The sequence below is a fragment of the Delphinus delphis genome, chromosome 1 (assembly GCF_949987515.2).
Source record: "Delphinus delphis chromosome 1, mDelDel1.2, whole genome shotgun sequence".
Taxonomy (NCBI): Eukaryota; Metazoa; Chordata; class Mammalia; order Artiodactyla; family Delphinidae; genus Delphinus; species Delphinus delphis.
Window position 1 is genome coordinate 78,584,983 of NC_082683.1, and position 64,073 is coordinate 78,649,055.

At 38.4% G+C, this 64,073-nt stretch overlaps 3 protein-coding genes across 4 annotated transcripts; 2 read left to right on the plus strand and 1 right to left on the minus strand.

The window, feature by feature from the left end:
* Positions 1-22,841: 22,841 nt before the first annotated feature.
* Positions 22,842-25,079, minus strand: LOC132421660 (THO complex subunit 5 homolog). The gene is given in 3 exon segments (XM_060006487.2): positions 22,842-24,528; positions 24,753-24,900; positions 24,903-25,079. Coding segments are annotated over 3 exon segments (1,977 nt in total). The 5' UTR covers positions 25,045-25,079.
* A 3,567-nt stretch (positions 25,080-28,646) lies between these two features.
* ZNF326 (zinc finger protein 326) lies at positions 28,647-38,381 on the plus strand. The gene is made up of 4 exons (XM_060025375.1): positions 28,647-28,782; positions 30,710-30,754; positions 38,135-38,170; positions 38,266-38,381. Exons 1-4 carry the CDS (start codon positions 28,767-28,769, stop codon positions 38,379-38,381), a joined length of 213 nt encoding a protein of 70 aa, XP_059881358.1. The 5' UTR covers positions 28,647-28,766.
* LOC132433936 (DBIRD complex subunit ZNF326) lies at positions 38,134-60,018 on the plus strand. 2 transcript variants are annotated; one of them, XM_060025351.1, is made up of 7 exons: positions 38,134-38,224; positions 43,276-43,474; positions 50,635-50,746; positions 52,942-53,089; positions 54,221-54,320; positions 58,208-58,338; positions 59,896-60,018. In XM_060025351.1, exons 2-7 carry the CDS (start codon positions 43,279-43,281, stop codon positions 60,001-60,003), a joined length of 795 nt encoding a protein of 264 aa, XP_059881334.1. In that variant the 5' UTR covers positions 38,134-38,224; positions 43,276-43,278; the 3' UTR covers positions 60,004-60,018. The 2 variants fall into 2 exon arrangements, with proteins under 2 accessions (XP_059881334.1, XP_059881343.1); XM_060025360.1 differs by lacking the exon at positions 38,134-38,224 and adding an exon at positions 38,272-38,377.
* The last annotated feature ends 4,055 nt before the right edge of the window (positions 60,019-64,073 follow it).

Genomic DNA, 64,073 nt, shown 5'->3' on the forward strand with positions numbered 1-64,073 from the left:
ACAATACCCCGCAAGGTAGATATTATCTCCACTGTACATGTAAGTCATCAGTTCTATTAGCACTTGGTGTCCCCTCACCTCTGTAATGGCGCCCTAGAGAAGTGGGTCTCAATTAGGGCTATTTGGAAATCTGTCCCTGTGGGCAGGGACCAGGGAGGAGAGACATGCTTCAATAAGCGAGACGGCTCACACAACAAAGAATTGTCCCTCATCATGGGTGATTCTCAAATATCCCATGTAGGTGAAAAACTGTTTACAACCTCCAAACCTAATACCTAATTCTGTTTACATACACATAGGAAGCTGAGAAATAATAGAAAATATATTGATCTCAGCTCCCAGTTCCTGGGACAGAGCTCCTATAACCCTTGTAATTTCCTAAGTGATAAAAGCACTAGGAGCATCCTTGGTTCTAATATTTGGTCTTTGACCCTGATTCCTGACAGAGAGCTCTCAAATCCCTTGGGATTTCCCAGGTGATAGGAGTGTCTTTTGTTCTAATGAGGTGACTTCTGGTGGGCTTCTGGATTGCTTCAGGATGGCGGCTGGTCACCAGAAAGAAGCCATGATTAGAGGCTTAGAACTTTCACCACATCCCCCATCCTTTGGGAAGGGGAAAGGAGTGGGGATTGAGTTAATGACCGATGAGACACATGTGATGAAACTTCCGTAAAAATCCCCAAAGTACAGGGTTTGGAGAACTTTCAGGTTGGTAAACATGTAGAGGGGCCATGTAGAATGGCATACCCCGAGAGTGCATGGAAACTCCCCACCCCTTCCCAATATCTTTTATCATATCCTTTATTATAAAGTAAACCAGTAAACGTAAGTAAGTATTTCCCTAAGTTCTGTGAACTGTTCTAGCAGATGATCTAATTCAAAGAGCGGGTCCTTAGAACCTCTGATTTGTAGCCAAGTCACACAGAAGTATGGGTAACCTTGGGACCTACTGCTTTCAACTGGCATCTCAAGTCGTGGGCAGGGCAGTGTTGTGTGGCTGGGCCCTTAACCTGTGGGGTCTGTGCTAACTTCCGTTAGTGTCAGAATTGAACTGAATTGCAGGGTACCCAGGTGGTGTCAGAGAATTGGTTGGTGTGGGAGAAGCAATCAGGAATGCAATCACCAACTAAATGGAGGGAATATCATATTCTGTTTTATTTGGAACTTTATCAAGAAATGTTCGCTGTTTCAGAAAATCACAGTACCTACTGCAGTGCTTGCTGCTCATGGTATTTGAGTCACCGGAATGACACAACTGTATCAGTCTGCCTTTGTAACTGTCATGTGCAAATATATAACAGGAGATTTGACATTGTTTTCAATAGATGTAAGATCCAGCATTTCTAATCCAGCAGAGATATATAAAATGCATTCTCTTGTTTCTTAACTCATTCATTGTAAGTAAAAGCAACTGACTACTTCAATGCATCTTCTAATGTAACATGGTCTAAGCAAAGTCTTCTAATGCATGTTAATTTATTTTCAATTCCTCACCTTTTATTTTTCCTATATATGATAACCAAAGCTTAGTGCTGAAAATCTAGTGTCCCAGAAAACCACAGTCCCAGATAAACCAGGCCCTTGGTCACCCTAGATAGTGTTATTTTTTTTTCCTGAAATTATGTGTAGGTGGGTTTTAGTATGTAAGAATTTAATTGCATGTTCACAAAGGACATGTTACAAAATATTTGTTGTAGAAAAGGAGTATTGGGTCTGATGGGGTGGAGAACCATCGCCCTAGAGAAGGCCTGACTCATGGAGTAGTCTGAGAATAGGATCTGTTTCCACAGGCTGTCTAAAATGGGGAACGCCCAGGGCCGAGTCCAGCCTTTCCTGCATAGATAAACGTTGCACCTGTGAACCTGGGCTAGTGTGTCAGGTGGGGAGGGAAGTCACAGGGCATTTGAAATCTATATTCCTAGCCTTGGCGGCCTCCAATACAAAGTCCAAATTGATGCACACAATTATAATTTTTATTTCTGGAAAATTGTAGGGCAGGAGAACTTTGTTTTTGCTGTCCTCCCACCACCTCTTCTTGACACTCTTATTCTCATGTTCCCTATGTTCTCATATTGAAAACTGTCCCCAAACAGTCTAAATGTAGAAGTGTTGGTTTTGACCTCAGTCAGACTTTGATTCAGATCCCTGTTCTGACCTAACCATTCTATGTCTAAACTTCCTTCACTGTGAAGTGATGATGATAATAATCTATCTGCTTCATAGAGTTAAGGTCAGGAATAAATAGAAGAAATGGACTAATGTCACTAATTGTTAGCATGACACATGGTAGATGTCTAATAAGTTTTATTTATCACTATTCCTAGGGCTACCCAGCTCTGCCTTTTCCACCCAGGTCTGCCCTTCCCAGTAGAGACTTGTGAGCCAAAATTACTTATTTCTCATTTCTGGCACCTCCTCTATCACCTGTGTCACTGATTTCATATGGTTAGTAGGAAACCATTCCACTTAATGAAGCAATTCATATTAAGGTGTGAATGATCAACAGACCATCCTTTTAGCAGGCTGCCTGCATCTTAAAGCTTATTAACTTCTACCAGAGGATTGTACACAAGGTATTTTTTGAATTGAGAGGAGAGTGGTAGCAGGTTTTCCAATGTCCCCTTTTATGGGCTAATTGTGTCCTCCCAAAATACATGTGTTGAAGCCCAAACCCCCAGTACCTCAGAATGTGAATGTATTTGTAGATAGGGTCTTCAAAGTGGTAATTAGGGTTAAATGAGGTCATTGGGGTGGGCCCTAATCCAATACAATTGGTGTCCTTATAAGAAGAGGAAGTTAGGTCACAGACATGCACAGAGAGAAGACCATGTGAAGACACAGAGAGAAGAGAGCCATCGACAAGCCAAGGAGAGAAGCCTCAGAAGAAACCAATGCTGCTGACACCTTGATCTTGGAATTCTAACCTCTAGAACCGTGAGAAAATTAATTTCTGCCTTTAAGCCATCCAGTCTGTGGTAGGCAGCCCTAGCAAACTAATACACCTCCTTATTTCTGTCACTGACCTTTTGCAGATTAAAGTTCCTGTGTCCAAATCCCAGATAAGTTCCTTGAATTCCCTGTCCTCCTTTTCATCCTTACAGCAAATCCCAGAGATTCAGTCTATGGGTTCAAAATGGGGAGGAAAGGAATGATTACTTTTGAGTTCTACATATGCTAGGCATTTAATCATCGTGGTAATTTATGGGGGTTATCATTACAGATTAGGAAACTGAGGGTCAGAAAGGTTACTTAACTAATCTTAACTAAGGTAATCATTCATTCAACAAGTGTTTACTGAACATCCAAACCCATACCTATGTATCAGGCAGAATAAAAGATGCTGGAGATATGTCAGTGAACCAAACTGACTCACGCCCTGCTCTCATAGGGCTAATAGTTTCGTGGGGAAAACAAATTTTAAACAGATAACCACACAAATAACTATATAAATTATAAATATGATAACTTATGAAGGAGCATAACATATTTATAGGAGAGCCAGATCAGTTTAATTCCATTCACTAAAATTTTACAGAGCACTTGTTATATGCCAGACATTGTGCTAAGTGCTTGGGAAATATCAGTAAATATGACGGATATGGACTTTATCCTCTTAGCACTTCCATCCCATGTCTAGTGGGAAAAGAAGACATCAAAAAAGCCTTAAAAATGAGAGAGAAAGATATTATGAGAGATAACTTCAAGGTTACCTGGGAGCATTTAGCAAAAGCATAAGATTTAATATAAGAAATTAGGGTAAGCCTCTGGAGGAATTGCTATACTTACTGAGGCTTGAAGAATCAGGTAGCAGTCAACTGAGCAGAGGTATGCAAGGCTCTCTTCAGTCAGGCCATCTCCAGTTCAGATAATGCCTTCCTCCCTGTAGATTCTTTCTCTGAAGGCATATTTTCTCTGGTCATAAACAAATTGTTCAGCTAGAACACTGGGCACTAACTGAAGAGCCATTTCCACACTGTCTTGTCTAGAATGGGACATTTACATCTGAGGGGACAAGCCTGGAAGCTTCCCATCTCAGTGGGTGACTTTAGGGCACTTCCTCTCCCCTGCTACTCTGTCTGTGGCAGACACTGGGAGTTGGCTTACCAAAAGCCTTTTTCCTTACTGCCCTCTGCTATACAAGCCAGAAAACCATGAAATGTATTTACCCAGACTCCCTTGCAGGAATGGTTTGTTGTGTGGCCCAGTTCTTGCCAATAAGCAGACAATACTGGGTGGGCTTCTGGAAGAACGTTTTTAAAGGGATAGATTATTTTTTCCCCTTTCCCCATGCCTGACCTCTTCCTCCTTCTTGCCTTGAATCCAAACTAATGAACTGTAAGCACAGCAGCAATCTTGTGAGCACGGGGAGGAAAGCCACTTGCTAGGGATGCAGAATTGTAAAGAAAGGGCCTGTTCCTCTCACGGCTCATGTCAAGCTGCCGTGTCGGCCCTGCTTGTGCCCTGACTTAACTGTTCTGAGAGGCTAGGGAATCTCTCACACGAAGGTGTTTTAAGTGTTGCCTCCACCCCGTTATATTTATTTGCTGCTAACCACATGCCTGTGATGTGTTTAAGTTGTGATTCAAGCTGAATCATACTTGTTTAGACTATGGTACTCGGGGTTGCAGAGCCAGCTGCCTTTTTAAGTGCCTTGATTTAAACAGCTGGGGCTCTCGTGTTCTAGTGCTTCAGGTTAAAACAGGTAAAAAGTATTCAGGGAGTGGCTCCACCCCAAAGTCTGAACACAAGTAAGTGATACAGATTAACTTTAAAAAAATTATAGCTGAAGGAAAAACAAAAAACTGAAGAGGAAAAAAAGGCAAGAGTACAAAAATAAGTTTTAGGTAGTGTGTCAGATTATACTCCCTTTTGTAAAATCTTGATGAGTGGGAAACATATCTTCCTGAGGAAAGTCTTTCCTTAAGATAGAAAGTCCCTCCAGATATCTCCCTTTGTCCAAACATTATGTCTTTTAGTTACGGGGAGGTATCTACAAAACAGATTCTCTAAGGTGATCACATTCCTCTGCAGTATAATTTCAAAAGTATTTTCTTACTGAAAAAATCTGCCCTTCTATTTGCCCCCTGGAACACAATCCCAGAGTCTGTGAATCAAAGCTACATATTGACCTTAGCATAGACTACTTTCTCCGATTTAGAAATGTTGATCTTTGCAAAGTTGATCTTCAAAGAACCATACTAGTCTGCATTCAGTGGTGCATGTTGTCTGCTTCACCAGCTGAACTGGAGAGACTGCAATGAACTGAGTTTAGTGGCTTGGCCAGATCCTGGACTTGTGAGCAGAGGGGAAAGGAGATCAGCAGAAAACCCGGAAATAAGAACAGCCATCTTCTATAGTAGGATTTGAGAGACCTGCTTGCCCCGCCTCTCCTCCTTTTGGAAACATGACAGGGGCCACTGCTTTGGGATAAGTCAGCAAAGATCAGTGCAGGGTGCAAACTGGAAAGTCTCTCTTGGTTTCAAGGAGCAGAGAAACACAGATGCCAACTTGGAAAGAGAGGATTTATCACGTATGTGAAGCTGGGACCAGAAAGCTGATCAGGGGTCGAGGCAGCTGCAGGAATTGGCTGCTCTTTTTGTCTCTCTCATGGTCTGTACTATCCCTCTCTCATGATCTCTCTGCCTTTCTTCCAAAATATGTCTGCTCTATTTTCCTCTCTTTATTAACAGGCCAGTTCCTCAATCCAAATGCCAGAAAGAGCTAGTCCCAATGACTTTGCTCACTGACATGGCCCCTTTGGGTAGAGTGCTTTGCCAAAGGCATCGTCACGAGCCATTAGGCAGCTCATGGACGGGCTGCCTCAGGCCAGGTGCCTGCCTCAATCCACTCAGTGGTCACTGATGCACAGTCGCCAGCCTTATACAGCTTTCCTGATCCAGGGGGCTACGGACAGGGTAGTTTATACTAAAAGCGGTGTTAGGTTACACAGTCTCTGGGATTTGCATTTAGACTGAGTCCAATGCCATCACATTGTACTTTGCTTGACCAGCAGCACTCAGATTTCCTTATCTATCCATAGAAGGATAATAATGAAACTTATCTCACAGGGTTGTGGTGAGGCTTAACTAGGATAATGTATAGGTGAAAGGACTTTGTAAGCTGTTAAATATTATACTAATGATATTATTATGAGAAAGGGATAACCTCAAGCCATTTTGACCCATTTGCCTTCTCAGAAAGGCTAGCCGTTCATCTAAAAAGAGAAGAGTGACAGGGAACAAGTAACAGGCGGGGAGTGCTGGGGGACAGGAATCTCCGGCTCCCCTGAGTGAAGGGGTGTCCAGTGTGGTTAGCCAGGAGTCCTACCCTCAGGATCTCCCAAGGCTCTGGGTGCTTGGTGTGTGTGTGTGTGTGTGTGTGTGTGTGTGTGTGTGTAAAGTGAGTAACAGAGAGCAGAGGAACCCTCCTCTTCTATCTGTTCAGAGCCTCTCCTCCCCTCTACTGGTGGCCCCCTATTCACCACTAACCTCTTCACATTTCTTTAAAGACAAAGAGATAAGTAGACAGGAAATTTTTTTTTAAAAAGTCAGGGTTGAAAGACAGGTGGCAGTGAGTAGGCAGAAGTAATGAGTTATTGGGTGTGAGTTCCGTAGAAGGGCTGGGCGGTTCAGCCCACAGAAGTAAACTGCTGGGGAATTTCGGCTCATAATTGAACATCCTGTAGCTGCGGGTAAATATCAGGCCCTTTGTGTGAAATGTGGTCCCGACCTTGGGCAGAGCTGCATGTGGGCACCCCTGGAACTCCCTGACATGCTGCAGAGGTAGCTGAATGAGGGTGGGGCACTGGGCCAAGGACCGTCGTTTGCTGTTGAGCTCACCATGTGCCCCCTTAGAGCACAGGAGGAGAGAGGAAGAGTGGCTGCAGGGACACCTCTTTCCCAGCCTTTCTGTCCCAGATCAGACACGGGGGGCCCTATTTGAGTAGGCTCAGGTTGCTCACATGTAGGTTGTCAAGAAAAAATGTCCTGAAGCATACTGAAAAAATTTATAAGATATTCATAAAGTCAAAGTTTTCCAAAACACACTGCAAAGTGGAATGTCTTGATCCAGCAGAATTCTGTAGTATGTGCAAAGCCACATGGGGTAGGAAGATTATGCAGGGGAGCCGGAAAAGTAGAAGCAAAGTTTTGATATGTTCTTTCGAGAAGAATACAAGAAGGGCAATCAAGGGGAGGTAGGGAAGAGAAGAAAGAGATGAATCACTCTGCTCTCTATTTGGCTACTTCTGTCATTGGCCCCAGGGGATGCGACTGGTGAATCGAAGTCCTGGGGTCCTGGCTTTCTTCTTCCAGGGCTTTTTGTTCTCTGTTGGTTAGGACATTGGAGAAACTGTCATGATAATTATGGTGTCTAGACTTGGAGAGCTATGGGGAGCAGTAAGAGTATATTTAATTGCAGAGCTGAGAAGACACATGAAGACTGCAGGGTTTTGAAAGTCTCTTCTGAGAGCAATGCTACACTGAGCTGTGTTTTTCGGGATTGCCCTGAAATTGTTTGTTATGTAAGCGGAATCTTGGGTGTTTTGTCTGCGCGTTTGGGGTTGTCAAAATGTTCATTTCCTCAAGAAGAGTCTGAGGATCTGAAGAGAAAGCTGTGCCGCAGTGCTCTGATCTTTATCAGTTTTACTCTCAGAGCAAGTCGTCATGAAGCGTGGCAGAGGCAGATGCTCTCAGAGTTTGGTGCCCAGACTAAAAGATACTGACTGATTCTTTTGGAGAGATAGGGCAAGTGATTAGGATGGAAGCCTCCTACTTTGCCAAGTTTGGTCATCATATTTTCCCTTCCACAAATTCAATGACATGTTTTCTTTAGCTTATTGGTGGAAGAACAGAGCAGAATGTTTTCCTTCCTAACATATAGTAAACCCATGCTTATTGGTATCCAGTTAACTAGAAATCCCCATTAGGCAGCATCTCCTTACTTGGAGAGGACAAAATGATTGGTGTTCCTAAAGATGCCTGGAAGGGTCCAGACCATCTCCAAATGCCTTTTGCTTTTCCCAGTGGAAGTATCACTATTGTTTCTGCTGATTATACATGTAAAACTAGCTTACTATAAAGATTCAACATTGAAAAATGGGGAAATGGAAAATCCCTTTGTAAATGTCTCACCCCACAGTTACACCCCTACTTAAACACTCAGTAGTCTAGTGTAGATCCCTAGGAAATTTTCATGCATATAAATATACACATGTATATAGAATATATTTATGTAAATTAGATCATACTGTGCATACCGTTAAGTAACCTACATTTGCACTTTATATGTCATAAACATCCGTATCAAAATATAGCACTGGGCTTCCCTAGTGGCATAGTGTTTAAGAATCTGCCTGCCAATGCAGGGGACACGGGTTCGAGCCCTGGTCCAGGAAGATCCCACATGCTGTGGAGCAACTAAGCCCATGCGCCACAACTACTGAACCAGTGTGCTGCAACTACTGAAGCCCGCGTGCCTAAAGCCCGTGCTCCGCAACAAGAGAAACCACCGCAATGAGAAGCCCACGCACCATAACGAAGAGTAGCCCCTGCTCGCCGCAACTAGAGAAAGCCTGTGCGCAGCAACGAAATCCCAACACAGCCAAAAATAAATAAAATAAAATAATTTATAAAAAATATATAGCACTACCTCAACTTTTTTTTTTTTTTTTTTTTTTTTTTTTTTTGCGGTACTCAGGCCTTTCACTGTTGTGGCCTCTCCCGTTGCGGAGCACAGGCTCCGGACACGCAGGCTCAGCAGCCATGGCTCACGGGCCCAGCTGCTCCACGGCATGCGGGATCTTCCCGGACCGGGGCACGAACCTGTGTCCCCTGCATCAGCAGGTGGACTCCCAACCACTGCGCCACCAGGGAAGCCCTACCTCAACTTTTTAAATGGTTGCACAGTGTTTTATAGTATAGTTTCATTATAACTGATTTTACTAAATGTCTGTTGATTAATGTTTAGTTTCTTCCTATTCTTTGCAATTATAATTAATTCTACAATGACATCTTAGCAGTTCTCTGAATATTTTTTAAAGATAAACTGTATTATTGCTTCTTTTTAAAATTAACTTTGAAATATAATTTGTATACAATAAACTGAACTCATTAAAAGTGTACAATTCAATGAATTTTGACAAAAGCATCCACCCATGTAACCAATACCACAATCAAGCTATAGAACATTTTCATCACCTCAAAAAACTTTCTCACGTTCCACCCCAACCCTGGCGACAGGCAATTGTTGTTCTGCTTTCTGTTGCTGTAGATTAGGTTATATTTTATAGAACTTTATAAGTGGAATTATATACTATGTATTTTTTTGAGTCTGGCTTCTTTAATTTAGCATAATGTTTTTGAGAGTCATCCATGTAGTTGCCTGCATCACGAGTTCTTTCTTTATATTGCTGAGTAGTATTTCATTGTATGGATATACCACATTCTGCTTATCCATTCATTTGTTGATGAATAAGTGCTTCCAATTTTTGGATGTTATGAATAAAGTTACTATGAACATTCATGTAGAAGTCCTAGTGTAGACATATGTTTTCATTTTTCTGGGGCGTGAACTTTATAAGAAACTGCCAAGTGTTTTCCAAAGTCATACCATTTTACATTCCTACCAGCAGTATGGTAGAGTTCCAGCTACCTATATTTTTGCCAATACTTTCTAATTTTAGCCATTCTACTGGAGGTATAACAGTATATCATTGTGGCCTTGATTTGCATTTCCCTGGTGACTAATTGTGTTGAGTGTCTTTTCGTGGGCTTTTAGTCATTTGTAGATCTTATTTTATGATGCAACTTTTGAAATATGCTACCCATTTAAAATAATTAGGTTGTGTTCTTACTATTGCATTGTAAGAGTTATTTATATATTGTAGATACAAGTCCTTTGTCAGATGTGTGCTTTGCAAATGTTTTCTCCCAGTCTGTGGTTTGCCTTTTTATTTTCTTAATGGTGTTTTCCAAAGAGCAAAAGTTTTTAACTATAAATAAAGTTCATGAATTATTTTTTTTTTAAACATCCAAAGAGAGAGAAAGAAAGAGAGAGAGAGAGAAATTAAATGGTGGTTAGTGTAGGTTTTGTATTGAGTGCATACAATATTTCACTTCCTTGGAAATTGTTAACTGTGTGTTGATTAGAGTATTGTATTAATCGAAACACCCCGTTTTCTTATTGCCTTGGGTAACAGAATTTGCTTTATTTATGTGCCCTCATGCAGTGACTCTGAAGTTTAAATGCCATCTTAAACTCTTTTTTTTTTTTTTTTTAAATGTGACTTGGGAAATGCAGGGGAAAAGGAATACATCAGATCTCTGATGAACATTTATATCAGAATGATTTTTTTCCCTAAATGAGTAATCTACAAAAGTCTGTCAAAAGTAATAATAAAAACATCTACTGAGCGCTTACTATGTCAGTCACTGTGCTAAATGGCTTATTTCATTTAATCCTCACAACCGTTACCCTGTGAATTGGTCACCACTGTTATCCCCACTTTATAAAGAAACAGTACAAATTCATTCAACTTACTGCAGAGGGCAGATCCAAACCCCAGATGATATTGCCTGTATGCTTTGACTACCACCCACACTTCACTCATTCTGTGAGTTTCCTTTGGCGCATTAAAAGAGATGTATTGTATGTCATCAATAACATTAACTTAACAGTGCATCTAAATTGTTGCACCCTAAGATTATTTACTGCCCAGTCTATGTTCTGATTTCCCAACATGTCCCCCAATACTTTTTTTTCCCAATACTTTTAACACCAATATTTAACACATGGAAATTAATGTTCCATGCTATTTTAATAGGTCTATAATAACCAGCTATTGCATCTCAACCATACAGTCTTTATTTTTAAATAGCTTTTATAAAACTGTCTCACTATCCTTATTTAGGTATTCATTGGTTTTGAGGGTAAACTGCTTTGAGATTTTCAAATATTTCATTTCAGCCCCCAAAATATTTTTTTCAATGTAGAAACGTATTTTTTGAACTTACATTTGCCAATATTCTTAAGTAAAAAATTAGAAGATTCTAGTATTGAACCTTCTATCTCTCTGTCAAGGCATAGCTCAAAAGACAAGAATCTGGAAGGAAAGAGAAAAATTGACATGGGAGATGAGGGCTGTCCCTCATAAATAAGAAATTTTGCTGAGTCACAGCTGTCCTTCATTTTCAGATAAATTAATGAGAATCAATGGAGGCATGCAGAGTGAGGTCTCAGTGCATCACAGAGCTGGCTCCTACTGAGGGGTAGTGCATTTTCAATGAGGGATTCAGAGGGATGGTGATAGCGTATTAGTCCAAGTTTTTTTTTTTCTATAACTCCCTCAAATAGTGAATGATCTCTGTGGCATGCTTAGAACAGGGCCTGGCACTAAGTACTGCTCACTGTTACTGTTTGTGCTGTTATTATTGTCGCCAAAGCTGACATAGTACCACTAGACCAAGAACTGCAAACTCAAATACCTACAGGGGCCAGGTGGATCACACAGCTGAAACACTCAGATGCGGCAGTAAACTGGAGTCATTTAAAGGCAGCAACAGGTGCCCAGCTCCACCGGAGTGTGCCTGTAGGCTAAGGTTGACAGATCTGCCTGGTTTGCAAGAGGATTAAAGCATAAGAATTTGTATGTAGATTTTGATTGTTTAAGGTTGACGATGACTTTGAGTAAGTTTAAAACAGCCCAAAGTTTATTGAAGGTCCAAAGAAGCCAATCTCTACAGGTAAGTTAGCTTTTGAGTAGCTTGTTTGTGATTCCACTCTAGACCCTCAAACACGATCTGTCACTTAATTTTGAAATGACACTTTTATTATACAAAGAAGATCTTAGTTTTAGTTTCTGCTCTCAATAACAGTAGGAGAATAGGCCCTTCATCTCTCTTGAGAAACCTCATTTGCTTTGCTAATCTCAGCAATCCCCTCTAGCTAAATCACTCTAAAACTTTTGTAAAGTTTCAGTTCTGCATTTCACTGGCCTATTCCCCATAATGCCATGGATCCAAAATAAAGTTCATTTCTCCTCAGATCTGCATCTTTTTTAAAAATTTAATTTATTTTTAATACATGAGGTTCTTATTAGTTATCTATTTTATACATATTAGTGTATACATGTCAATCCCAATCTCCCAATTCATCACACCACACCCCCACCCTGCTTTCCCCCCTTGGTGTCCATAACATTTGTTCTCTACATCTGTGTCTCAATTTCTGTCCTGCAAACCGGTTCATCTGTACCATTTTTCTAGGTTCCACATATATGCGTTAATATACGATATTTGTTTTTCTCTTTCTGACTGACTTCACTCTGTATGACAGTCTCTAGGTCCATCCACGCCTCTACAAATGACCCAATTTCGTTCCTTTTTATGGCTGAGTAATATTCCGTGGTATATATGTACCACATCTTCTTTATCCATTCATCTGTCAATGGGCATTTAGGTTGCTTCCATGACCTGGCTACTGTAAATAGTGCTGCAATGAACATTGGGGTGCATGTGTCTTTTTTAATTATGATTTTCTCTGGGTATATGCCCAGGAGTGAGATTGCTGGGTCATATGGTAATTCTATTTTCAGTTTTTTAAGGAACCTCCATACTGTTCTCCACAGTGGCTGTATGAATTTACATTCCCACCAACAGTGCAAGAGGGTTCCCTTTTCTCCACACCATCTCCAGCATTTGTTGTTTGTAGATTTTCTGATGATGCCCGTTCTAACTGGTGTGAGGTGATACTTCATTGTAGTTTTGATTTGCATTTCTCTAATAATTAGTGATGTTGAGCAGCTGTTCATGTGCTTCTTGGCCATCTGTATATCTCCTTTGGAGAAATGTCTATTTAGGTCTTCTGCCCATTTTTTGATTGTGTTGTTTGTTTATTTAATATTGAGCTGCATGAGCTGTTTATATACTTTGGAGATTAATCCTTTGTCTGTTGATTCGTTTGCAAATATTTTCTCACATTCTGACAGAAATGGGAGAAAGTCTTTTCGTCTTGTTTATAGTTTCCTTTGGTGTGCAAAGCTTTTAAGTTTCATTAGGTTCCATTTGTTTATTTTTGTTTTTATTTCCATTGCTCAAGGAGGTGATTCATAAAAGATCTTGATGTGATTTATGTCAAAGAGTGTTCTTCCTGTGTTTTCCTCTAAGAGTTTTATAGTGTCTGGTCTTACATTTAAGTCTTTAATCCATTTTGAGTTTATTTTTGTGTATGGTGTTAGGGAGTGTTCTAAGTTCATTCTTTTACATGTAGCTGTCCAGTTTTCCCAACAACACTTATTGAAGAGACTGTCTTTGCTTCATTGTATATTAGGCCTCCTTTGTCATAGATTAGTTGACCATAGGTGCCTGGGTTTATCTCTGGGCTTTCTATCCTGTTTCATTGATCTATATTTCTGTTTTTGTGCCAGTACCATGCTGTCTTGATTACTGTAGCTATGTAGTATAGTCTGAAGTCAGGGAGTCTGATTCCTCCAGCTCTGTTTTTTTCCCTCAAGATTGCTTTGGCTATTTGGGGTCTTTTGTGTCTCCATACAAAACTGGAGATTTTTTGTTCTTGTTCTGTAAAAATGCCATTGGTAATTTGATAGGGATTGTACTGCATCTGTAGATTGCTTTGGGTAGTATAGTCATTTTCACAATATTGATTCTTCCAATCCAAGTACATGGTATAACTTTCCATCTGTTTGTGTCATCTTTGATTTCTTTCATCAGTGTCTTATAGTTTTCTGAGTACAGGTCTTTTACCTCCTTAGGTAGGTTTATTCCTAGGTATTTTATTCTTTTTGTTGCAGTGGTTAATGGGAGTGTTTCCTTAATTTCTCTTTCAGATTTTTCATTGTTAGTGTCTAGTAATGCAAGAGATTTCTGTGCATTAATGTTGTATCCTGCAATTTTACCAAATTCATTGATTAGCTCTAGTAGTTTTCTGCTGGCATATTTAGGATTATCTCTGTATAGTATCATGTCATCTGCAAACAGTGACAATTTTACTTCTTCTTTTCCAGCTTGTATTCCTTGTATTTCTTTTTCTTCTCTGATTGCTGTGGCTAGGACTTCCAAAACTATGTTGGTGAGAGTGGACATCCTTGTCTTGTTCCTGATCTTAAAGGGAATGCTTTCAGTTTTGCACCATTGAGAATGATGTTTGCTGTGGGTTTGTTGTATATGACCTTTATTATGTTGAGGTAGGTTCCCTCTATGCCCACTTTCTGGAGAGTTTTTATCATAAATGGGTGTTGAATTTTGTCAAAAGCTTTTTCTGCATCTATTGAGATGATCATATGGTTTTTATTCTTCGATTTGTTAATATGGTGTATCACATTGATTGATTTGCATATATTGAAGAATCCTTGCATCCTTGGGATAAATCCCACTTGATCATGGTGTGTTGTTGGATTCTGCTGGCTAGTATTTTGTTGAGGATTTTTGCATCTATATTCATGAGTGATATTGGTCTGTAATTTTCTTTTTTTGTGACATCTTTGTCTGGTTTTGCTATCAGGGTGATGGTGGCCTTGTAGAATGCGTTTGGGAGTGTTCCTTCCTCTGCAATTTTTTTGGAAGAGTTTGAGAAGGATAGGTGTTAGCTCTTTTCTAAATGTTTGATAGAATTCCCCTTTGAAACCATCTGGTCCTGGACTTTTGTTTGTTGGAAGTTTTTTTTTTTTTTTTTTTTTTTTGCTGTACGTGGGCCTCTCACTGTTGTGGCCTCTCCCGTTGTGGAGCACAGGCTCCGGACGTGCAGGCTCAGTGGCCATGGCTCACGGGCCCAGCCGCTCCACGGCATGTGGGATCTTCCCGGACCAGCGCACAAACCCCTGTCCCCTGCATCGGCAGGCAGACTCTCAACCACTGTGCCACCAGGGAAGCCCCTTTTGGAAGATTTTAAATCACAGTTTCAATCACATTACTTGTGATTGGACTGTTCATATTTTCTATTTCTTCCTGGTTCAGTCTTGGAAGGTTATACCTTTCTAAGAATTTGTCCATTTCTTCCAGGTTGTGCATTTTATTGGCATAGAGTTGCTTGTAGTTATCTCTTATGATGCTTTGTATTTCTGTGGTGTCCTGTTGTAACTTCTCGTTTTTCATTTCTAATTTTATTGATTCGAGCCCTTTCCCTCTTTTTCTTGATGAGTCTGGCTAATGGTTTATCAATTTTGTTTATCTTCTCAAAGAACCATCTTTTAGTTTTATTGATCTTTGCTATTGTTTTCTTTGTTTTTATTTCATTTATTTCTGCTCTGATCTTTATGGTTTCTTTCCTCTGCTAACTTTGGATTTTGTTTGTTTTTCTTTCTCTAATTCCTTTAGGTGTAAGGTTAGATTGTTTATTTGAGATTTTTCTTGTTTCTTGAGGTAGGATTGTATTGCTATAAACTTCCCTCTTAGAACTGCTTTTGCTGAATCCCATATGTTTTGGATGGTCGTGTTTTCATTGTCATTTGTCTCTAGGTTTTTTTTTTTATTTCCTCTTTGATTTATTTAGTGATCTCCTGGTTATTGAGTTATGTATTGTTTAGCCTCCATGTGTTTGTGATTTTTACATTTTTTCCTCCTGTAATTTATTTCTAATCTCATAGCATTGTGATCAGAAAAGATGCTTGATATGATTTCAATTTTCTTAAATTTACTAAGGCTTGTTTTGTGACCCAAGGTGTGATCTATCCTGGAGAATGTTCCGTGTGCACTTGAGAAGAAAGTGTAATCTGCTGTTTTTGGATGGAATGTCCTATAAATATCAATTAAATATATCTGGTCTATTGTATCATTTAAAGCTTGTGTTTCCTTACTAATTTTCTCTCTGGATGATCTGTCCATTGGTGTAAGTGAGGTCTTAAAGTCTCCCACTATTACTATGTTACTGTCGATTTCTTCTTTTATAGCTGTTAGCATTTGCCTTATGTATTGAGGTGCTCCTATGTTGGGTGCATATATATTTATAATTGTTATTATCTTCTTCTTGGATTGATCCCTTAATCACTATGTAGTGTCCTTGTAACATTCTTTATTTTAAAGTCTATTTTATCTGATATGAGTATTGCTACTCCAACTTTCTTTTGATTTCCATTTGAATGGAATATATTTTTTCTCCCCTCACTTTCAGTCTGTATGTGTCCCTAGGTCTGAAATGAATCTCTTGTAGACAGCATATATATGGGTCGTGTTTTTATACCCCTTCAGTGAGCCTGTGTCTTTTGGTTGGAGCATTTAATCCATTTACATGCAAGGTGATTATCTTATTACCATTTTTTAACTTGTTTTGGGTTTGTTTTTGTAGGTCCTTTTCTTCTCTTGTGTTTCCCAATTAGAGAAGTTCCTTTAGCATTTGTTGTAGAGCTGGTTGGGTGGTTCTGAATTCTCTTAGCTTTTGCTTGTCTGTAAAGCTTTTGATTTCTCCTCAAATCTGAATGAGATCCTTGCCAGGTAGAGTTATCTTGGTTGTAGGTTCTTCCCTTTCATCACTTTAAATATATCATGCCACTCCCTTCTGGCTTGTAGAGTTTCTGCTGAGAAATCAGCTGTTAACCTTATGGGAGTTCCCTTGTATGTTATTTGTTGTTTTCCCTTGTTGCTTTTAATTATTTTTCTTTATCTTTAATTTTTGCCAGTTTGATTACTGTGTGTCTCAGCGTGTTTCCCCTTGGGTTTATCCTGTATGGTACTCTCTGCGCTTCCTGGACTTGGGTGGCTATTTCCTTTCCCATGTTAGGGAAGTTTTCGACTATAATCTCTTCAAATGTTTTCTTGGGTCCTTTCTCTCTCTCTCTTCTCCTTCTGGGACCCCTATAATGTGAATGTTGGTGCATTTAATATTGTCCCAGAAGTCTCTTAGGCTGTCTTCATTTCTTTTTATTCTTTTTTCTTTATTCTGTTCCACTGCAATGAATTCCACCGTTCTGTCTTCCAGGTCACTTATCCATTCTTCTGCCTCAGTTATTCTGCTATTGATTCCTTGTAGTGTATTTTTCATTTCATTTATTGTATTGTTCATCTCTGTTTGTTTGTTCTTTAATTCTTCTAGGTCTTTGTTAAACATTTCTTGCATCTTCTCGATCTTTGCCTCCATTCTTTTTCCAAGGTCCTGGATCATCTTCACTATCATTATTCTGAATTCTTTTTCCAGAAGGTTGCTTCTCTCCACTTCATTTAGTTGTTTTTCTGAGGTTTTATGTTGTTCCTTCATCTGGTGCATAGTCCTCTGCCTTTTCATTTTGTCTGTCTTTCTGTGAATGCAGTTTTCATTCCATAGACTGCAGGATTATAGTTCTTCTTGCTTCTTCTGTCTGCCCTCTGATGGATGAGGCTATCTAAGAAGCTTGTGCAAACTTCCTGATGAGAGGGACTGGTCAGTGCCATGGCTTTTGATGGTCAAATATGGCTTTGTTAATAGGTGCTCCAGTTCCATCCTCCAGATGTTTTCTAACAGTTGTCATGAGGGAAAATGTCTGAGTAGAGTTATAGAAGACAACCGTAGGACATGGAGTAAGACCCCTTTCTCATCACTTTGTGCTTTAAAAATTAAATAAACAGTCAAATGTACTATGAACATTTTTTTCTCCTCTTTAATTTCCTGAATCAAAAAACAACAAAGAAATTAAAGGGTGTGAAAAAAATTCCTTTTGCCTCATATCAATTGCCAAACTAAATATCATAAAATTATGACCTTTCTTCCCTTAGTAATTCATATTGGCAAGAACATAGATGAAAAGAAAACTTTGGGGAGACTGGTGTACTATGTAAATAGGAACATCCGCTACCTCTTGTGAAAGTGATGATTAATTCCTAGGGCTAGGGCACATATTTTGTTAAAACAACTAGGGCCAGATTGTGCCATCTGTATTCTCCTTCTCCCAGGCAGTTTTGGGGTAAGGAAGGGAGTAGAGGGGGAAGGGTATATCTCCAGAGTTAGTAAGTTTTGTTCACTGATCCCAGCCAGGGCAGGTAGATTTCTGGAAAAAAAGCAGGGACAGACCCCTTCCCAGCTGTAATCCTCTTCTCCTCCCACTACATTCCGTCCTTCTCTCTGTGCCCCTGTTTAGAGTTCCGAAAAAGATGTGGTTGGAGGGGAGGAGATTGTAGAGAAGCACTTGGAAAATAGCTATTCAAGGCTCAGGGTGAGGAGTGTGTCAGAAAGCTCCTTGGATTAGACTTACTCATTTTTTAGTCTTATTGCTTCTTTTTATTATCTGAGTGACCTTGGATAAGTACCTAAACTTCATTAGGCCTTCTTGTCCTCATCTGAAAAGTCAGGGGGTTGGGTTAGAGCTAGATGATCTCCAGTACATTTCAAGACTTGACAACTATGAGTCTCTTCTGTAATTCTTTGCCTCATCTAAGACAATGCACGGCAGCATGTGCTTTTTGTAGGGGTCTGCTAAAAAAGATACAAGCACCTTTCTTTTAAAATAACTCATTTTCCTACAGTCATGTGTTTCTTTAAAAACAAATACAAGAGGATTGGATTGATCATAGTAACATGCTTCTAGAAATATCTTGTGGCAGGAAGACTACTTATTTCTCCTTAAGGACTGCATATTGGCCATACTCCACATGCTTTTCACTTCTTTGAGCCAGAACTCAGCTAGTATGCTCTTAGTAAGGACGGATGAAACTGTATGAAAGGTAAAGTAAGTTTCTCTTTTAAGACAGGAGAGTAAGCCTATAGGAACCTACTTCCCCCCATGACTCCATTGAAATAAAAGTAAACAAGTATCCCCCAAAAAGTATGTGATTGGAATGGGTAGAAGCCCATGGACTGGAGATTTCAACTAATTTCTAAAAGATAAAAAGTGAAAGGGGAGGATTAATGGTTGAATTGGCAGAAAATGCCACAGGCTAGAATACACAAGATAAAGTGACAGAATCTTGAGAAAAAACAAATTCAGAACAACAAAAGTCACAGACCACATATGAAGTAAACTACAACTAGGCATGAATATAAGCAGTTAATAGATGTAAGAAAAAGCGATCCATTTGCCCTTGATGCTAGCAATAGCCACATTTGAGAGACCCAGGGTTTATAACATTGGGTCCATGGAAAATGTCATCCTAGCATATAACACTGAACAATGCTTATATTGATCATAATAAAATACATGGAGTATATTGGCTTGCTTCCATTGTTTATTATATTGTAATAAACTTTATTTTTTAGAACAGTTTTAGATTTATAGAAAAATTATAAAGACACTACAGAGTTCCCCTATTATTAACACCTTATAATATAAGTATCATCCATTTGTTACAATTAATGAACAAGTAATGATCTATTATCATTAACTAAAATCCATACTTTATGCAGATTTCTTTAGTTTTTATCTAATGTCTTCTTCTGTTCCAAGATCCCATCCAGGATACCACATTACATTTAGTCATCATGTCTCCTTAGGCTCCTCTTGGCTGTAATAGTTTGTCAGACTTTCCTTATTCTTGATGACCTTAAGGAGTTTGAGGAGTACTAGTCAGGTATTTTATACAATGTCCCTTATTTGGGATTTGTGTGGTGTTTTTCTTATGATTAGACTGGTGTTACGTGTTTTGTAGCGAAGACCACAAAGGTCAAGTGCCGTTTTTGTCACATCAAATCAAGGGTACATACTATCAACATGACTTATCACTCTTTCTGACCTTGATAACCTGGTTGAGGTAATGTTTGCCAGGTTTCTCCAGTGTAAATTTTCCCCTTGCTCCCACCTTTTCATACTGTCCCCTTGGGAAGGAAGTATATAGGTTATTAACTTCTAAAGTCAACCTATAGATAAAGTAGGAAAGAATTTTTCATGATAGCAGTACTGAATGTAAATATTAACAATTTTGTTAGTGGTTAAATATTGCTAACAAAAAAAAAAGGGAAAGGAAAAGTGGAGGAACGGGAAGGGGGATCAATACCTTCATTTTATAGAGGAAATCCATAGATACACTAATAAAAAATAGAAATTTGAGTCCTTGTTCAAAAATGTAAACATTTAGGACTTCCCTGGTGGTGCAATGGTTAAGAATCCACCTGCCAATGCAGAGGACATGGGTTCGATCTCTGGTCCGGGAAGATCCCACATGCAGCAGAGCAACTAAGCCAATGTGCCACAACTACTGAGCCTGTGCTCTAGAGCCTGCAAGCCACAACTACTGAGCCCGTGTGCCACAACTACTGAAGCCCACGCGCCTAGAGCCTGTGCTCCGCAACAAGAGAAGCCACTGCGATGAGAAGCCCGCATGCTGCAATGAAGAGTAGCCCCTGCTTGCCGCAACTAGAGAAAGCCCACATGCAGCAATGAAGACCCAACGCAGCCTAAAATAAATAAATTTATTTAAAAAAAATGTAAACGTTTAGTTCCAATGGAGGAAATAAAACACTATTACTGCTGTTAAACATTGGGAAGAGAAGAGTAGTATGAGATACATTCTGATTTTCATACTGTGAATTGACTGACACTGACTAAAGTTGGTAATCCAAGAAGAGAGATATAGAATGCACTGGAAGTAAAGACTAAATGATCTCACTCCAGATAAAACCAGTTTTCCTCTGTAGAAGGGATTGGAGCTAACTAAGCAAGGAAAAGAGGAAAGGCTCTAGCTTTTCCCTGGAAGTTCTTTTATACTACTTGATTTATTACCATGTGCACAAATCATTTGCTTTAAAGCCAAAGATGATGTGTAGGGTGGTGTCAGGACTAATACTGGACCACCCAGTATGACCCCTTTTGACTTCAGTGATCCAAGCAAACCCATCTGCCTAAACATCGTTCACACCAAACCATACTACTATGTGGTGTTTTGTTGAGGCAGGAACCTCACTTCTGAGAGAATAAAGGGGTAATCTTCTTAGGTCTTCGATTTGTAGGAAAGGCATTTAAAAAAGAGAACTCTGTTTGTAGAAATAAAGATTAGAAGATTTCAGCTGCAAAAGAGAACCTGGCTGAAAGATGCAGCAACTGTCTCTGGTTGAGAAGTATTGGCAGTCAGTGAAATCCATTGTGTGTTTCCTGTGTTTAGCATTATACATGTTTCAGTTTAAAAGCCTTTACTGTCATTAGCTAATTACCTCCCAAGGATGCAGGGTAGTTAGAGGGAATATTGGAACCAAGCCAGATTTTAGAGCTGAAAGATGTATATGCATCTGTACCAGCCCTGATTCAGGGTGTAGCTGTTATACCATTTCACACACAGGGATCGATCTGCTAATGTGTGGTTACTCAATCTATAAAGTTTTTTTTTCTAGAGTCAACATCTCCTTGAGAAATACAAGTTACTGAAACAGAAGGGAACTTATTCCAACAGCATCTCTTATGAGTGTCTTGAAAATCAACATTGGTGACAGTTTTAGATTCATCATTAAATCAGAATCTCCAAAGTGAGGCCTGGATACTGGAAGTTATTAAAAGTGCCCAGATGATTCTAGAGTAGAGACAGGCTTGAGGACCACTTACTTAAGTGGAAAATAGCTGCTCCTTTCCCTACCCCTAACAGTAACTAGATCTACTATGAAAATGAAATATAACATTTGGCTAAGGAGAAATTTTTATAAACACTAATTATTAATAAATATTACAGCTTGTTTTATATAAACTATATATTTTACATTATAGAAGTGCTCAAGAAATTTGGAGACTATAGGAGAACAAATAGGTATGTCTCTGTGCATATAAAAAGTCATCACACAAAGAGTCACTGTTCATGTTTTGGGATTTTTCTTTCCATTTTATTTTCATACTTTGTCTTTTAAAAAAATTATTGACATTGCTCTTGTCAGATTCCATACACAATTTCATATCCTGCTTTTCAAATATACCATTATAATAAGCTTTTTCATCCTTTGATTCAGCCTTTAAAAGTTATCTCTAAAAATGAAACCTAGTGAAATGAGGCAAACAGGGAAATTTATATCCACAATTAAACCAGAATAGAAATTCAGGTACCTGTAGAGCACCAGCCCACAGGAATATTCTCCACCCTGTTTCTATTTGGAACACTCAGACCAGCAGTATCTAGAACATGTGCTCAATTTCTGCAGCCGAATTTTGACTATATTTGGTATGTGGTGCCCTCTACTGGCTTTCCCAGGATTGTGCCTTTTTTCTGTTTGTAAACTATGTGTTTTAGTAAGGACTCTAAAGGGAGTTACATTGTATGTGTGCAAGTTTGAATTTTGCATGTCTGTATTTTTACTAATATGTGTAGCCTTAATGTAGAATTGAATCTATCTTAATATTGGATCTGACTGTGGGTCTGTTTCCTTTTTATTTATTCCACAAACATTTTAGAGTCTACCATGTGCCAGGCAGGGGTATTGTGCTAGGGGGCTGGAGACATAAAGATGAAATCTCCACCTTCAAGTGGCTCATTATCTATCCCAGGCAGGATAACCTACTTAACATGCCTTGGATATTCCAGCAGAAGAACCTGACTCCGTATAGATCCTTGTCCTCCTCTATCTAGGAAAATCATCCTCTTCAATGAAGCATGCAGCTTTGGGACAGACACATGTGGCAGAGCCAGGAAGAAAGAGGACACCTTTCCAGAAGGGCAGATCCACCAAATCAATTCTGGCCATCAGTGGGGTTGACAGATGTCACAGACAGCTTGCTCTCAATTTACTTAGGAAATTAAAATTTATGATGGACTATAACATATTAATAGATAAAATGAGTGGCAATAATTCAGAGGTTTAATTGAGCCCCTATAAGGGAATAAACCTCATTTTCTAGAAATGTAAACTTTATATAATATGTACCTAAGGAAGGGAGGTAATTATTACTTTTTTTAAATATGTATAACTCATTCATTTTGTTATAAAGCAGAAACTAACACACCATTGTAAAGCAACTATACTTCAATAAAGATGTAAAAAAAAAAAAAAGAGCCACGTGTGCGCCAGAGCAGAAAGCAGAGGCACAGCAGTTGGGTCTGGGGGGAAACAACAGGCCGAGTGGGAGGTCCCCGATGGCTGAAGAATCCTTGAGGGTGGTTATATTTAAACGGCTTCATCCTGCTGGGGCCCCTGAAAAGCCGCAGACACATTTTCTCCTGGGGAAATTCCTTGGGCCCCTCCACGCTGTCATCATGGCTCTCCGTCTCCAGGTAGACGTCCAGCAGCACACACAGACGCTGCAGCTGGTTCGTCAAGAGCTGGTGGCCGGGCCGGGGGCCGCACAGCTCCTTGTAGCACACATTGACCTCACTCTCCACGGCCCGAATATTGTCGTCGTTGTTGTTGGTTTTCTCCCCTTTCCAGTTCAGACAGAGCTGGAAAATGGGTGGGATGGAGGAGTAGCCGGGGTTCAGCACCATGGCAGCCTGGAGCTTAGCCGTGCCCCTTTCCACAAGTGCCATATAGTAGAGATTGGTGTCCCCAGCCAGTCCCGCCTCCACGATGTCTTTGGTAAAATGCAGCTCCGTATAATCCTCATGGGCAATCGTCACCCACTTCACCAGGCGAGAGACAACCTTTGCAGGGAAGAGGTACTGGCAGTCACTGGTAACTGGCACAATGCCGTGTTCCAGGGAGGCAAACCACTTGTGGCGGGCCAGGCGGGACTGCGCCCTGGTCTTCAGCGGTTTCATAGTGGTCTCCATGTGGCTGGCGCTCAGAGAGTGGTCAGCGATCACAGTGTGCTGGGGCTGCTCTTTGGGGAAGTGGAGGCCACCCAGCTTCTGCACCCACAAATAGGGATGCCCTAAGTCAAGTATGTAGTCCCTCAAAGTCAGGATGCCAACTTTATCAAACTGATACTGATTGGCTGGATTTGGAGTTTTCTTTCCATGATCCCCAGGATACAAACAGCTCAGGACTGAGTCAGGAGACAGCAAGTCACCTGCACTGATGGGGGTGATCACTTCTGTGGCGGTTGTCACTTTGGCTTTTACCGTCATGATGTTGAGGTTCATGAGGTAGTAGAAAGTCAGGTGCAGTTCACTGTCATCTTTGCACCTCAGGTCCAGCATGACGGACAGCGGGTGCCTCTTCAGCATCTCCTTGCGCTTGTCTTGCCCATACACAGTGGCCTGGACATAGAGGGGAGGAGGTAGGTGTCGGGCTGTCTCATACTGCTTGTGAGCTTGGTCGAAGGGCATAAACAGTTACTCCTGCACCGGTAGGGAAGCCTGCATGATGCTGTTGAGACGAGGCTGGAGGCTACTCAGGTACTCCTTCTTTACTTCAGTCTCCTTAAGGATCTTCTCCTTGTTGGACAGGCACTCTCGGTACTTCTCCACCAGCCTTTTCCGCTGCTCCAGCTCCCAGTCCAGACGTGCAAGGGTCTGCTGGTGAGGGTCTCCCATGGTGACTTCCGCCTTGCTGATATCTGGAGGAGCCTCCTCTAAGCTGACCCGATCGATTTCTTCGTGATTTGACTTAAACTCCAGACATTTGGTGATCTCCTTCTGCAGGTGCATCACCTCATACAACAGGTTCTGGAGCTGCAGGTGATAGGCGTCCACTTTCTGCTCGGCCTCATGAGTCTGATCTCTTCCTTTCTTCAACCTGATGTGGGCTAATCGGTTAAGTTTTTTTTTTTTTTTTTTTTTTGGTGGTATGTGGGCCTCTCACTGTTGTGGCCTCTCCCGTTGCGGAGCACAGGCTCCGGATGTGCAGGCTCAGCGGCCATGGCTCACGGGCCTAGCCGCTCCGCGGCATGTGGGATCTTCCCGGACCGGGGCATGAACCCGTGTCCCCTGCATCGGCAGGTGGACTCTCAACCACTGCGCCACCAGGGAAGGCCCCGGTTAAGCTTTTTTAGAGTCATGAAATGCACACAGCTCTGGATCCTCCGACCTTCGATCTCAACTGCCGCATCCTTGTCTCCCCTGCTCCTCAGGTCCTGGATCTCGGCCATGAGCCTCTGCAACTCCTGGCACGTGTACTTGTACAGCTCATAGTCTCTGCAGGGTCCCACAGGTCCACCTCAGCCTCCTCGCTGTAGTATTTACCTTCCTGTTCAGTGTCAGAACGATTATGCTTCCCTTCAGCTGGAGCTCCATCACTTCGGATCACTTTGGGCTTTCGATTTTTGCTCGATTCCGATGACATGGTTGTTTGGTGAAGTCAGGAGGAAACAGCAGAGACCTCAGAGGTGGCTGTGAACATTAATGCAGGAGGTGCTCCACTGGGGCAGGCAATGAAGATGATCTGAGAGCAGGGCACACTGCACCCCGACCTGTCCCGGCCAGCGAGCCACTTCCCGCGGCTCGCGCACCATAGAGCAATTATTACGTTTTGAAAGCACTTTGCATTTTAAATTTTACCTCCATTTTGGGGGGAGGAAATGCATATGAAACTAATGGAGTTTTTCTAATCTGAGGAAGGCCTAAAACATAGAACAAAGTGAGGAATCTCTAAAGCCTTCTTGATCACTTCTTTTGGTATGCAGTTTCTTTTACCACATTATGTGCAATTATGCAAATGATAGGTTAGCAAACCCCTTCCCATGCCCCCTTTTTAACCTGAGGACCCTGATGATGATGCTGGGTCTACAAGGTTGAATCCATACACCAATAGACCCAAGCATGACTATATAATATTTATCCTGAATATGAAACCAGTTTATATAATATTGTACATCAACTATACCTCAAAAAAATTTTTTTAAAAATGTGGAACCAGCAATTACTCATTATGTGTTCTTGGATGAGTAACTTTCTTTTTAATTTGTCTTACACACCCTGTTCTCTTTTATTTTCCAAGGGACTCTGCCAGTCTGGCGTTTACCAACCTTCTACCTCTTGCGAAATATGTGGAGGATGAAATGATATAAGACTTTGTACAAAACATTGGCCCCTCAGGGTAAAAATCTAGCAAAGTACAGACCCTGGGAGGAAGGAAAGAGACAACAATGAAGAAAAGGATGTTTGGCACATAGTTGGTGCTTATCCAATATTTGTTCCATAAGTGAATTAGGGGATGATGTGATAGTGTCTCAAGTATTATGGGGTGTCTCAGGCACTGCCACCTGCCTCTTCAAGAACACTTCCTATTTGGGAAGGAGGAAGGAAGGAGGGAAGAGACACATGTATTCTGGCTCTCCAGGCGTTTGTGCTGAGGTCAGGTTTCTTCTGGAGTTAGGAGTTCCTTGTCTGGCAGTTTTCTCTTTCAGGGGAGTAAGGTAGGGGTGTGTGTGTGTGTGTGTGTGTGTGTGTGTGTGTGTGTGAGCACGTACATATGCGTGTGTGCACATGATACACAAATATAAATAGTGACCCAATGTTTATTTCCTTTCACTTATGCCAAGACCTGAAGACCTCAGATTACAAAATCATTCCTTTGCCTTGATAACAAGAAAAAAAGTTAAAAACCTCAGGGAGAGCTCCGTTTTAATTGTTAAACTTATGTGCTTGGCACTTAGGATACAAAGAAGACTTAGGTCTAATCTCAAAAGACTTTTAATGTGGAGAGACATAAAGCCAAACAGTATCTGATGCAAGGAAGATAGTGCTGGAGCAGAGGCTGGTCCAGGGAACTCAGAGGAGGGGCTTTTAATAGAGCCCAGGGCCCAGGGCCTTGCTATTCCAAGTCTAGTTCGACTGCCAGCAGCAACATCTCTTGGAAACTTGTGAGAAATGCAGACTCTCCGACTCCAACCCAGACTGACTGAATGTGAATCATATGCTCATTAATATTTGAGAAGTACTGGTCTAGGGGGTGGGGTTGGGATGTGGGAGCGTTTTTTTAAAGGAAATAAATTCTGAACTGTGTTTTGAGGATGAGAAGGGTTAACTAGGGAGTGTTCCAAACAGAGAGAAAAACCTAAGCAAAAGTTCAGTGACATGAAAAAGCATTGGGGGCTTCCCTGGTGGCGCAGTGGTTGAGAGTCCGCCTGCCGATGCAGGGGACACGGGTTCGTGCCCCGGTCCAGGAAGATCCCACATGCCGCGGAGCGGCTGGGCCCGTGAGCCATGGCCGCTGAGCCTGCGTCTGGAGCCTGTGCTCCGCAACGGGTGACGTCACAACAGAGAGGCCCGTGTACCGAGAAAAAAAAAAAAAAAAAAAAAAAGCATTGGGGTGTTTTGGGAACTGCAAGTAGCTTAAAATTGCCAATCAAAACGGAAAGAGTAGGGGAGAGAGGAGGAGGGAGAAATGTAGGAAGATGGCAGATCAGGCAGTGGCTAGATCCTGCTGGGTGTGCTCTATGTTAAGGAGCTTTGCCTTCACCTAATCCATGATAGAGAACGCATGATATGTTCAGATTTGCCTTTAGATCACCGTGGCCCTGAAGAGCCTGAGAAGGTCAAGGTGGAAAGGCAGAGAAATTACTTAGGAAGCTATGGCAATAGTTTGGGAGAGAGATAATGAGAGTCTAACTCAGGTAGTGCAGTGAGCTGGAGAGCAGGGGGCAAATTTAAGACATTTTAGGAGGTAGTAAGCAGATGAGAGACTTCAGTACAGATTGAGGATGGGAGAAGGGGAGTAGCCTGGATGAGTTGCTGGCTTCTGGCTGGGATTAGTAGTGAGTGGTTGCTCATGACGCCACTAACACAGATGAAAGAATAAAGGAGGATGAACAGGTTTGAGGAAGGAAATCATGAGTTCAGTTTTCAACATGTTCTACTCCGGTGAATAGAAAACATATATAGGAGGAAAAAAAAAAAAAGAAGAAAACAATAAAAGGGTGGAGAACTGGGTGAATCAATCAGGGTGGAGAAGGAAAGTGATGAGGAAGAAACAGTGCCCTGCCCAGATTTGGGGCTACAGTAATGCAACATAGTATACCTGTGAGTTTTTCCTTCAGTCCTGTTGCTAGGGGCTGCTTTCTCGGAACTTGGTTCCCACAATTGCTTGGACCCCAAAGAAGGGCAAAGGGCTTGATTCATGATTTCCTATCCTGTGATCAACTCATTGTTAACACCATTTGCGCTATTAAAAAAATGTTTTCTAACCTGGAGTTCAAGCTGCTCCAGGGTTAGAATGACCTAACAGTTGTCTTTTTCCACATTGCCTTGTGGGTGAATGACTTTGCCCACTGTCCCCAACACTATTTCCAAAGTGGCAATAATACAATGTTAATAAGTATGTGTGTTTGCCCGTTGTTGTCCTTCCAGTTCTGGATGACTCCTGCCACAAACCTTCCCTGTCTGTTAACTTTTACTTTTATTTTGCACCTTGAAACTCAGAACTTGATCATGGCCTGTCTTGGATCATACTCATAATTGTTTCCTATTTAGCAATCTGTTCTCCTCTGCTCACAGAGTTCTAAAAACGTCCTGGACTTCTGCGTCTCCACGACAGAAACTCCATAAGGATTTTAACATTTTCCGATCAGTCATCACCAGCCAATAAAAAGCAAAATGTCGGCACGTGGTATAATACATTAGTTCGGGCTGGAGGAAGGTATTCCAACCAGATCTTTTCGCTCTTGCCAGAATCAAACATGGCGGGCCGCAGCTAGACCTTCCAGAACACCCAGCTCTCTTTCCCACGACCCCGGCCAGTCTGTGGGGCTCCTTTTTTTTCCACCTTCCTTACCCCTCGTCCGCTCCTAAAGGGTCAGCACCTGGGAGCGTGACAGCAGACCTGCTTCCCGCCCCCACTCCAGGGCCCGCCCACCAGCCCGCTCCAGCCAATCGCAGGCCGCGCTGCGGCGGCCGGCAGCGCCGGCCGGCCCCGCCTCCCAGCCTCGCTGTGGCCTGCGGCTCCCGGGCCGGTAGCGCCGCTCTTGGTCGCGTTTACTGGCTGTGTGTAACCGCGGGTCACGGGCGCTCTCCTTCCGCCACAGCTCAGCCCAGCGCCGCCGAGGCCGTCGGCCCCGAGCCTCCGCCATGGACTTCGAGGACGGTAAGCGCGGCCTCTGGCTGGTTGCCGCGGCGGCGGGAGGTGGGGTGGCCTGCCCCGGGGGTCTGTTTACCGTCTCAAGATGGCCGTGTGGGCTTTGTTCTGCGGGCCCGGAGGCCGCCCGCCCGCCGCGGGCCCGGTGCCCGGAGTCGGCCTCTGTGGGGACCCGCGCGCCCGATCCCCCGGCCCGGCGCCCGCTGTGGCCCGCGACCCTGGAGTTCCGCGCCGGCCTCGGTGTGGGTAAGGACGCGCCTAAAGCGCCGCGGCCTCCGGACTCGGCCCCAGACTGGTCCCCGCCCCGCTGCGTGGAAATTGCCCGGACGCTTCCAACTTCCCGGTCTCGGGCTAAGCGGCAAGCGGGCCTCCCTTGCCGCGGCTCGCACTCGCGACGTGGGCAGCGACCCAGATCGTCCTTTTAGTCAATGCCCAAACCCAGGTTACTTCTCGCCGGATAGGATTTTCAGAGGCTTGTTCACGGTCGTGTGCCTGGTTGTCTTAGTTTAAGATGAGTTTAAAGGGCATCTGTAAGTGATAAGTATAAGTAGATCTCTATCCAGAATGGAAAGTAAGGTATTTCTGGTTAGCAAACTGGGATATTTATCCACCAACAAACATTGCCTGGGCCTTAATCCCTAATTTGAAATATGTCTGTGAACCAAAGCTTTTTTGTCTGGACGGTGTATGGATGGGACTTAAGTTAGTCAGAATTCTGGCACAGCATCACATGCCCTTCAAATTCAGACCTGTGCACAACCGCCTGTGTTGGACTTGCTGTTTAAATAAACCGTATTTTAGCAGTACCTTTCAGTCGTCTCTCAGGCCAGTTCTTTAAAGCATTTTCATAGGCTCACGAAGTAAAATTAATTTGGTTTTCAACTTGTCTTCAAATCTTGGCCAACTTTATAGGAACGGGTGTCAAGGTAAAATGAGTACGTAATGACAGCTTTAGGGAGACATGAGAAGGGGTGTGAATAAACTGAATTTAGTCCTGAGTAACCAGGCATTTCTAAATAAAATCAGTTCACTACCTAGTTCTAAGCCTCTAACCCAACCCCCAGAATTATCTTTGAATGTGCTGTGAGTCCGACTAAATGATCTTTTGATCTTTGATTTGATTTCATGCCACAAAGAGTTAAAGATATCAAATCTAAGTATATGAAAGGGGATTGGAATAACCTTTTTGTGGATAGTTTTAAGTTACTTTGAAACAGGAAGTTTAGATATTAACAGTAGCACACTGGTGTTTTTTTTGTTTTAGTTGGACTTTGACTAATCCTGTGTAGTGTAGTTGGATTCTGTTGTATCCAAATGACCACTCTGTTAAATTCTTTTCTTTCAGTATTTATTAGTAAAATTAACTAAAGGATTTAACAATTGCCGAATTCGTTTTGACAGAGAAATTATCAATATGATTTTTTGGTGGTGATGCCACATCCTGGGTAGATGTAGCACCACACATATATACATATATGTATATACATTTCTCAGATAAGATCTTGAAATCTTTAGAGAGCAAATTAAGTGCTAAAAGAAATATTAACTTGGAAAAAATTATATATTACATAGAATCAATTCTCAGATGTCCCTGCTTTTTGCATTATTTGATACATATTTGCCTTCCTTTTTGTTACTCCATATAAATCAGTACTGGATCCCCTTTTTTGGATGTTATTATATATCAGGTTTTATAAACTAATTTTTACATTACCATGATTTATTTGGATGATAAACTTGCCATTTGGGGAGATAGTGAAAAGAAAGGGATATGTATTTTCCCATATGAAATATTTATAATTATTTACACCCTATTTTGCAGATAATTGCATTAATGGCATTTTAAAAATTGTGTTTGTTTTTAGTAGATGGGTATATAATTTCAGATTTTTGCTAATATTGAACTAATTCCTTTCTGTTAAATGTGTCTTCATAGATTACACTCACTCTGCTTGCAGAAATACTTATCAGAGCTTTAATGGTGAGTATCCTCTTTCATTTGCTCTGAAATAAGTTAAGGGAATGCATTTCAGTTTTTCTCTTCATCCATATAAAGTACCAGTGTAAAAAGGGAATTGTGCCTTGTTTCAGGCATTGTTTGGTCTCTTCATGTATCAGCGTTAATGTTGTTATAATATATATATTATTTGAGTTAGATAATTTGGGATCAGAAAAACTTAGGGCTATTGAGATTAATTTGACTCTGTTTTATTTGAATTATGAATCCTTTAATTTATTCCAAAAGGCCCTGACTGCAACTGAGTGAGGACTTAACAAGCAGCTAGCTGAGTTATTTTTGTTGAATTAGAGGTTTTGGTATTGAGTAAAGTAGATTAAGTGGATTATTGGCTTTGTTTTATACTGCTTCTTTTGTAACATTTTGACCTTGTTTTTGAGGTCATTTGCTTTAATGTGTCCAAATGTGTTAGTATATAAAGAACTGTCTAGAGGAGCACATAAAGAAGCCTGATTGTTTATTGACATAAGAGTTGTGACTACAGAGCTAGGTAAAATCATAAGAGGTATGCAGCATACAATTGGGGTGGTGTTTTGATAGTTATTAGAGTTAAGGCTTTACCAGTCAGGATAATAACACAAAAAGAACATGGAACAATTCAAAGAGGTTAAAAAGCATTATATGAATGACACCAGGGAGTGGAATTAAATATCCTAATTGCCAGAGAAATGTAAAATTCAACTGTTGTACAGGATGTAATATATTCACTAAATAAAGCTGAAGTAAATGTGCTACTACGTAAAGAAGACCATGTCATTTTATGGGAATAATTAGCATTCAGTTAATTTCTATTTATCGTCTCTAAGAATTTAGAGAAACTTTGAATTTGATGTTGACTAAAAAGGTTAAACATATAGGAAGTAGTCAATGTATATTGAGTGCTGAAAAATATATTTTCGAGCAGCAGAGTGATATAATAAAATTACCAGAAGAAGTTTAATTTGCATCCACATGTAGGTTAGATTGAAAACTGGAAAATTATCAAGAAGGCTGTTTCGTAAATTCAGTTGTAAGGATTTTAGACCTTGAACTTGGGAGGTGATGATAGTAATTTAAAAAATATTAATCTATTTCTTGAGAAAATTAGCAGAACTTTCAGGCTGCCTAGTAGTGAGTAGAAAATTGAGAAGGATGAATAAAAATGAATCCAGGATTTTAAACTGGAGTCAGTAGGACTAGTACTTTCAGCAAAGAGGTTTGGAATAATAGAAGGCCATGATCTCCAGTAGGATGTAAGAGAGAGTTGAATTTAATGCCTAAATATAGGGCTTTGAGATGCAGAATCATAGAGGGCCAGAAGTTTATTTTCTTAATGTACAGTGTTGCAAAAAGAGTTTCAGAAATTTCTGTTACTACTGTTATGACCTTCTTTTTAAAACATGCACTTTATTTTTAATTGAAGTGTAATTGACATATAACATTATATTTCAGGTGTACAACATCATGATCCCATATTTGTATACATTGTGAAATGATCACAATAAGTCTAGTTACCATCTATCACCATACATAGTTTTCCTGTAATGAGAACTTTTAAGATTTACTTTCTTAGCAACTGTCAAATATGCAATACACTATTACTAACTATAGTCACTGTGCTATACATTACATCCCCATGACTTGTTTATTTTATAACTGGAAGTTTGTACCTTCTGACTCCCTTCACCCATTTCACCCACTCCTATACCTACCCCCCTTCCCTGGCAACCACCAATCTGTTATATCCACAAGCTTGGCTTTTTTGTTTGTTTTGTTTTGATTTGATTTGGTTTTTTTAGATTCTACATATAAGTGAAATCATACAATATTTATCTTTCTTTGTCTGATTTATTTCACTTAGCATATGCCCTCAAGGTCTATCCGTGTTGCAAATGGCAAGATTCCATTCTTTTTCATGGCTAAGTAATATTTCATGTATATACATACATATATATCACATCACATTATCTTATCCATTAATCTATAGATGGGCACTTGGGTTATTCCATATCTTAGCTATTGTAAATAATACTGCAGTGAAAATGGGGGTGCATATATCTTTCCAAATTAGTTTTTTACTAATGTTATGACTTATTTTTCTCTTAATTTTAGTTCCAACAGTGGTTCTCATTTAAGGGTGATTGTTAGACTTCCCTGTGGAGCTGTCTCAAAGTGTATCTGTTTAGGTCATACTCTAGTCCCCTTGAATCTTAATTTTTAGGGTAAATGGTCCCAACTATGTAGGTTTTAAAGAACTACTTTGAATGATTTTGGAATGCACCTTTAGGTAAACACCACTGCTTGACACCACTTTGAGGTCTGAGTTATCTACATTTTATAAATGAGGAACTTAATTTCAGGGATGTAATTTGACTTCAACAGATATTTATTGAGTGCTATGTATCAGATATTGTTCTTGGAGCTATCAATATAGCAGTGAACAAAATGGACAAATATTCCTGCCTTTGTGAAGTGTACAGTCTAGTGGGGTGAAATAGACAGTAAACAAGAAGTAATATATAGTGTACTATTGCAATTGCTAGGAGAATAATAACACAGGGCAGGGTGTGTGTGTGTGTGTGTGTGTGTGTGCGCGCGCGCGCGCGCATGTGTTACAATTTTAAAGAGATAAGCTAGGGAAAGCCTCACTAAAAGGGTAACTTTTGAGCATAGATTTGAGGGAGGTGAGGATGCAAGCCATGAAGCTATCTAGGGGAAGAATGCTGTAGACTTTAGGAAATAAAAGGTGTGTAGTAGTTACCAGTTGAAGCCAACAATGCATTGATTGTTAGTGTTGTATTTTCCAGCGACTGAAATGAAGTAGAAGACACTGGAAAACATGTCAAGCTACAAATTTCTTGGAAGGAAGTTGTATTTCCAGTGTCTTCATATTTCCTTCTTGCTTTAAAATAATTCTTTTTATATAAATAGCAGACAAAAAAAGGGAAAGCATTTTGGGTAGAGGGAAAGCAGGAACAAAGGTAAGGCTGAGTACACTGTGCTTCAGAGAGACTTAAGAAGATGAGCTTGACTACAGCAGATGATTTTTGCTGAGTAATCTTAAAACAAGGTTAGAATAGTGAGGTGTAGCCAGAAGGCATTGAAAGTCAAAGACAATTTGCTTATATCTAGGAAGCAATAGAAAGTGAAGACCTGAAAGAGTTGAGGGTGTGAGCAACACAGATACAGAAGAAGAGCATTCCATGCAGAGGGAATAGCAGGTGCAAAAATGGATACATGCCTGTTGTAGTCTAGGAACAGCAAGGGACCTAGTATAGCTAGAGTGGAGTAAGGGGAAACCATAGATGATGAAATTAAGAGGCAATGGGGTAGATAAAGTTAAGAGGTAATGGGCAGGATTTCTCAGCTTTGGCACTGTTGGCATTTTGGACTAGATAATTTTTCGTTGTTGGGGGAATGTGCTGTGCATTGTGGAATGTTTTAGCAGCATCCTTGGCCTGTGTCATTTGATGCAGGTAGCACCCACTACCCATTTTGGTGACAGCCAAAAATGTTTTCAGACATTACTAAATGTCCTCTGGGGGGCAAAATTGCCCGTGAGTAAGGGCCACTGGTGTAGGGCCTTATAGATTATCTTAAGGCTTTAGCTTTTACTTGGAGTAAGATGGGAAGCCATTGGAAAGTACTGAGCATTGAACAATTTGACTTACATTTTGACAGAATTCTTCTAGCTATTTTCTTCACAATAAACAGAAAGGGAGCAAAAGTGGAAGCAGGAAAACCAGTTGGGAGGCTGTTGCAATAGTGTAGGTGAGAGATGCTGGTGGCCTGCATCATGATGCTAGTAGTGTGGAGGTGGTAAAAAGTGGTCTCATTCATGACTTAGTGTCATACAACTTGTTAGTTATTTTGATCATAAGTCAGTTGTTTTTTCATACTACTCCACAGCTCTTAATCTTTTGATTTAATTATACATGAGTTTTAACATTTGTTGAGCTTATCATTTATATGATAATCAAAGCAATAGAACAGATTTGATTTAAAATATGTCCGTTTAATTTTTGAGTGAGTTACTTTCATTTAATATATTTTTTTATTCAGAAATAGTTGATGGAATACTATATGTTTCAGGTGTATAACATAGTGATTCACAATTTTTAAAGGTTATATTCCATTTATAGGTATTGTAAAATACTGGCTGTATTCCCTGTGTTGTACAGTATATCCTTGTTCTTATTTAATATTAATAGTAAAGGTATGTTATAGTCTTACAACTTTATTTTTAAAGTGATTTTTAAATTCCTTTGGTAACCTGGAAGAATATCGTTTATATATAAATGGTCATCTTATAGAATCTATATCCCTATAATCACACTGATTATATGCAATACGTATAAAGACTTTTCCTCTTTTCCTTTTTAATTAACTGAATAGTAACAGTAGTATGAACAGTAAGCCCAAGTCATTGCTGTATAAGGGTAGCTCTATTAATTTTTGTGTACTCCACAGTGCCTGGCACAAGGTGAGTGTGCAATAAATGTTAGTAATTTATGACTCTGTAGTGAAATAAAAACACACAGAATCAAAAAACGGAAAGATTTAGTATCCAAAGGCAGCCTCTGCTGACTCAAAATAGAAATGAGCAGAAATAACAAAATACAAGTTTTTTTGTTTTGTGTACCTAACTGAACCTAACTCTAAAATTACATTTTAATATGAAGCCTTTAGAGGAAAGCTTTTTATTTTGAAAACTTTATTTTAATGTTGAAATTGTCCCCTATATGAGATATGAGCAAATTATATTGTATAATTACCAACTTTAAAGACAGATAACTATTTTATCAGTTTAGAACTGTGTTATCTGATATGGTAGACACTAACCACGTATGACTATTGAGCGCTTGCAGTGTGGAGAGTCTGTATTGAGGTATGCTGTCTTAGTCTTAGTATGAACTTGACTTGAAGTCTTAGTATGAACAAAAAACAATGTAAAATATCTCAGTACTTTCTGTATATTGATAAACTTTTTGTTATATTAAAATGCATTTGTATGCCTTGCACTTTGAATGGATCTTTTTACGATTTATGATCCTGTAATATCAGGCATTAGTTATTTGAAAAGTACTGGTTTATTGAGTTATTCAGATTTTCCAGATATTGACAGATTTTATTGTACAGTGTAAAAAGTCATATTCAGTAATACTAGTATCAACTTTATCAGAAAAACCTTTAAGTATTGGGAAGCTGTCAAGCTCAAGTTTTATAAAATTCTGATTTTCACGTGAGAGCTTGAATTTCATCTTTGGCAACAAATATTGTTACCTATTTTCTTTGAAGTGAGTTTCACTTCATTTTTGAGAAAGTGTCTGCCAGATGCTCAAGTCTGAAAGCCATAGTTTTTGAATGTCAGTCTTTCCTTTTAGTAAAAATAGTATTCCTTGTAAAAAGTGGCTAATTCAGTGGCTTTTCCTGGAGAGAACTATGGCACTTAATGGAACTTTATGCACTGATATGCAGCAAAATTGCTTTACATATACTTTCCATTTTACTGCGCAGAATATCATAAAGAGAGTGTACTCAAAGGTCATGATTTAATAAAATTAATAACTCTTACTGCTTCATCAAGGACATTCTTTAAGCAATGATGGCATTTTTATTATTTTTTACTGCAAGTGTGCAGTACAACTACTAGTGTGGTCTGGTGTCACTGCCTTGATTTGTGCTATAGCACCAACAGTTTTATCCACCAGTGCTTTTGCATCTTCAGTGCAAAAAAATTTTCAACACTGTGAAAAAAGGCAGATAATATCTTAGTACTATTTATAAAAATAGTTTGACCTTGTGGACCCTCTGAAGGGGTCCTGGCAACTCTCAGTAATCAACAGGCTATTGAAAACTGCTGTCCTAGGGTGCATAAAAAATTTGTGAAAAATCAGACCCTGACCACAAGTCTAGTGTACATTTAAAATGCGGCCACAGGACTTCCCTGGCAGTCCAGTTGTTAAGACTTCACGCTTCCAGGGGACACAGGTTCCATCCCTGGTTGGGGAACTAAGATCTCCATATGCTGTGTGGCGCAGCCAAAAAAAAAAAAAAATGAGGCCACAAATAGCAGAATACTGTATAAGGCAGAGTATCATAAATACCATGTAAGAGCTACAGAGTTTTGTAGACATTCAAAAGAAAGATGATAATCAACTGAGACAACATCAGTAAAAATGTTCTTGAAAGGATTAGTATTTGAAATGGACTTTAAAAGATTAGAAAATTTCAACAAGCTGATATTTGGGGTGGTAGAAGAGAGTGTTTCATGTAGAAGCGACAGCACGAAACTAGAGGGGTGGTTATTTATGAGACTTTAGGAAAATCATTTCATCTCTTTGGACTTTTTAGTTCCATAATCTATAAAATGAAATGATTAAATTTGATCATTTAGGTTGCTTTCAGGTTTAAAGTTGCAAGATTTTGTTATTAGGACCTGAAATCATATTTATATGATTATAATTAAAATTTAGCGTTTTTAAAAAATAAAAATTAATGTATTTGCTCCGTGTATATTCTTACATTTATTAGTGCATAAAACTTGGAGAGGGTGATAAATGAAGGATCTTAAAGGACTTTATAGGAAACACATTCTGAATGGTTTTTAAATTTTTTCAATTTTATAATCATAGTAAATTCATTTTATTACTTCTTTTGTTGTATTTGTTTTTCATGTCAGAGGTTGGGATGTAAGTGGAATTACAGTGTAATAAAATATACTTAAGTGCCTCGATTGTATCATAATTTTTTTAGTGTCTGTATTGCTAGAATTCACATTCATTCCCTTTATTCAAAGTATTTGAGGATTTAAATATTTATAGGCACAGTACCACAGATTGGCCCTACTCTGATTTTACTTTTTAAAGATACCTATTTCAGTTACTGTATGAACTAATTTCAATTGGGCTAATTTAAAATGTGGCTGCTTCTGAGTTTTTAGACATTTTGAGAGGAGTTAGATGTAGAAGACTATACTTGTAACAAAAATTTTTCCTTTTGATGTTATTAAATACTGACTTTTCTTAAGAATAGGAATTATTAATTATGTACCATGTAGCACCTAACACAGGGCCTTATGGTAGTACCCTAGTCAAATAAACATTGGCTATATTGAAGATAATTTTAATATAGAACTTTTTAGTTGATAATGTTTTTCTTTGAAAAATTAGGTTTCATTAGCAAATCTGATTTTTCAGTAGATTATAATCTGTGTGTTTTTTCCTTCAGTGTCTGTTGTGGCTTTAGCTTAAATGTTAATGATGAATTATCATCTCAGATGATTGATATGAATATCTTGTGTTTTATGCAAAGATTCTTGAAGAGAATGGTATCTTACTGACCTTTTGCTATTGACTCTTTTAGGAATGGATCGTGATTATGGCCCCGGATCTTATGGAGGTCTGACATTCAAGGATATTTATCTAAAAATACTTCTTTTGAGTGCCAGTAAAGGTGAGCGTCATTTAATTTTTTTCTTTTTAAACTCTTTGTAGGGATGGATCGTGACTATGGCCATGGATCCTGTGGGGGTCAAAGATCCATGGACTCCTACCTAAACCAGTCATATGGCATGGACAGTCACAGTGGTGGTGGTGGGGGTAGCAGGTAAATTGCTTCATCACTTGGCCAAATAATTAGATGACTGTAAGATTCTGGATATTCTAATTTCCTATTCCTTAGGCATGTGGCGCTACTTGAACTTTGCTATTTAGAATCACCTTAAATGTTGAAAGGTGTTAATGGTTCTAAAAATTATCTCAGCATCACTGGCAGACATTAGGAAAATCTCAGGAAAACCTTTATCATTTCATTATAATAGAGTAAGATTTTCTGTCTTTAGCAGTGAGCATTTTTTTTTCTTCTTTTACTTTTAACTGCTTATCAATCAGAAAGTCCTGAACAAATGATATAAAAATGTTATTGGAAATATTATTTGTGAAGCTTTTTCTTATGAATTTCCAAAAATCTTTACTACGGTGGGGTACTCTATAAAGCAGCAAAGCAGTCTTTGACTAGAATGGGTTTAACTGAACCAGTCTAGCAACATTCAGTTTCTAAGAAACATTTAAAATAGTTATTCTTTTAATTTTAAAGTAAGTTACAAGAGCATATTGTAATAATAAAAGTGTTCTTTAAATCATGTCTAGATTATTTATTGGCAGGTACTGCTTATACCAGAAACACTTGTGCTCTAGACTAGGAACATTATATTAAAGCCATGAGTATGATACCTTTTCTTATTTTAATGCAGTAGAATTTAGGTTGTACTTACGTTTCACTGTCAATGCTGTGTAAAGCTTAAACCTAGTTGAACTCCTGCAGGCTTTAGGGTTGACCACATTTCAGGTCAAGGGGGGTCTACTTTTTGAGGCACAAAGATTCCTACTAGATATAAGTAAAACTAGTTAGGAAACATTAGAAAGTATTGTCCTTCTTCATAAATTGAAGGATCTGGATTCCTTAAGGATGGACTGAATGATGCTTACTTTTCTTTTTTCTGCTTCAAGTGTGCCATTATGGTTTATAGTAGAGAAAAATCAAGAAAATAGTTACAACAATTTTGCTTACGTGATAGATGTTTTGAAAAATGTAGTTGAAAAGAGGAATAATTTTTATATAGTTACTAGGATTCAGAAGTAAATAGTACCTTCTATTTAGTGATCTGTAAATAATTGAAGTAATGTAACACATTTAAATGTTTTACCATATCTCTTCCTGCCCTATTACATTGTAAATGTAATGTGCGTAAACTATGTAGATGTTATCATTTATCTCGTGTAATTGTGGGCCTTTATAAAACTATGTTGTAAGATAAGCGACTTCTGTAATCCATGCTTCGGTGAGAAGTAAGATGATTTGTTTCTTCTGTTGACTCTATTAAAACCTTGAGGAGACTGTACACTCCCTTTTTTAGAGTAGCTTTATGTGATAATTTTATGTGATACTAGGGAATAATTTTTTGATAATAGGGCATAATTTTTCAAACAATTGAAGACCTTATAAAATGTATTCTTTCTAATCTGCCTTGAAAATTCATATGCAGAGGGTATATGTTGGTGGTCTTTTACTTTTATGTTCTATTTTATGTGCTTATCCTTCTAGATTTGTTAGATTTATTAGTCTACAAGTAAAAAGTGACTGAGGATTGATTATTGACCTTAACCAAAGTTTGGCAGGTTGCCAAACTTCATAACCAGATAACTCTCCCAATTTTGACTGCTGTAGACACAATGAAGCAGTTTTGTCATATAGATTATTGGGGGTGCAAATGGATCTCTTCTGTGTCACAAGTAGCCTACATCTGTGTAGTCTTCAATTTGTGTCCCCATTGAAAGCCAAAATGTTGTAAATATTTTGTATTTTCCAGTATTAGGGATGGATTCAAAGAAAGTTTTGAGTAGTTTGTGAACTTTAACAAATGACTTTTCCCAAGACTAGGGCTGGGCTTAAATAATGACAGACAAATCTTTTCTTTCTAATAAAATAGAAAGCTGCCAAAAAGCAGATTTTTAAGCTAAGGTTTACTTAACTCAATTCATATTTAAACACTGACTCAGATAGCTTTCTATCTGGTCTCATGTTGAACTGCCCAGCCCTAATCAGGTGTGAACAAAAGTAGAACTGTGCAAACCAGTATGGTATAAATGAATTTTAGTTGATAAATGTCATCTGATAATTTGTCTTTTGAATTGTCTAACATTAGTAAGCTTACTTTTGTTTTTTCCCTCACTGTGCAACTCTTCCAGGTTTGGACCTTATGAGTCTTACGACTCCAGGTCTTCTCTGGGTGGGCGAGATCTGTACAGATCTGGCTATGGTTTTAATGAACCCGAACAAAGCCGCTTCGGAGGTAGTTATGGTGGTCGATTTGAGAGCTCCTACCGGAATAGCCTTGACTCTTTCGGAGGTAGAAACCAGGGCGGGTCTAGCTGGGAAGCACCTTACTCCCGTTCAAAATTGAGGCCTGGGTTTATGGAGGACAGAGGAAGAGAGAATTACTCTTCCTACAGCAGTTTTTCTTCACCCCATATGAAGCCTGCACCTGTAGGCTCTCGGGGGAGAGGAACGCCTGCTTATCCTGAAAGTACGTTTGGAAGCAGAAACTATGATGCTTTTGGAGGACCATCAACAGGCAGAGGCCGAGGCCGAGGAGTAAGTACAACAGAATCTTTTCAGATTCTTTTCACTAGTCACTCTTTTAAACCCTTTCAAGACCATGGTTTTCAACTAGAATAAACACTGTTCATCCCAGTGTATTTTGAAGAAAAGCTGAGTCCTAAGCATAATTTTTAGGTTGCCTATAAAAGTTTTCCACCTCAGAAAATACGTGGCAGTGTGAGATGACTGTTCATAAAGTTTTGCCAAATCTCCCTTTATTAAAAAGGTGAGGATATTAGGTTTGGTCTAAAAGGGGTTAAAAGGAGTTGCATTTTTCCTTGTAAACACTAGCAGTTTTGCTAGTGGGACAGTTCTTGGATTATGTAAAGGTAATGAACCCTTCTGGAGTTTTTGAGTAGGTTAAAGGTGCAATGTATGATAAAATGTGTATACTTTGCTGCTAAACTCTAGCACGTAGAATTTCTTCAAAGCTTCATATTTCACATTAAACACAAGAGACTAAAAATCGGTGATAGTTGAGGGTAGCTTAGCCATGTTTACATGGTGAAGAAGTTGATATGTATAATAGGTTGTAGATGATTTGTGGTCAGTATAATTTTGCTAACTTACTCTCTTACAGTATGTCCTATTGCTGGGTGTTCTGTTTTACCTGTGTCACTAGTTTTACTATTGAGAAATAATTTCCTCCCTGTATAAACATGTCTACGGCTTCTTCCTAGGAAGTAATATTTTGTAAATTACTGCTTAAATGAGTAAATATACTAGTCTTCAAGTATTTAATTTCAGGATATATAGTATAAAGATTATGCCTTACATTCTCAGGTAACTTGACTGACATGAAATTTTACCTAGTAAGGGTATGTAGATTGTGGAGTTACTATGCACTTTGATCCTATAAAGAATATTGTATTTTTGCTATAACATGAGGAGTGTTTTATTTTTTTTAAGTCAGTTGCTCTTAATATTCTGTTTGCAGAGGAAAGTACTTCTGATAAAAAATGCTGTAGGGCACATATTTTTAACTGCTCACTAGCCTTTGGTACATCAGTGTAGTTTGTCATACTTGTGTAGAAATTTTGCATTTATAACAGTTACTCTTTACTTATGTAAAATGCATTGCACCTTTAATGGATAATTGATGAAGATTTTTCTGATGTGACTATGTAAATTACCTGGAAACACTAATTTATTCAAGTCTACTAGGTTAGATAGGTATTCCTAAGCATAATATACAAATGTAAGCAACTGATATGTTGCTATTCTACCATGCTTCATGATTGTAGATTAATTGAAAATAGTTGGGATAATAGGCTTTGAAATTGAAAATCTATTCCAGTTGGAAAATTTGGAAAACTCTTAACGTTTTCCATTAGGCAAATGATGTTTTTCTCAATGAGACTTCAAATATCAATTTTGTTTTCATGATAGAAAAACAGGTATTCCTGTTCTTTGTTTCCACCATTCTAGTCGGAATGGACTTTTCTTTCTTTCTTCCTGTTAATGACATAGATGAACCAATAGGGCTTTCTTTTTTAATCTTCACTTGTACAATTCCCATTGGATCCTTCTCTTCAGATTACTCCTCAATCTTTATCTTCTAAAAGTAGGGTTAGTAGAGTAAATTTCTATGAACATGTGGCCTTTTGGTGTAGTGGATTTTGTTAACGACAGGAGAAGAGGAAGGGACACAAAGAGTCGTTTGGTTGCATGACTCTTCGTCTGTAAACTTTTGCTTCTTGGGCTTCTGGGTCAGAATATGTTTCTCTAGGTAAGAATGTGAATGGAACGTCAGATGCAATTCTTTATCTGAAGTGTGTCTTGGAAGTTGATGCATGGTTATGCTTTAACTCTCCTATTTCATACTAATGTTCCATCTCGCCTTCTCATCCCTTTTTCAACAGGGAGAAATCCTAAATCATTTCTGGATCTTTTTTTACTTCAAACTTCAAATATGGTCTTCTTTGTGTATCTTAGTTTTAAGCCAGGTTTTAGTAAAATAAAGATTTCTTTTAAGGTCTTTTCATGGGAAAACATCGATTAGGAACTCTGAAGAGGAGTTGTCAGAGAGTTGTACAAGTGGTAATATTCTGACAGGCACATATGTTGTTTATGATCTCAAGTAATTTTGAATTGTAAGAATCAAAAAACAGGAAATATTCATATATGTTCTTCTGGAAATAAAAATACTAATTCAATGGATTTGAGCTCATGTAATAATTTACAAAGTTTTTCAATGTATTTATTCAGAGTGGACTTGTAAAATTTAGTTACATTCTGAGGAATTTTCAGGTGAAAAATTTTAGATAGGTAACATAAATTATATATGAATTCATACGTTATCATTGGATATTGTGCTAATATTTCTTGATTTCACAAATTTGCAGCATATGAGTGATTTTGGAAGCATTCATAGACCTGGAATTGTTGTTGACTATCAAAACAAACCCACCAATGTGACAGTTACTGCTGCAAGAGGAATAAAGAGAAAAATGATGCAACCATTTAATAAGCCTGGTGGAACCTTTATCAAGAAACCCAAGCTAGCAAAACCTGTGGAGAAGATGAGCCTCAGCAAATCACCCAGTAAGTAAGAAAACATAACCTTGCTATGGTTCAAGGTACTTTTAATTTTTTTTAACTCAGTGCATTTAGATAATTTTTCACATTTATATAGAGAAACAGTATAATAATTACAGTTGTAGAAATCAGATCTGCAGATGCCCTAATCAGTCATGGATATCAAAATTACCAAAAGATACTTTTTAAATTCACATGCCCTGGTTCACCCCTCTTCGCTACATCTTGATTTAGGGTGGAGCCAGAATGTCTATATTTTTAAAAAGACCTCACACATGATTTTGATTCAGACTCCTTTCTTGGGTGTTATATTTATTGTTGGATATATTATTGAAGAAGTGGTATGTTACATTACATAGAATCCCCTTCATGAGGTCAAAGGCAAGAAATTTTTCATGGTCCTTGGTACCAGGAAAAGCTGTGCATTCTTCTAGAAAATTAATTTGTTCATTATCTTCTGGACATGATTATTCTTAGAGATAATCCTATTTCCATTTTTACAGTGTTAAAAATTGAGAGCCAGTCAGAAAATGAAATTAAGAAAACAATTTAATTCATTTAGCATCAAGAAGAATTGGATACTCAGAAATAAATTTAACAAAAGAAGTGTAGGGCTTCCCTGGTGGTGCAGTGGTTAAGAATCCACCTGCCAATGCAGGGGACACGGGTTCGAGCCCTGGTCCAGGAAGATCACACATGCCGTGGAGTAACTAAGCCCGTACGCCACAACTACTGAACCTGCGCTCCAGAGCCCGCGAGCCACGACTACTGAGCCCGCATGCCACAACTACTGAAGCCTGCGCACCTAGAGCCTGTGCGCCACAGCAGGAGAAGCCACCACAATGAGAAGCCCGTACGCTGCAATGAAGAGTAGCCCCCTCTCGCTGCAACTAGAGAAAGCCCATGTGCAGCAATGAAGACCCCACACAACCAAAAATAAATAAATAAAATAAATAAATTTTAAAAAACCGCAAAACTTATACTTTGAAAACTATAAAACATTGTTGAAAGAAATTAAGGATCTAAATAAATGGAATACTAAATAAATGTTCATAGATCAGAAGACTTAACATTATTAAGATCGTAATACTCTCCAAACTGATCTACTGATTCAGCCCAATCCCTATCAGAATGCCACCTAACTTCTTTGCAAAAATTGACAAGTTGATTCTAAAATTCATAGGGAATTGCAAGGGACCTAAAATAGCCAAAACAATCCTAAAAAAAGAAGAACAAAATAGAAAGACTCATTACTTCATGATTTCAAAACTTACTACAAAGCCACAGTAATCAAGACAGAGTGGTACTGGCACAAGGCCAGACATATAGATCAGTGGAAGAGAATTGAGAGTCCAGAAATAAACTCATAAATCTATGGTCAAATTTATTTTAGCAAAAATGCTAAAATTATTCAATGAGGAGAGAATAGTCTTTTCAACAAATGGTGCTGGAACCAACTGGATTGCCACATGCACAAGCTAAAATGCAACACCTAAATGCAAGGACTGAAACTATAAAACTCTCAGAAGAAAACAGGGGTAAGTCTTCATGGCTTTGGATTTGGCAAGGAATTCTTAGATATGACACTAAAAGAATGAGCAACCAAATAAAAAATAGGTAAATTGGACTTTATCAAAATTAAAAACTTCTGTGCTTCAAAGGACACCATCAAGAGAGTGAAAAGACAGCTCACAGAGTAGGAGAAAATATTTGCAAATTACATATCTGATAAGGGACTTGGCGTCTAGAATATATAGAATTTTTAAACTCAATAAAAAGACAAATAGCCCAATTGAAAAAAGTGAGCAGAGCATCTGAACAGACATTTTCCCCAAAAAGATATACAGATAGCCAATAAGCACATGAAAAAGTGCCCAACAATTAGTTAGCAGGGAAATTTAAATCAGGACCACGATGAGATACCACTTCATACTCACCTGGATGGCTAGAATCAAAAAGGTAATAACAAGTCTTAGCGAGGATGTGGAGAAATCAGAACCTTCTTATACCACTGGTGGGAATGTAAAATGGTCCAGGCACTTTGGAAAACAGTTCCTCAAATGGTTAAACAAATTACCATATGATCCAGCAGTTCCACTCCCAGGTATATACCAAGAAAAATGAAAACATATGTCTGCACAGAAATTTGTGTACGGATACATATAACATCATTGTTCATAGTAGCCAAAAGGTAGAAACAACCCAAATGCTCATCAGTGGATAAATGGATAAACAAAATGTGGTACGTCCATACAGAATAGAATGGTAGAATAGTTTCCAGCCATAAAAATGGAGTGAAGTACTGATACATGCTACAACTTGGATGAACTTTGAAAAGATTAATGAAGTGAAAGAAGCCAGTCACAAAAGTCCACATAATATGATTCTTTTCATTTGAAAGTGTAGAATACAGAAGTCTATAGGGATAGAAAGTAGATTAGTGGTTGCTTTGGGCTCTGGGGTGTGTAGGGAGTAATACCAGGGTACCAGATTTCTTTGTAAGGTGATGAAAATGTTCTAGAATTGATTATGGTAATGTTTGCACATACCTGTGAATGTTCTAAAAAACATTGGATTACATACTTTAAATGGGTGGATCGTATGGTTTATACTGAATTATATCTCAATAAATCTTAAAAAAAAAAAAGTTCAGAGCCAGATTACTCTGTTTCTTTTCTCCGTCATTGTATTTTACTTAACTTTGTAATGTATCTCTAAATGAAATCAAGTACATTTGACCAAATTAGATTGTCAAGAGGATACATAAATAAAAGGTAAGAAAATGTCTTTCTCAGCATTCTTTGTGAAAACATAATAACAAAATAATATACAACAAATACTTTGCCTGTTTTTGACTGTACACTGAATTATTTTTTGCTTTTTATATTTATTTTACTTTTGCCTTGATGACTGAAAAGCATTTTATCTTTCCAAGTTAGGTGATATTGCAAGGGGGCAAAAATTACTCTCTTCTTTAGAATTAATATTTGATTGCCTAATCTTGTTGGGACTGGAGGAGGTTAAGATCATTGTAATGAATGAATATTCCAAGTTTTTCTAGTCCAGTTTTTCAAATTTTTTACATCCAGTTTTAAAACTAAGATATATATATATATTTTAACGTCTTTATTGGTGTATAATTGCTTTACAATGATGTGTTAGTTTCTGCTTTATAACAAAGTGAATCAGTTATACATATACATATGTTCCCATATCTCTTCCCTCTTGTGTCTCCCTCCCTCCCACCCTCCCTGTCCCACCCCTCTAGGTGGTCACAAAGCACCGAGCTGATCTCCTTGTGCTATGCGGCTGCTTCCCACTAGCTAGCTATTTTACGTTTGGTAGTGTATATATGTCGATGACACTCTCTCACTTAGTCACAGCTTACCCTTCCCCCTCCCCATATCCTCAAGTCCATTCTCTAGTAGGTCTGTGTCTTTTTTCCCGTCTTGCCCCTAGGTTCTTCATGAACTTTTTTCTTTTTTCTTAGATTCCATATATATGTGTTGGCATACGGTGTTTGTTTTTCTCTTTCTGACTTACTTCACTCTGTATGACAGACTCTAGGTCCATCCACCTCACTACAGATAACTCAATTTCATTTCCTTTTATGGCTGAGTAATATTCCATTGTATATGTGTGCCACATCTTCTTTATCCATTCATCTACTGATGGACACTTAGGTTGCTTCCGTGTCCTGGCTATTGTAAATAGAGCTGCATTGAACATTTTGGTACATGACTCTTTTTGAATGATGGTTTTCTCAGGGTATATGCCCAGTAGTGGGATTACTGGGTTGTATGGTAGTTATATTTTTAGTTTTTTAAGGAACCTCCATACTGTTCTCCATAGTGGCTGTACCAATTTACATTCCCACCAACAGTGCAAGAGGGTTCCCTTTTCTCCACACCCTCTCCAGCATTTATTGTTTGTAGATTTTTTTGATGATGGCCATTCTGACTTGTGTGAGGTGATGCCTTATTGTAGTTTTGATTTGCATTTCTCTAATGATTAATGATGTTGAGCATCCTTTCATGTGTTTGATGGCAGTGTGTATATCTTCTTTGGAGAAATGTCTGTTTAGGTCTTCTGCCCATTTTTGGATTGGGTTGTTTGTTTTTTTGATATTGAGCTGCATGAGCTCCTTGTAAATTTTGGAGATTAATCTTTTGTCAGTTGCTTCATTTGCAGATATTTTCTCCCATTCTGAGGGTTGTCTTTTCGTCTTGTTTATAGTTTCCTTTGCTATGCAAAAGCTTTGAAGTTTCATTAGGTCCCATTTGTTTATTTTTGTTTTTATTTCCATTTCTCAAGGAGGTGGGTCAGAAAGGATCTTGCTGTGATTTACGTCATAGAGTGTTCTGCTTATGTTTTCCTCTGAGAGTTTGATAGTGTCTTTTTTAATCTAATTACAACATTACAGACATTTTAATGTATCATATTTGAAAAAATAATTGATATTGCAAATGTTGGATTTTTTTCCTTAAAATTATAAGTTTTAATACAAGACTCAGGAACGGTTTAAATACTATTCTTAAATCTACTTTCCTGCCATGCTTTGCGTGGGACATCTGTATTATTTAGTAAAAAATAGCAATATTCTGGAATTCAGGAAACCTGCTAATAGGTAGAGTGTGTGTTAGTAAGGATAACTTTTATACTGTTTTAGTTGATAGATTGCTATTTACTGAATTGTGTACTCTAAATATTTCTAGACTAGGCAATTCAGTTGATCCTCTTGGGATAGATTTCAAAGATATATTTTGCAGGTATAGTTAAATAAATATTGCAAAGTTTGAATCAGAAACTGATTTGCCACTAAAGCGGCTATATGTGACCCAACTTTTTTTTCTTTTTAGCAAAACTTGAGAGAGCAGTGTAGTATAACTAACAATGAAGCCAAAATCCTGTAGTCAAATCAGGCTTTCACTTTTAGGCATGAGGTGGGCATTCTGAAAGATGTCTGCTGAATATTTAGGAATAAGAAGTCTTGCTACACTGTAGTATATAGACTATATGATTTGTTGAAAAGAAGTAGGAAAGGAACCGTATTCAGTCATTTGGATAGAGGTACAACATATATCGTAGTTTTAGCACATGAAGGGAAATGGAACTGCTTCTAGTTTAAGGTCATGTACAAGTGGATTTTATACAGAGTGAGGATTTGAGGGGAACTGAAGGAGGATATTGAAAATGGTTAATAAAATAATAATGTACATTTAAGCTCTTATAAAATGATGAAAAATAGGGCTTCCCTGGTGGCGCAGTGGTTGAGAGTCCGCCTGCCGATGCAGGGGACGTGGGTTCGTGCCCCGGTCCAGGAAGATCCCACATGCTGCGGAGCGGCTGGGCCCGTGAGCCATGGCCGCTGAGCCTGCGCGTCCGGAACCTGTACTCCGCAACGGGAGAGGCCACAACAGTGAGAGGCCCGCGTACCACCAAAAAAAAAAAAAGAAAAAAAAAAGATGAAAAATAATCTAGATATTTAATTTTAAGGTATTTTATATAGTTTTGAAACATCCCACTGTATGCATAGCAAGTACTTAATATTTGTTTACTGTTAAGTTTATGAAATCCCCAGGTGTTCATGATTTTGTATTAGGTATTTTTCCAAAGGTAATCCAAAAGGATAAACAATGTATAAAAGGAAAAGTTTGAGGGCAGATGAGGTTTTTCTTTTTGTAAGTCTAAAGTTAATTGTATCATAAGAAAGAACCTTTTTCTTTTAATACAATGAGATACCACTTCACACCATGTGAAGTCGATGGTCTTAAAAATAACAAAAGGAGGGCTTCCCTGGTGGCGCAGTGATTGAGAGTCCGCCTGCCGATGCAGGGGACACGGGTTCGTGCCCCGGTCCGGGAAGATCCCACATGCCACGGAGCGGCTAGGCCAGTGAGCCATGGCCGCTGAGCCTGCACGTCCGGAGCCTGTGCTCTGCAACGGGAGAGGCCACAGCAGTGAGAGGCCCGTGTACCGCAAAAAAAATATAAAAAAAGGAAAATAACAAGTATTGATGAGGATGTGGAGAAATTAGAACTCTCATACAGTACTGGTGGGAATGTAAAGTGGTGCAGCTGCTGTGGGGAACAGTTTGATGGTTCCTCAAATGATTAAACGTAGACTTACCATATGAACCAACAATTCCACTCCTAGATACATACTTCAAAGAATTGAAAAGAAGTATTCAAACAAAAACTTGTATATAAATGTTCATAGCAGCATCATTCACAAGTGTTAAAAGGTGGAAACAATCCAAATGTTCATCAGCAGATGAATGGATGAAAAAAATGTGGTGTATTCGCACAGTGGAATATTATTCAGCCATAAAAAGGAAGGAGGTACTGATACATGGTACAACACATGGGTGAACCTTGAAAACATTATGCTAAATAAAAGAAGCCAGACAAAAAAATGCCACGTATTGTATCCTTTGTTTATATAAAATATCCAGAATAGGAAAATCTGTAGAGACAGAAAGCAGATTGGTAGTTTTACCAGGTGCATTAGTGACTGCTTAATGGGTATGGGGTTTCTCTTTGGAGTGATTAAAAAGTTCTGGAACTAAATAGTGGTGATGGTTGCACAACATTGTGATGCACTTAAAGCCACTAAATGGTACACTTTGAAATGGTTAAAATAGTGCATTTTGTACTGTGTATTCGCATTAAGGCATGTTCTGAGAAAAAGAGGAAGAATCTGCTTTTGTTTTAGAGTTTATACATTTTAAGAAATTTTGGGAGAGCTGCTATAATAAATGAGTTTTTGTATCCAAGGCTCTCTTTCTAGTGCTCATTGTTTTTCCACATTCATGCAAGGTCAGGTTATTTCCGTGTTTCCCAGAGTGTGGTATTCAAAATTATTTTAGGTGATGTGGATATTATTGCTTAAAATGAGGATAAGAAAAAATGAGCAGATCTACAGAAAAATATGTAGCAGATAATAACATAGGTGAGAAGTAAATAGGCAAAGTTCATGATGATGTTATTCACATGAATGAAGTTTCAGAAATGCTGGGTAATCTCAAATTCTGATTTTTGTGGTGAGTTCAATTTAGATAATGACCATCAAGTAAATCTTGTATGTCTATAGTTTATGAACTGGGGACTGGAAAAGGAGAATGGAAAAATGATTTTTATTTTTAACTCTTTTGTCTGATCCCCTAGCAAAAACAGATCCTAAAAATGAAGAAGAAGAAAAGCGACGAATTGAGGCTCGGCGAGAGAAACAAAGGCGCAGAAGAGAAAAAAACAGTGAGAAATATGGAGATGGATACAGGTTTGTGCTTAGTAGAGTCTGCAAATTGGACTCATAAAAACACTGTTTCCGGGGTTTGGGGGTTGGAAAATTGAGTCGATGGTCAAAAGGTTCAAACTTCCAATTATAAGATAAATAAGTTCTGGGGATATATTGTACAGCATGGTGACTGTTGTTAACAATACTGTATCTATATTTGAAGTTGCTAAGAGAGTAGATCTTCAAAGTTCTCAGCACAAGAAAAAAAATGTAACTAGTGAAGTGTTGGACGTTAACTAAACTCATTGTGCTCATCATTTCACAATAGATACATGTATCAAATAATTACGTTGTGCATCTTAAACTTACACAATGTTATATGTCAATCTCAATAAAACTGGAAAAAAGTAAAAAAAGAAAAGATATTTTTTAAAAAGCTGTTATTGGTGTCTTAAGCTGGTGCTGTAGTTGTGTATAGTTAGCCTATGTTTGATTCCTGTCTCAAGGATATTGACATTCAATTTGCTACTCTCCACCTCTCCCATAGCTGTTTGGTTGTCAGGGTCTAAAAGAATGCTGTATAATTGTCCTTGGGACTTTCAAGCCACCGACAATCACTCTACAGATTTTAAAACTGGAATTCCTGATTTTTTACATGCACAAGCAATAATCTATCTGGCCAAAAGAGATTGTGATATGTCATTAATTTTATGATACAGACTGATTTCCGAGATGCAATAAGGAAAAATATGTCTTAGAATCGATAAAGTATTGTGTTTAAGCAAACAAAAACAAAAACCTGTTTCCTTGAAAAGGCAGATACATCAATTTGGATGTGAAAAAATTCCTGAGAGTCAAATGAAAAGGTTTGATCAAAGATACATAGGAATGGGACTTGCCTGGTGGCACAGTGGTTAAGAATCTGCCTGCCAGTGTGCGGGACACGGGTTCGAACCCTGGTCTGGGAAGATCTCACATGGCGTGGAGCAACTAGGCCTGTGTGCCACAACTACTGAGCCTGTGCTCTAGAGCCCGCGAGCCACAACTACTGAGCCTGTGTGCCACGACTACTGAGCCCGTGTGCCACGACTACTGAGCCCGTGTGCCACAACTACTGAAGCCCGCACGCCTAGAGCCCTGTGCTCTGCAACAAGAGAAGCCACCACAATGAGAAGCCCACGCACCACAATGAAGAGTAGCCCCTGCTCACCGCAACTAGAGAAAGCACGCACGCAGCAACAAAGACACAACAGAGCCAAAAAAAAAAAAAAAAAAGATATATAGGAATGATTTTTTGATATTTACAGTCATCGCACAGTGGATTGATTCTAGGACCACCACCCCTCCTACCCGACCCCCACCCGACCCTCAAATACCAAAATCTGAGGATGCTCAAACACCTCTATGAGGGTTTTAATCTTACTAAGATAAGAAAACTAAGGCCCAGATAAGTTAAGTTGCCTGAGGTCACATAAGGGTGCTAGGAAATAAACCCAGCAGTAGATATCAGATCCTATACTCTTACCCAGGAAAATAAGTATAATAGTACTGTGAGGAATTAGTTGGAAAATGGAGACTAGAGGCAAAGAAACCAATTAGGAAACTAGTGGTGTAATTCGAGGAAAAGGAAGTAACAAGAATATATGAGGTAGGAATAATTAAATGGCAGAAAAAGGGAAAATTCATTCTGGAGTGCCTCCTGAGCTTCTAAATGAGTGCATTTGTCCAGTCCAGGCTGATTAGTCATCCTGAAGTGATTTTTACAGGGCAGGACTTTTGATCATCCAAGAGCTCTAACAGAGAGAATTATGGTTGTCTGATGTTCCACCTGGCTTTGTTGTCACTACTTCAGTGGTTTGGAAGCTTGAGGATGGAACAGAGTGTAAAATAAGTAGTAGAACTTCGGAACTTGATACTGCCTGAAGTTTGCTCTGGCTTTCTAGCTGATCTAGACTTGAAGTGGATAGTTTAGGATTAGATTAAGTAGATTCATTGATCCATCTTTCATACCCAGAAGCTCCAGTGTGGGCCAGCGATGCCAATTGGTATAATAACAGTGTCCAGACAGGTACTTAGATACTATCTTTTTCTGACTTAAGCTAAATTTAAATCAACCATTAAATGGAAGAGAGGAAATCATTTATGCTGGGAAAATTAATTTCATTGGTATAGTCTTATGAACTCTTTCTAAGTAAATAAGGTAATATTTAAAGAAAAACTTTTTTTTTCCCTTACAGAATGGCATTCACATGTTCATTTTGTAAATTTCGAACATTTGAAGAAAAAGATATTGAACTGCATCTGGAAAGTTCTTCACACCAGGAAACATTAGATCATATTCAAAAACAAACCAAATTCGATAAAGTAGTTATGGAATTTTTGCATGTAAGTAGCTGTTTCTGAAGTGAGAAGCACTTTATCTGACATTTGAATTTCTTATATTTTCATAGTTTCCCATCTTTCTCCCATTTTATGTTTCTAAGAATTTAATTTACTATTCACTTAAAGAAAGAGTTGTTTTAAAATTAGCTCAGAAGTAGACGTGGATTCCTCTTTCATAGATTTTAGATTTGTTATTTGAGAGTACATTTTTCACAGTAGTTTCTGGCAGAGGTGTCAGGAAAAAATTCCTTTAACAGCTGTTTATTGATACAGAATCAGCTATCATCTATTAACAGTCTTCTGTGTACCTGGTGTTGTGTTGGGTACTTTTCTTCATATTTCATTTCAGCCTTATACTAACTCCTCTTTATCCTAAAAGATCATGCTCAGAGCAGTTCAGTGACTTTCAATAAATGGAAGTCTGAATTCAGAGCCAGAGCCTCGTGTTTGATTAGTGTCCTTTATATTATCAGAATGTGATCATCAGTTCAACAGTTTTTCTTGAATACTTACGGAAGTTGCTGTTCAGGCACTGAAGACAAAGACACTCCCCTCAGTGAACTAACAAAAATTGGAAATTGAACACACTCACACTTAAACAGATGACACTATTGAGTGGAAGGCCCCAGCGTGATGGTGTAGGCAGAAGTGGCTTGGAGAAAGGGTGGATAGTTGGGGCCAGGGCTGGATCTGGACTGCTAACTGTACATACAATTAGTTTGCGCAAAAGAGATGGAGCTGTTAGAAGGTTAGAAGTACAGGAATCATTTACTCCTCTATATCCTTGCAGAATTGTGTACCTTAATTAAAATTTCTTTCTGTAATTTTGTTTAACGGGTTCCTAACTGTTATTTAGGACTTTCATATTCACCTGTCCTGAGACGATCTCTTGCCTATCAGCTGTCTTCGATCTCTCTCTCTCTATGTACCTAAAATACATCTTGAAAAGTAAATACTTTTTGTAGTTTCCTGGGACTTTGTCTTAGTCTTTCCAACTAAATTGTAAGCTCCTTGAGAACATTTACTAGTTCTTATATAACAGATATTGTTATCTTCCATAGGCCAAGCATGGTGCTAGGCCTATACTATGTGCTCACTGAAAACTTTTTGGATTCTTTCTATTTTGTTTTCTAGGAATGTATGGTAAATAAATTCAAGAAAACATCTATTCGTAAGCAACAGACAAATAATCAAACAGAAGTAGTCAAAATAATTGAAAAAGATGTCATGGAAGGTAAGTATTTAAACAAATTAATTTAGAAATTTACATATATATTTTACATACCTATTTCAGTGTAAATGATGCCCATTAGAGCAGGGGTCCCCAACCCCTGGGCCATGGACCAGTACTGGTCTGTGTCCTGTTAGGAACCAGGTTGCATAGCAGGAGGTGAGCGGTGGGCAAGTGAGCAAAGTTTCATCTGTATTTACAGCCATTCCCTATCGCTTGCGTTATCGCTTGAGCTCCTCCTCTTGTTAGATCAGCAGCGGCATTAGATTCTCATAGGAGCTCGAACCCTACGGTGAACTACGCATGCGAGGGATCTAGGTTGCACGCTCCTTGTGAGAATCTAATGCCTGATGATCTGAGGGGGAGCTGAGGTGGTGATGCTAGTGCTGGGGAGCAGTTGCAAGTACCGATTATCATTGGCAGAGAGGTTTGCACAGAGACCATAATAAATCAATTGCTTACAGACATATCAAAACCTTATCAGTGAGTGACAAGCGAAAACAAGCTTAGGGCTCCCACTGTTTCTGCATTATGGTGAGTTATATAATTATTTCATTATATATTACAATGTAATAGTAATAGAAATAAAGTGCACAATAAATGTATTACATGAAACATCCCAAAACCATCCCCCCTCCACCCCGTCCATGGAAAAATTGCCTTCCACAAAACCGGTCCCTGGTGCCAACAAGGTTGGGGACCGCTGCAATAGAGTGATATAGTACATAGTCATATGTGGTAGGCCTGAGTGGGTTATCAGAAATGGAATCCTTTGATTCCTGTTCTCATGCTTACAAATTTATCACTACCTGCCCTTACGTCTTTCACTTCATTTCCTTCATAGAGGAAAACTCAGCTTTGCCTCCACATGGAAGATATAGTTGTCCCTAGGTTCCAAGAGAGATTGGTTTCAGGACCTGCTTCGGGTACCAAAATCTGCAGATGCTCAAGTCCCATAGTTGGCTCTCCAGTGTCCATGGATGCAGAAGCCATGCATACAGAGGGCCGCCTGTACTTCTGTATGTCCTCTGTCTCTCTTATCCCTTCTCATAAGCCCCAAAGGAGAAGAAAAAAGCGTAGACACTAGTTCCTCTAAAACCTGCCTTTCTGTTTAAACAACCACACTTCTTTAAGCATAGTCCACACTGGTCTCTCTTTTTTCATTCTCATTTATTACTTTACTCACAGCAGACAAGTTTCTGCTACCATTAGTCTACTGAAACTGCTATGACAGAGGTTACCAACACCAACTTCAGTATGTTCTTTTGAATCATTATCTTTCTTCTGCAACATTTTCCACTGATAACTGTATTCTTTGTGAATCTGTTTCCTCCCTTGGTTTCTGTGGTATCTCAGTGCCCTGATGTTTTCTTTATTTCCTTGTCATTTTTGTTTTGTTTTGTTTTTGTTTTTGTTTTGCGGTACGTGGGCCTCTCACTGTTGTGGCCTCTCCCGTTGTGGAGCACAGGCTCCGGACGCGCAGGCTCAGCGGCCATGGCTCACGGGCCCAGCTGCTCTGCGGCATGTGGGATCTTCCCGGACCGGGGCACGAACCCGTGTTCCCTGCATCGGCAGGCGGACTCTCAACCACTGCACCACCAGGGAAGCCCCCCCTTGTCATTTTTATTCTTTGTGCTTTTCCTTCTCTACTAAGCTTTTGGAAGTTGATATTTTTCAGTATTGTCAGTCCCATTATCATCTCTCTTTATATATCTTCCTGATGAGTTAATTTACATACAGAGTTTAAATCAACATCTATATGTTGATTACTTATAGACCTATATCTTAAGTACAGGTCTCTTCTAACTCCAATCTCCTACATACAACTGCCTACTGATATCTCTCTTTAGCAGTCTCACAAAGTGAACATATCCAAAAAATTTATCCTCCCCTTGAGCGTCCTCCACCCCCAAAAGAAAACAAAACAAAAACTTAACAAATATCTCCTCATTCATCTTGGAAAGTGGCCCCATCATCAAAACCAGAACTTTGAAGTTAATCTTAGTACTCACCTTTACTATGTCTGTAGCATTGTGTTCTGTCGGTTCTATCTTTTAAATATGTACCAAGTCTGTTTCTTTACTTCCTCTTTAAATATTGAATTTGTTCAAAGCTTTATCTGTTCTTTTGGCAGTTACAGTATCTTTCTAACCAGTTTCCTTACTTTTAGTTTTTCTTATCTTTAATTTTACTGCATGATTTTATTACTTCAGGAATTTTCAGTGGCTTCCCCATCCTCCACAGAATAAAGTTCAGATTCCTAGACATGGCACACAAAGCTGTTCATAATCTAGGCGCTGCTGTTTTTCCCTGTCATCCCTTCCTTATAGTCTGTGCCCCAGCCATATTGAATTACTTGTAATTCCTGGAAAGTGCCATTTTCTCTTATATCCTTCCCTTGCATAGACAGTTGTCTTTATGTATCTGACGGAGATTGGTTCTAGGACTTCCCTGCAGATAACAAAACCCATCATGCTCAAGTCCCTTATATAAAATGGGTGTAGTATTTGCATATAAACTATACATGTCCTCTTATATACTTTAAATCATCTCTGGATTACTTATGATACTTAATACAGTATAAATGCTGTGTAAATAATTGTCAGCATGGAATTCTGCTTTATGGAACTTTCTGGAATTTTTAAAATATTTTCTACCTTTTTTATTTTTAAATATATATATATATATATATATATATTTTAACATCTTTATTGGAGTATTAAATATTTTCTATTTTAAAAATTCAGCCATGGGGCTTCCCTGGTGGCGCAGTGGTTGAGAGTCTGCCTGCCGATGCAGGGGACATGGGTTCGTGCCCCGGTCCTGGAAGATCCCACATGCCGCGGAGCGGCTGGGCCCGTGAGCCATAGCCGCTGAGCCTGCACGTCCGGAGCCTATGCTCCGCAACGGGAGAGGCCACAACAGTGAGAGGCCCGCATATCGCAAAAAAAAAAAAAAAAAATTCAGCCATGGTTGGTTGAATCTGCAGATGTGCAACCAGCAGATACAGATGGTCACAGTAACTAGTACCTTAAAATGTTACTTCAAGAATGAAATATAAGATCATGGGGATCTTTTTATTGAATTGAAGCTACATGTTGTCTACTGTTTTCTTAATCGAATGACATGATAAGTTCAGTTGCCCAAAGGAAGAGCCAAGTCAATTTTTTCAACATAAAAAAATACATGGTTCTTTAAAAGTGATATAATTCCAAGGAAACTGGTGTGTTCCCAACAGTTTTTCATGTGCAGCGTTTAAAGAAAATTCCTGTGAATATACATATAACTTATTAATTTAACATATTTACTGAGGTCCTATTATGTGTCAGGCACTGTTGCTAAGAGCCAAACACACAGTGATAAGCCAGGTAGCCAAAGCTGCTACTCTCTATTGGGATGTGCAGAAATCAACAAATAAAATAGGTGTTAAAAACATATAAAGTAGCCTTCACCTGTAATACACCTCAGTCACCATTTTTAAGATCTAACATATGTTTTTGTTCCTTATGAATACAATTTTGACATATTTTTACGATCCCTACCCACCCACATTCATAAGCATGGAAATTCTTATTTTACTAGAAAATCAGCTTTTTTTTTTATATTATATTTTTTGGGGTTGGACTTATAGACCTCAGAGCATCAGTGTATATAACATGATTAGGAAATATAATGTAATTATACTTTATAATTTTAATCTTTTATACATATAGTTTTCAATCTATATATGCAGATGAATGAGATACGGCAAAAGAACTCTACCTATATACTCTGATCCTTTTTTTGGAATAAGGGGCATAAATAATCATGGAAATGAAATAGTGAAAACTTGATTTGTCAGAAGTATGTGAATCATACTTTTCTTATTAATAGTTGTATTTCTTTTGTAGGTGTTACTGCAGATGATCACATGATGAAAGTAGAGACTGTTCACTGCAGTGCTTGCAGTGTGTATATCCCTGCTTTACATAGCTCAGTTCAGCAGCACTTAAAATCTCCTGATCATATCAAAGGGAAGCAGGCAAGTTTTAATTTGTCTTAATGAAGTCATTGAATTGTTCATTAATCCCTTATTGCTGTTTAAAGGCTGTTGTTTTCACACCTACCTACTTGTGTACAATCCAATTAATCTCATGAGTGAATTACTGTAAAGGTACTTAGTGTAATATAGTGGTTAAGTGTAGTATTGTGGGCTCTGGAGCAAGACTTCTCTGAATCCTGGTTCAGTACATACATGTGTTAAGCAAGTAATAAACTTTTCTTTGTCTAAGTTTCCTTATCTATAAAATGAGGATGGATAATCTCTCTTCTCTTATGTGACTGATTAAGGATTAGGTTAATTAAAATATAAGGGCTTCCCTGGTGGCGCAGTGGTTGAGAGTCTGCCTGCCGATGCAGGGGACAGGGGTTCGTGCCCCGGTCTGGGAAGATCCCACGTGCCGCAGAGCGGCTGGGCCCGTGAGCCATGGCCGCTGAGCCTGCGCGTCCGGAGCCTGTGCTCCGCAACAGGAGAGGCCACAACAGTGAGAGGCCTGCGTACCGCAAAAAAAAAAAAAAAAAAAAAAAAAAAAAATATAAAAGGCACTTAAAGTAGTGCCTGGCACATAGTAAGTATTCAGGAAATCATAGCTGTTGAACGTTTTTTTTTTGTTAACGTTTTTTTAACGTGGTACAAAATGATTTTATGAGTGTGTGTTTGTGTATTTTAGAACAAAAAAGAAAGACTTGATTATAGCATACATTTTGATGACTGGGAAAAATAAATTTAAAAAATAGGATTACCAGTTACTATGTATTGTTATGTTTTTAGTAGAATTTACTCAAAACTTCTAGGAAAAATTTACTATTTTCTTCTTGATTAGTATATTTCTGCTTCTGTGTTAGTTTTATTTAGTCAAATTTATTTCAAATAAAAATATTTACTTTGTGAGAAATTAGTTTATTTGAAAAGCAAATTTAAAAATTCAAATATTAAAGACTTAAGTTTTAAATAGAGCATTCCTGAGTCTTAAATTCATATTTTGTATTGACGTGAACCTCATTTAACTCAGATTTTTTTAGCCACTTTGAGCACGTACAATCTTTTTTTAAATCTTTGTCCTTTCTCTTTTTTGATATTCCCTTGACACCTTTTTGGCAATTAGACATTCCATTTTATTACCTTTCCTCCTTTGTATAATACATTCTTGTACTATTTACAGCCCAGAGAAAGACTCTAGCAGTATGAAAAATTAGTCTTTCTTTTTTTGATAGCATGAAAATGAATAGTTGGAGTAGCTGGGGCTGGGGGAGTTGGATGTAGAGTGAAAAGGAGAGAAAGCAACTGTTTAGTAGACCCGGACTTAGAGTGTTTGGTGACTAAGTGTTTTTTGCTGAAGTTGATTCGCTTTTTGAATCTTCATTGTTTTAATTCATAGATGATTTAGATTGTGGTCACAGTAGCTGTTGTTGCTTTATAGCTTAATTTGCCAGAAAATAAGTCATTTAATACTAAGGATTCGAGCATGCAGTCATTTTAATTAAGGAAATATTTTTCATGGCATGGCTTTCAAGTATCTCTGTGTTCTGTTTTTCATAGGCTTATAAGGAACAAATAAAAAGAGAGAGTGTCTTGACTGCTACAAGCATTTTAAATAATCCAATAGTGAAGGCGCGATATGAACGTTTTATTAAGGTAAGATTTTAGTGCAAAAACTTTAGGTTATATTGTAGTATTGTAATAGTTAAATGATGATATGGTAACTCTTTGTGATGTTTAATATAGTACAAAATGAGGAGAATTTTACTTAATATTGTACATATAGGTAAAAAAATACCTTTTTTCCTAATTATTGGGATTTATTGGGGGAGGGAGCAATAAGCCATTCCTTTCTCATCGCCTTTCTAGCTCTGGGTCATTTGAGAGATACACAAGAGTCTGATAGAAGACCCAAATGTCAGACCCAATATTATCCTTGATTTTTAAAAAAAAGAGTGACTTGGTGGATATGTCTTAGATAGTCTAGTACTTCACCCCTAGACAGACTCACCTCCCCCCAACTTCTGTTACTGGTTCAGCTGGACAGCAACAGGGTTCTCCTAGTCTATCACATGGCATAGAACAGAGTAGAATGTACCCTTTCTGTTGCTAAGAAGAGGCAAAAGAGGGTCTTGATGCCCAACTCAATCCCTTCTTTCCCCTCTTTTGGGTCTTCTGAGCAAAGAGAAATTCCAAAGAGGAATGATGTATCCAATTTGTATTTCTTTTTCTAAGCATACCAATTAGATAAGTCATTCCTCTTCCTTGGATAAAAGTTGGAGGGGAAGTAGGAAGATCAGATATGTTGCTTCAGAAAAAAGCTCCCTCATAGAATCAGGAGGCCAGGAGGAAAGAGGTTTGCTTCTCATGTTAGGAAAATCAGAGGTGAACAGTTAGGTATACCTGGCCTACTGCTTCTCAGGATTTTTGACATATATTATTCCAGTAATCCTTCTTTACATATTATGAGCACTTATTGTATAAATAAGAAACTTATTATTCAGGAAATTAATAGAAATTTTTAAAGGTTAGTTTTTGAGTCTTTATAAAATAATACCTCATTTAAAATCATCCTGCACTGAAGTGAGCCTGTTATGTTGAAGATTTACAAAAGTGTTATTTACATTAGTAACTAAATATTTTATAAATTAAAGAAGTTTTATTTTGGCTCTTGTGATTACTAGGTACTATTTGATTGTTATATATGTATATCTTGTATAGGTATGTATAAATTGTTATATATGTATATCTTGTATAGGTATGTATAAATTGTTATATATGTATATCTAATATAAATATATATATTTAGTGATCATTAAATTATTCCTCAACCAGATGACTTCCAAGCTGAATAAATCTCAGTTCTTTCAGCTTGTTCCTGAGGGCCCTGTTTTCTGATTTGTCCTATTTGGCACTGTTTACTGCACTCTTGACACCACTTTTAAAAGGTGAATGCAGCCCTAATTGAAATCCAATTTTGTGGGAGATATGGCATCAGAAAGATTAAAGCACCATAGCTAAATTAGGAAATATTAAATTTTTTATCCTGCTCTATCACAAACTTTTGAGAAGTTAATGGTTTCTATTGATGTATGAAAGTAATTTTTAATGAGAGAAGAATACAAATTAGAATTTCTATGTAGGGTTTTCAGGCTACACTTTAGAGTCACTTCATGGAATGGGAGACATTATTAAGTGGGAGTGTCTTGCTCACGTGCATCTTGTGGAGAAAGTACCTGAACTGAGGAGAACTCTTCTAGAACCTTGTTACTCCATATGATCCAAGGATCCAGCAGTATTGACATCACCTGGGAGCTCATTAGAAATACAGTTTCAGTTCATATCCGGGCCTGTTGAATAAGAACCTTCATTTTAACAAGATCCCAGTTGATTTATATACATGTTAAAATTCAAGACGCACTGGTGTCACATGACTCAGTGATGTCCTTTGTCCAGCATTTTTTGTCCAGCATTCCTGTCTGCTCTGTTCCCTGCTGTCTGCTCTGTTTCTAGCTGTTCTAGATGTCTGCAGAAATCCTCTGCTCATAATCATCTCTGGTCATGGCTTTAAAACACTTTCATCTTTAAGTGCTCTCAGAATGACAAAATACCTTTTTTAATCTTTTCCCGTGAAATAATCAGTTCATCAATTTCTCCCACTTCTCCAGCTATATCATCTTATTCTGCCTTCACTCCCTGGCCTGGACACTCATGGTTAGCCCTTACGACAATGCAGTGCTGCCATTCTAAAATTCTTTACTTAATTGTTCTACCACTTACCAGTTCTTAACTCTGCCATTTATGGTTAGCTTTACTGTCTTTCTTGCTAAAAATATCATGGAATTATGCCAGTACTATGTTTGCCAGATTTTCGCTGCAATTCACAATAATTTTACTTATTATCAGTCAATGTAACATGCTTCCCGTAGTGACTATTTCAAACTTTCCACTCTTCACATATCCGGATTTCATTCTTACTCCCTTCACTTACCATATTCTTATCTCTTCTCTTGCTTTAGGGAGGTTGGACCGTTAGATGTGAACTCCGTAACTTTTCTCCTTTTTACTTTAGAATTATGTATCTTTTTTCTCACCCTTACTGTTGTCTGTGAAGGAAAACACTCTTTTTTTGCCCTTCATCTATGTTGTTGTTTCATCAGTTATCTCTCTCCTTACTTTCATCTGATTTTTTTTCCTGTTTATTATCTTACTGTTCTTCCCCAAAGAGACATGCTTATGAGTTCCCTAAACTAAAAGTGACTTGACTTTTCCTAGACTCTAGCCCTTCTTATCTCTTTTCTTACTATCATATTTGAAAAGGTAATTAACCTGCATTATGCTCTTTGCTTCCTATATATTATTCACTCTTTAATCTAGTATTTTGGAGATGTGTGATTAGAATTCCCTGTGAAGCTAAAATCAAATAAAAAAGCTACCCAGGCCCCTTATAAAAGACCTTCTGAATTAGGGTTTCTCAAACTTCTCCGATAAAGATCTCCCTAAATCTTTCTTAAATATGCAGATTACCAGACTTCTCTGGACACTTTGATTCAGAAAGTTTAGGTCTGAAACTAATTCAGGAATTTGTGCTTTTAGCAAGAGCTCCAGTACTTGATTAAATTAAAATATTGGAGTATGGGGTCTGGGCCTGTATGTTTTGAGAGCTTAGGAGGAAATTGTGCAGATTCATTCTTGGGCAGTCATTGCTGTCCAACTTCCATTTACATCATACTTTTGAAACTCTTCTTTCTAAGATTACCAGTGACTTAATTTTCAAATAAAAAATTTTAACATTTTATTGTTTATTATTTTAAACATACAAAAGTAAAGGGAATAGTATAATAAATCCTTTAAGTACCCTTACTCAGTTTAATATTTATCAGCTTTAGTGAACTTTTCAGTTCTTTTCTGTTACCTGTTTGAATCATTTGACACTGTTGATCTGTTGACTTATTCTTGAAACTTTGTTTTGCCAGATGATATTTTACTATCCTGGGTTTCTTCCTGCATTGAGTATTCCTTTTCTAACTTCTGTCCCCATGTACAAGCCTTTTCCATAGGTTTTATTCTCAGCCCTTTTTTTCTACTTACTTCCTCAGCCCTACCCTGGGCTTTCCTATTTAAGACCTGGCTTCACTATTCACTCTGTTCAGGCAATTCACAAATCTAAATATCTTATTTTGAAGTCTCTTCTCTTTTTTAGTTGCAGATTTATCATTGCCTATTGGACATTTAGACATCTTAAATTCCAATTATATATAGCATATACCTGCTTCTCTTTCCCCATCTTAATTTATCCATTCTGGTAATAGTGTCACTACATCTTTTACCCTTTCCTTTCCTGGGCTATTAGAGTAGCCCCCCTCACTAGTATTTCTTCTCTTGCTACTTCCATTCATCCTGCATCTTCCTACCTGGGATATCTTAAAGTGTAGTACCATCTTATACTTTCCTGCTTTAAAAACCTTCATTGCCTCTTCATTTCTTACATCATTAATATAGCCTTCTAATATGCTCCAATTTATGAGACATCATCCAGATACATAATTTAAGTATTTAAATAAATTAAAATATTAAAATTGTATCTGTGAACGTTTAGTGAATTAAAGATGTCTGTTTTTTTAAAAAAGTAAGTCATGATACCTAATACGTTTCTGATTTTCATTTGAGTTTTTAAAAGTGCTTGATTTTCATTTGAATTTTGTAAAGAGAACTTGTAACAGTAGTGCATTGAATAT

Bases quoted from the DNA above. Each gene is read 5' to 3' on its own strand.
- LOC132433936 (XM_060025351.1), top strand. From the start codon at position 43,279: ATGAGTGATTTTGGAAGCATTCATAGACCTGGAATTGTTGTTGACTAT. The intron at 43,475-50,634 runs GTAAGTAAGAAA...CTGATCCCCTAG, and splicing joins GAGCCTCAGCAAATCACCCA to CAAAAACAGATCCTAAAAAT. The intron at 50,747-52,941 runs GTTTGTGCTTAG...TTTCCCTTACAG, and splicing joins AAATATGGAGATGGATACAG to AATGGCATTCACATGTTCAT.
- ZNF326 (XM_060025375.1), top strand. The intron at 30,755-38,134 runs GTGAGTATCCTC...TGACTCTTTTAG, and splicing joins TACTTATCAGAGCTTTAATG to GAATGGATCGTGATTATGGC. The intron at 38,171-38,265 runs GTCTGACATTCA...AACTCTTTGTAG, and splicing joins TGGCCCCGGATCTTATGGAG to GGATGGATCGTGACTATGGC.